Source organism: Aethalodelphis obliquidens, unplaced genomic scaffold, assembly GCF_003676395.1.
Source record: "Aethalodelphis obliquidens isolate GAN/ISIS:26980383/991018 unplaced genomic scaffold, ASM367639v1 scaffold2, whole genome shotgun sequence".
NCBI lineage: Eukaryota > Metazoa > Chordata > Mammalia > Artiodactyla > Delphinidae > Aethalodelphis > Aethalodelphis obliquidens.
In genome coordinates this window covers 26398565-26470653 of record NW_020837946.1, presented here as the reverse complement: position 1 = coordinate 26470653, position 72089 = coordinate 26398565, and the positions used below count along the sequence as shown (strand labels likewise).

At 37.3% G+C, this 72089-nt stretch overlaps 2 protein-coding genes across 10 annotated transcripts in view; both read right to left on the bottom strand.

Annotated features, from left to right (window-relative positions):
• Positions 1-9532, bottom strand: part of KANSL1L (KAT8 regulatory NSL complex subunit 1 like) — a 146065-nt gene extending 136533 nt beyond the window's left edge. For 2 of the 8 annotated variants that reach the window (XM_027122494.1, XM_027122496.1), the window contains exon 1: positions 7948-8926. The gene's annotated coding sequence lies outside the window, so the exon portion shown is untranslated. Of the gene's footprint in view, positions 1-3407; positions 3931-7947; positions 8929-9370 lie in introns of those variants that run through there. The other 6 variants (XM_027122458.1, XM_027122463.1, XM_027122469.1 and 3 more) reach the window with 5 other exon arrangements.
• Positions 9533-23078: 13546 nt separating this feature from the next.
• On the bottom strand, positions 23079-62054 carry ACADL (acyl-CoA dehydrogenase long chain). 2 transcript variants are annotated; one of them, XM_027122437.1, is made up of 11 exons: positions 61808-62051; positions 57588-57743; positions 56864-57001; positions 49439-49603; positions 45162-45228; positions 40572-40736; positions 39802-39903; positions 38735-38848; positions 31366-31493; positions 29225-29311; positions 23079-24367 (listed from the first exon to the last, which is right to left on the bottom strand). In XM_027122437.1, the coding sequence occupies exons 1-11, from the start codon at positions 61882-61884 to the stop codon at positions 24274-24276; spliced, it is 1293 nt and encodes a 430-aa protein (XP_026978238.1). In that variant the 5' UTR covers positions 61885-62051; the 3' UTR covers positions 23079-24273. The 2 variants fall into 2 exon arrangements, with proteins under 2 accessions (XP_026978238.1, XP_026978248.1); XM_027122447.1 differs by lacking the exon at positions 38735-38848 and having other exon boundaries at positions 61808-62054.
• Positions 62055-72089: the final 10035 nt, after the last annotated feature.

Here is a 72089-nt window from a genome sequence, read left to right as displayed (position 1 = left end):
ATAAAATAATTCTGCAAATTCACCTGAAGATATCTCCATTAGTTCCATAACTAATGATCAAAATTATTTTATAGCATCTAAAAGGTATCTCCAGTATTTCAGAAGCCAACTTAAGACAGTGAGAATAACTAACCACAAGTAAGACCATCTGGTTTTCATTTGGGTATAAATCCATCCATACCACAATGAGTTATAGAGAAGTACTTGTGAATGACAGCTGTAAACCTATTTCATCTTTTAAAAACAAAACAAATAAAAATTTTCCAAAAAATATGGAAATTAACCAGTTGACTCTGTAAAAGCAGAAAATGAAGAAATGGCCAACATTAAGTCATAAATGTAGTTTTGTCTATTTTTGGTAGAAGCTGGATTTTAACCTCCACTTAATATATATTTGATCTAAGATCAAACATTCAACAGTTCAGTTAACACATATTTATTGAGAAGTATGTAAGAGACACTAACCTAGGTACCAGAAAGATTGTAGACAGCATGACAAATAAGGTTTCTATTCTCACAGAGCCTACATTCTAGCTAGCAAATGGTAGATAGAGAATATACAAACAAGAAAACAAAAAGATCAGAAGTAAATAGGGTTCTCACAGTGTTTTTATAAAAATAAACAAAGTAAAGTAATAGAGCATAACTACACTGCAGTAGGAGCTAATTTAGATTTGTAGATGAAGGAAGACTTCTGTGTTGGCGACATCTGCTCTGAGACTTGAAATGACAATAACAAGCTAACCAAGGTTTGGGGTAAGAGCTTTCCAAGGAAAAAAGACAATTAATAGAAATCTGTAAAGCAGGAATAAATTAGGGGTGTTTGTGGAACAAAAATTACAAACTTGTCTAGACATAATGAGCCAGAGAGAGAAAGGAGCTCAGGATCAAGCCAGGGGGTTCACTCACATTTATCTGAACAAAGGAAGAGGTGTTACAAAGGAGGAAGAGCCCTAAGAGGAGACTTAGAAAGTCCAGTTAGTGGGACTTCCCTGGCAGTCCAGTGGTTAAGACTCTGAGCTCCCAATGCAGGGGGCACAGGTTTGATCCCTGGTCAGGGAACTAAGATCCTGCATGCTGCACAGTGTGGCCAAAAAGTAAATAATTTTTTTAAATGCACACTCCCATTCATTAAAACGTTAAAAAAAAACCCCAACCCCCCCCCCCAAAAAAAAGGAAAAGAAAGAAAGAAAAAAGAAAGTCCAGTTAGTGAGAGAAAAGGAAATTCCAGAGTGTAGGTAATTGAGATTCCAAAGTGTTTAAAAGTATGTTAAAAAGACATGGGCAGCTCTATCAAATGCCATAGTGAGGTCAAATAAAATGAAGATAAAGAAGTGACAGATGACATATTACTTTCTAAGAAATCTGTTGAAGAGTCTTGCTTTTTCTTAAAAGTAAAGAAATACCCCACTCCTGCTTTTACTAGCCTTCCATGTGGGGGAAGGGAAATACCTAACCCCAGCCCCATGTAGCCATCCTATCCCACCTAAGAGGTGGAAAAATCTGTGAAGCATTTGTGAAGTTGGGGCACAGCCTCCCTAAAAGACAGACTTAATCACCAGACTATAGAATGCTTCCTCTATACCTCACATCTTACTAAAGACCTATTTACTAAAGTTCCTTTTACTAGGTATATCATGTCCCCTCTTTCAAAAGGAAATTACAAGGCATACTAAAAGACAAAAAACAGTTTGAAGAGACAGAGCAAGCATCAGAACCAGATTCAGATATGAGAGGAATGTTGGAATTATCAGACTGTGACTTTAAAAGAACTTAAACAAATTATGATTTTCTAAGGGCTCTAATGGAAAAAGTAGACAACATGCAATAACAGACGCATAATGTAAGCAAAGATATGGAAATAGATGGGAATTCTAAGAAAGAATCAAGAAGAAATGCTGGAGACCAATAACACCATAACTGAAATGAGAATACCTTTGATAGGCTCATTAGTAGACTGGACATGGCTGAGAAAAGAATCTCTGAGCTTGAGGATATGTCAATAGAAACTTCCAAAATGAAAAGGAAAGAGGAAAGAGACTGAAAAAAAAAAAACAAAAAAGGAACAGAATATCCAAGAATTGTGGGTCAACTACAAAAGGTGTTAACATACATGTAATGCAAATACTGAAGGTGAAGAGAGAAGAAATATTTGAAGAAATAATGATTGAGAATTCCTTCAAATTAATGTCAGACATCAAGCCACAGATCCAGGAAATGCAGAGAACACAAAGCAAGATAAATGCCAAATGAAATAGCACATGTCATTCAATAAATTAAGTACTGTATTAAAATTATATTACGTGAAATTATATATAATAGCCAATAGTATGCTTAGAACAAATAATAGTTCATTAAATTTTTTTCTACTAAAAATTATTTATCATACATTTTTCCCATTAGAATGAAAGCTGCATGAAGGCAGGATCTGAATGTTTTCATTCACTGCTGTATCCTAAAATACTGTTGGGCACATAGTAGGCCCTTAATAAATATTTCCTCAATAAATACCATCCAAAATAATAAAATCATTTAAAAATTTCAAGGAAAAGGATTCATATTTTATTGTGAAAGGAGTCTTAAGGCTAGGAAATATTAGTATAGAACATTGCTGTCCAATAGAAATATGAGGTGAGCTAAATATGTAATTTTAAATTTGCTACTAGACATATTTTAAAAAGTAAAAAGAAACATATGAAATTTGAATTTCATTGTACCCATTATATAGAAAATATGACTCCAATAAAAATATTGGATAAAAATATCTTTATGAGATATGTTTATTTTATGTGTGCTAAAGTCTCAAAATACAGTGTTTATGGACTTCCCTGGTGGCACAGTGGTTGAGAGTCCGCCTGCCGATGCAGGGGACACAGGTTCGTGCCCCGGTCCGGGAAGATCCCACATGCCGCGGAGCGGCTGGGCCCGTAAGCCATGGCCACTGAGCCTGCGCGTCCGGAGCCTGTGCTCCGCAATGGGAGAGGCCACAATAGTGAGAGGCCCACGTACCGCAAAAAAAATAATAATAATAAATAAATAAATAAAGTGTTTATTCTACATTTAGCACAGTCAATTTGGACTAGTTGCATTTCAAGTGCTCAATAGTCATATGTGGTTAAGGATTACTGTACTGGACAGTATAAAGTATACTGTACCCCTAAAGTAAACAGGAATCAACCATTAACTAAAATATTTCAGTCCCAAAGTTCTTAGCCAAATACTGTTTAGTATTTTTAGACACCTATGCTTAGGTTATACAAAAAGAATGTGAAAAAAGCAAATCCTCAAACAGTTTTCTAAGCATCCTGTTCTTCTTATGAATATTCAGTTTCCAATTATTCTGGTTTCTAATTATTCGGTTTCTAATTATGCACATATTGGGTTGAAAAAAAGTGTTTGGATCTTACCTAAATCTAAGAAATTTCTTTCTAGCTGCTAAAACACTGTATTCTATTTACTCTCGGCACCACTATCATCTTTCCCAAGATACTCAAGGAAAATAGGTCCTTTCTGTAAAAAGAATTTAGTCAGTCCATGATATAGGACTTTAAAGAAACTGGAAAGAATAAAACTGAGAAAAAAACAACTAAACTTCCTTAACCACAACATACAGAAACTAAAATAGTAAGCTAACAGGATTTAAGAAGCAAAACTGCAAGAAATCATATCACCCTTTCAAAGAAAGCAACCAGACAGATTATTCTGATTATCTGTTAAGAGGCAATAGTTCTAGATAATCCAAAAATCAATTATATTTCCTGGGCACGAACTTCACTTTCATGTTGTACAACAGAGTTTTCAACCTGCATTCCAATTTAAGTAAAAATAAATTAATAATTCCTTAGCACATCCACAGCCCAGAAATTTTAGGGGTGGACAAAAAAAAAGAAAACCGAAAAAAAAACAACCACCAAAACCCAAAACTAATCCATTGTAAAACTATTACAGATAATCCACCAAGTAAACAACCCTATAGCAAAATTCCAGATTTCAATATATATACATTTTCTTAGAAGTATCTTAAAACACTACCAAGCAGAGAGAAAATTTCAGTAACACAAGCCAAAGTTTATTCATTTAAATTACAAACATTTAAAAACTACAAAGAATCAAAAGTTTTTTTCTTTTTGGCTATATTAAATTTCATTATTATAAATAAAAATCAAATTCAGAAAAATGGGGGAATTGTAAAGTCAAGTCTATACTACAAATTCTAATTTGGGGTCTACAATTTAATCCAAAGAACATTCATTGTGAATTAAGGAAGAAATTAGTTGCTCTGATATTACCTTACTAAAAATAAGGAGCCTTGCCCTGTTGTCTCCAAAATGCTTCCATTAGTGACTTAATCTTTAAGGTTTATAAATCATATGTATTTATGAATTTAGCATTAATTAAATGCAATCTGGTCCCTTGGACATCATGAGATATAGTAAATACCATCATGTCATCCCTCAAAAGCTGCATGTACAGTGAGGTAATTATAACAATAATTATTGGATTGATCCCAACACTAGTAACCAGGTCTTTACAATTACTATTCAGGTCACATATACCAAATAATTTTTGGCATACGGTCTAAAGAAAATCAAAAGTTAGCTAATCTAGTCTATCCTCAGAGCTGAAACTAAGAATCTAGACAATTATAAATAAGAACCACTCTTCCTCCTGAGAATGAACATTAAAAATTAAAAACCAAATCTGATTTTCCATCCCCTAAAATACTACTTCAGATTTGACTATGACTTACATTCTAGCACACACACGTATATTCCATATAGTCCATGAGGAATATCAAATCAATATCTACCCTCTGAACATTAAATTTACTCTTTCAATTGAAATCTGGATAATCCCAATTCTCTTCAATGCGGTAACATAAACTAGGAATAAAAGTATCATAAAGAAGGCAGATTCATCCTTAAGTTAAAAGAAAGTGAAAAGACTACCAACAGCATTTTGAGAGAGGGGAGAACCCTGAAGCAGAGATAAATATTAAATTATTTCTGCACTTACAACTTTAATGTGTTTCAGATAGCTGATCCATTATAAAAAAAGAGAAGGAGCAGGAAAAAAATTCTTTTAGCAAAATTTGAGCAGCTCTTCCAAACATTACTGAAATATAAGGGGACTAAAAGTTTCTAATTTGTAACTCATAAAGTTAAATTAAGTCAATTAAGTCAATAAAAGTAATGAGAAAGAGTTTACACTGGTATAATTTTATTCCTCAAAAATATAGGAATTACTGGAAGATACTAAATACACTGTTGTGTTTTCAAGATCTCTTTATGCCACAAATGGGCATTCTCAATTTACAGCAGAAAACACTGTAGTAATTGGCATGACCAAGGTACAGTTAGCTCAGTACTTTCTATTTCAATAATGTTTATAGCTAGAACTCCTTCCACTTTGAAAACTATGCCTAAAAAGGAATTCTCTTTGAAGACTAAAGGAATTTAATTAAAGATAAAGCCACTTGGGTGGCCACATAACACATCAAACAGATCATACTTCAAACTTCAAGCAGAATTATTACTATTCAGTTATAAATGCATGACTCATAGGAATATAAATGAGTCACTTTTTTCTGTGTACATCAACTTAGATCCAGAAATTTACGTTTAGATTTAGCACTATCACATTTGCTCGTTATATACATTTTGGCTCCAACTTAATTTCACGTGGTTAAACACTGATTAATGATCTACTACCAAGAAAAAAAAGTTTTTTAATTACTTTAAACAACATGCTTGAAGATTCTTGATCTTATAGGATTAGAAATAAACAATTAAAAATTCATTAGAGATATTAACAAAGCCTTAATATTACAAAAGATTGCATTTTCTCCCAATTCTGCAAGAGAACCGTCACATCCATATAGAAATAAAATGTTCCTGAAAACGTAAAAATATTACCAAGTATTAAAAACTTTCATTATGAATCGTTTCCAGATTTTCATTACAGACTGTCTACAGGCAAGTACGATATTACCGTTTTTATTAACACTTGCTGGTTTATTTATCCCACACAGAGTAACAAAAGTCTCAGTTCAGTGCAATCTCTTCAGAACATTTAAAAGGGAAAAAAAGGTAAATTTTTTGGAAATGAATACACCTTCCTTGCCTTTCTAAATCAAACATACTGAAAGTAATGTAGGATTGTATTGATGACTGAGTGTCATCATTATGTACAGTATTCCATTATAGTCCTGTGATATAGTAAGGCCTTTAACGATAGAGGTATAATAGACAATATGCCCAAAGTCAGTAAACGGGTTGCTAATTTCCTATTAGCTGACACTGCAGGTGCAAGCAGTCTCATTCTTTGCTGTTTATAACTTGAGGAACCCAATCAGTAAATAATCTTCTAAACCTGACAGAGACAGCTTTCGGCCTCCTTCAACTATTAATACAGCACAGACAAATGTAAAAGGACAGGAAGAGTGATAAATAACTGAACAAGTAAAAATTACATATGACGAGTAAGGTTAAAGGCAGTAAAAGATGTTAAAGGTAATTAATAGTTGTGCTATCAAGAACAATCTGAATAATGAAACAAAGTAACTTTAGACAGTAGGCTTTTTTTCCTTCAAACACAGAAAAGGCTACAAGTGAATATGGAACAATTAAAGTGAAATTTGTAAGTGAATTCCACACAAGGTAGACTATTTCCTTTATTCACTCATCCAAGTTACTATGATAAATGGCATCAAAACTGGATGGAGTTCTTGGATAATGCAGCAGTTGGACAATGGGAAGTCACGAGAAGACAACTGTGCTAAGATCAGTGAGGCCCCACCTGAACGGAGAAGTACTCAAAGTAATGAATCAAACAATAATAGTATACTGCCAACAATGTACTCCTAAATTGAGTAAGACAAAAAAGCAAGATATAATTTCCTGACCTTTCAGAGGTCAAAAAGATAAATATTAATAGTCAAGTTGCAAGTATTTATTGAGCACCCACTATGTGATTTGCAGCACATCAAATATGAAACATATTTATCTTCCTCAAGCAGCTTCTAAGACAATAAAACACATGTATCATACACACGTGAAAAAAAAATTTTATGCTAACGAAAGCAAGGTTTTTTTGTCTTATTGCTAATCCCAGATGATGAATAAAGATGTAATGTGAGGCATGCTCATACATTAGATGAGTGTTAAACAATATAATACTCTGGGAGGTAATTTGGCGTTGTTGCCAGAGCCTTAAAACACAAACACACACACACACCCCACCCCCACTCCTCCAGTAATTCCTCTTTTACAAATCTAGGGGAAAATTTTCCAAAGATTTATGTAAAAGGCTATTTTCTGTAGTGAAATTTACATCAGCAAAACATTAGAAACAACTCAAACATCTACCAACAGGAAAAATTTTAAGTATGAAAGTTACATGATATAACATCGAGTTGTCAAAAATAATTTTTTCAATGACTAAGGACATGGGACTGTTTATGAGGTAAAGTTAAAATGATACCACTTTTAGGAAAAATACACAAATACGCATAGGAAAATAGTTAAAAATACAAATTATTTGTGTTTTTCTTATTTGCACCCATCTTCATTTTCCAAATTATAAGATTTAAAAATAATAATTATTTGAAAAGGCATATATCACACACACACAGTAAATGTAAAAAAAAAAAAAATCAGTGACAAAATCGGCCTAGATTAAGAAAAATTTCATGTAAAAAATTAACCCAGAAGGGCTGGGTAAGAGAAGTAACGATAATCTATCTAGATTAAAACTATGAGGAAATGGTAGCAAACTTGACATTGATCTGATTAAGAAAGTGGAAAATGACAGAGAATCAAACATAATAGTTACAACAGATTTTGAAGATATTCAAATATATCCTATTTCATGATTCATTCATCGTTTATATTCTTCCAGCATGCTGGCTTAAAAAAACAACTGACTTTTGTTATAAAACCGTATTACCTGTCAATTTCTGTATTTGTAGTGCTGGTAAAGATTATAAATCACTTTTACTAACACAAAACATGTGATTCTCATAACAACCTCTTAAGGCAAGGACAGCATTATGAAACTATTTACAAGAGGAAACAGACTGAGATCGGAGAGGTTGTAACCTGCCCAAGAGAACAGCTAGTGAGAATTGGAAACAGCCGAGACCACTCACTGCAAAGCCTTTCTCAAGCAATCCGCATTCCAGAACACCAGGTTTTTCGCTAATGTTTAATTATTTTTTGAGCCACTTTTTCCTAGTCTAAAACACTGTCGGTTTTGCCTGCAGTACTGGTAAATATCTCACTTAGCTTTTATTGCTGATAAACCTGCCCCATCTGGTCGAAATTTAAAATAACATCCTACTGACCCAAACTCAGCACGAAGTTAAGCAAACTGGTTAAGGAAAGAAGAAGAAAGTAATCCTCTTAAATCTCCCCAGCTGACTAAAGTTTAGGTTATCAAAAAGTAACGTGCTCCCCACAGTTCAAAAAGAAAGAAAGAAAAAAAAAATCAATCCCCGCAGACCGCTGATCCGAGGGGAAGGGACAAGTGGGTCCTGCCCGGAGCAGAGCGGGCAGCGAACGAACCAAATACTAATTCTCTCGGAGTAAGAAAACATTACAAGATCCAGCCAGTGCCTTCCCTCTCGGCTGGAAAGCTAGCCTCTTCCTTTCCAGTAGTTTCTTTAATAACCAGAACATAGTCTTGTATTTCTTGCTACCAAACACCACGTATCCTCAAATTTTCCGGCAACATCAATCCCTTCGGCACGCAGAGAAACGGCACAAACGTGGCAACACCATTCCTCAACAATTCTCTAGATTCTCCTCCATCCCACGTAATTCTAAAGGCCAAATCAACGTCTGCCTGAAATAAAGTGAAGATAATTAACTAAAACAAAGGTCCCATCTAACGCAAACAACCCCGCCTCAAAGCCTCCCCAAAACAGCCGACACCACAACCACAGCCAGCAAGGCGCGGCCAGCGAGGCAAGGGGCGGGCCCAAAAGACCACGTGTCCTGCCCTCTGCGCACGCGCCAGCCAAAACAAAAGGGAGGCTTGCCAAGCCCCTCCCCTGCCCCACGTGACCGCGCTTAGATCCGCCCCCGCCCCTCCCTCCACCCCGTCCCTCCCCTCGGCTTCTGCCAAAGCTGTTAGGTTTAGCCGTTTAAATTTGGCTGCGGTCCGACCCCTGCTGTAGAGCGCAATCCGGTGCCGGGACGTAGAATCCAACAGCTCAGAGGATTCGGGGTGAGAGAAAGGGCTGCCGACCGGTCGCCTGGCCCGCAAGTCCACCCAGCGGTCTCCTTCGCTCTCCCCTCCCGCGCTGCCGCAGTCCCCGGCTGAGGAGACCCACCCCGCTCAGCCCGCCGCTAAGACGCCGGCCACTCGCCTGCTGGGGCGCCCTGGCTCCCCTCCGCCGCCGCACCTTCGGTCCGGCTGTGGTGGGGTTTGCTGAGGTGATCTCTAGCTGCCCGCCCGCCTCCCCCAACCCGGGGCGCCGCTGACTCGTATCCAGAGCGCGTCCCGCTCCCGCCCCGGCCGCCGCCGCCGCCGCGGTTTAACAGTCCGCCAGCTGCCCGCAGCTCCGGGCGGCTCGGGGGACGGAACCCTGCCGTGATGGAGGGGCAGTGGGCGGGCCGCGGCGCCGGCCAATGGCAGCGGGGGAGGGGCAGCGCCATGCAAATGAGCTAGGGTGGCGGGGAAACCCCGGCAGGGGGCGGGGCCCGCAGAAGCGGCATTGAGCGTTCTGGAAGCGGCTGGAGGTCGGCGCCTGAACGCTGCTGCATAGGGGCGGGCGGGTTCCGCGCTGCTCCTGCTTCCTCCTTCTGCGGTCCCTGTGCCAGCGGGGAAAAACACACACACCCGGGCGACTTCCCGCCCCTGCTTTGCTATTTCTGTACCACCCTGACAGCAAAAACAAAGCGAGAGGAAAGTCAGGTTGCCTTACGCTCTGCCGCCCGCGCCGGCTCCTTGGCGGCCAGACCATCCCGCCCCGCCGCCGGAGGGGCAAGTTTTAACAAAGCTCTGTCGCTGTTGCCAAGTCTCTACGTGTCTGTGCGTTTGCATTTCTTTGGGCTCTGCGCTCAAATCCAAAGTCGTAATTCTGTACCACCCCCGAGGGGCCCTGAAAGAGGATGGCAAATCTGCCTTGGATCTAGCTGAGTCGTTTTATAGTAAAAAAAAAAAAATCAGTAAGGGTCAGCTCAAACATTTAAAAAATCTGTATAAAGCTGCTTTGAGTGGCGTTGGAGTTAACTCCGTTCTGCAGTAGCGCAGTCAAATAAATTGATGGAGTTTTACGCGGAGATAGTTGGCCAGGGACACAGAAAAACATCGCTGGGAGTTTTGCACCTGGCCCAGCACTCCGCTCACCACGAAACTACACCTAGGCATTTACCCAGCCACGCAATTTGTGTGTGTGTGTTTAAATAACTGAGCACTAAATATAGCTCCTTAGGCTGTAGACGGATTACAGGCTTTACTAAGCAACTAATTTACACATGGAATCATTTAGGGAATGAAGCGCACTAAAATTTTAGATCCACAAAGACAAATGCCCTTATTTCTACCTTATTAATAGGATAAGATCTGGGGGGGGGGGCGTGGAAAACAAGGAACTGGAGTTTTAGCAAAACATAAGACATGACGCAAATTACTGGAATTGGAAAATAACCGGCTTGTTTTTGGTCTTTTTAGTAGACTGTGACATAACTGCAATGATTTTTATGACAAGCTGCATTTATAGGAGATAATACTTTTTAAGAATCGCTCAAAACAATAATCGCACCTTCATATGGGGTAAGGGAAGTGTTTCAGAAATCGATTTACCATCATTGGAATAAAAATTGTAAGTGAATGATGTGTTGTGAAAATAATTAAATCAACAAATATTTATTGGATGTTCAAAGGAAGGGCTGTCGTATCCCTGCAGTCAGAAATACAAAAATGAATAAGGCACTAAAATATTTTTTTTAATGAACAATCTGAGAAGTCAAGCAAGTGTTATGATAGTTCACAGAAAGATTTTGTATTTGGTCTGGGTAATTTAAAGGACTTTAGGCAGTGAAAGAAGGAAGGCATCAATAGCTCAGAAGATAGTATCTTTGAGTTTGAGTAGAGGTGTAAGAGATGACACTGCATACTCTATTTTTTTTACCCCATTTAACCACATATTAAGGACATTGTCCCTTGACAGTGAATATTATTCTAAAGCATGACTTTAATATTTATAGCAGATGCATGCCGGTTTTCCAGAGACTGTAGAATACCAAAGCTCCTTAATAGAAAAATTGACATACTGAACTTTGTCAAATTGTTTTCTATATTATTCATTCAGCAAAAGTCTGAAAAATGCATGTAGTTAATTTTTAAACATCAAGGATATATTGTTATTCAGAAGGTACATTCAAAGCATTCTGATTTCCAAGAAAAAATATAACACTGGCTAGGAGACTTCCAGAACCAGCAAGAACAAGGAGAAGGGAAGGGCACCATTCTTGCTGACAGAATTATTACCTATCTGGAAGCATTTAAAAGTGTCCAGGTAAGCAGTATTATAGTGATTTCATGAGATAATCTCTGTCCTCAACACTGGTTTTTATTCAGTCACTCCTTTCACTCAGGAAACGTGTGCAGCACTTAATATACAGCTGACATTATGATAAATGCTAGTGATACAGAAGAAAGATCATACCTAGTCTTAAGTAGCTCACAGCCAAGAAGAGGTTACAATTACAGCCTTTTCTATCCCCCTTCTCTGCTCTGTTTTTCTCTATGGGATTTATGACCATCTAATGTAACACAGATTTTCATTCTTTTGTTTTTGTTGTCTTGCCTTTCTAAGTAGAATGTAAGCTCCATGAGGTCAGGCACTTTTGCTGTTTTGCTTATTGCTGTATCCCCAGAGCCCAGGACAGAACCAGGCAGATGTAGGTTTTCAACACATATTTGTTAAATGAATATATGCATTTAATTCTCACATTCTGCAAAGTGAGTGTTATATTCATTTTCCAGGTGGGAAAAAAAAAATACTCAATGAGGTTAGATACAGTAATATATATCGATTCTCACACTAAAAAATGGCCAAATTTGGGATTTGAAAAACAGACCTGTCTGGCTCCAAAGCCAGAGTTCTTTCCCCACTACCTCTCATAGAATAGAAACCTAGTTTGGAAGCCTGAACTATTATTCCTCTATATTTCCATACCCAGGGCAACTGTCCTCCCCTGTCATATTCTAGTATATTTAATTCTTTCTTTTTATAATCATGTTTAAAAAGTGGAATAGGTAAAGTAGCAGGGCTAAAGGTGATAATTCCTATTCAGGAAAGATTTAGCTTTAACTAGCCAGGATCAACAGACAAGCAGACAAAAGGTAGGGATACACAGCAAGAGCTATAGGATTCTTAGAACAAGGGCAGGATACAAGAGTAGTCAGAACAGGCCCATGACTTCAGAGGGACCAAAAGATGACTCCCTGTGTATACAAATATGCATAGCACCTTTATTCACAATAGCCCCAAACTGGAAACAACCCAAGATCCATTAAATGGTGAAAAACCAATTGTGGTACATCCATATAATGGAATGCTACTCAGCAATAAAAAGAAACAAACTGTTGGTACATAGGACAACATAGTTGAGTCTCAAACAGTATGCTGAGTGAAAGAAGCCAGACACAAAAGAAATATTTTGTGATTCCATTTACATAAAACTCTACAAAAGACAAATTTAATGCATAATGACAGAAAGGAGATCAGCAGTTGCTTAGGCTTGGAGTACGGGGAATTAAGGGGGAAGGGTATATGGGGTAATGGAAATACTCTCTATCTTGATCATGGTGGAAGTCAAATGGGTACGTGCATTTGCCAAAACTCATCAAAATGTACACTTAAAACAGCTACATGTTATTGTATGAGAATTATACTTCAATGAAGTTGATGTTTAAAACAAGGGCTCCTTGATGAAGGCTGTGACTCAGAAATCTCAAGAAGTTTTAAGTCCAAAATGAAGACAGGCAGAAAAATTAAAAACTAGTCTGCATCAGTTATGATGCACAGTCTGTGTGAAATGCATTTGAAAGCCCTAAATAATGATGGCTTAAAGACACAGGGGTTAATACTCTCCGCTATAACATATTTTATTGATTCTAAGACACATTTTTTCACAGTTTAACATTTCTGAAATCAGAGTGACCTCAGTGTGGATGCAATAAGAAAGCATTGTATCAGTTTGATTGGCAGTGGGTTTTTTTTCTTAATAATATATAGATAATGGTGCATCTTAAGAGTTAATGAAATGTGGTTTAAAAAAAAAAAACTGAGAGACAGGCCAGAGTTGATATATCAGGTCCACAAGGTAACCAGGAATGCAGGCTCCTTCCTATTATTCTCTTCTGCCATTCTCAGCCCTGGCTTCCATTCTCAAAGTGACTTCATGTTGCCACAGGGCTACTGGAACTCCAGCCATCATATCCACTTCCCAAGTAGCAGGCAAGAAAGGGATACTAGGCAAACAGGGCCTTTAAGGTACCTCTCCTGATGTCCCTCTCAACAAGTCTACAACTTGATTATGTGCATACATCTAGTTGCAAGGAAGACTAGGAAATACAGCTAAACTTGAACACCTTGTCACCTCTGCTATATAGGAATTATTATTATTGAGGAGGGGAAAACAGATGTTAGGCAATGGTCTTCAGTTTCCACAGCAAAATGTCTAAAATCAGAGTCAGCTAAATGTAGCACACTGGTTGGGGTGGGGAGCCCAGTATTGGGGTAGGGCATCAAACAAAAAGACCCATAAAAGAGATTCTTGAACTATGGCTGTGCCCATGGGTGTTACGATTGCTGAACATACTGATGAAATTAAAAAGAATAATGGTGCACAGTCTACAAAGGTAGATTAGGACCAAAATATGGAAATTTAAGTAAGGAATGTAAAGTTTATTCTGTAGGTAATAGTGGAAGCATTGAAGAGTTTTGCATTAAGGAAGTAAAACGATAAAAGTGTTGTTTTCAGACACTACTCCTATAGGTCTTTACCCTAAACAAGCATATCCAGAAATACTGGTCAGAACTCACTACAATTGAAAAACTGTCCTAATATTCTGATTCATTTCATATGAAGTATGCATATCAGGGCAATTTCTTGAGGTCGCTGAAGGTGTTACATATGTATTGTAACACCGGTTCTATTTCCTCAATTACTTACCATGTAAAGAACGTATGGAAGTTTTATCAGTCATGATGGGTCAAGTTATGATGCAGTAACAAAAAATCCCCCAAATTACAGTGAATTAACACAAAAAAAACTTTCTTTCTCACACAAAGTCTGTTGCAGGTCCAGGTAACCTTCCAGAGTGCTTGTCTTCCATAAGATGAATCTACATTCTATACTTTGATCATATGTTACCCCCATAACACCTCTAACAATTCCTGCCACAGGGTACAACACTTCCACCCACAATCCATTGGCAAGGACTAGTCACACAATTACAAGGGAACAAGGAAATATAAACTTCTCACGTGCCCAGAAAGGAGATCTGTGCATGGCCTAATATTAAAACTCTACTACAAAAGTCATGTCAAAAGATGTGACAGTCTTCAGGCACCGATCCTAACAACCAGGTCTAGTTTGTAGTTGTTATAGTAGGTATTTGTTAGTTGCCTAATTTAGTTTCTATTCCACAATTTCCCTTTCCTAACATTTTTCCTGTTTTTCATGCTGTTATGCAGCTCTCCACCCAGCTCATGTGCTTTGAGTGAATCTAATCCTATCTCCATGTCCTAAAGTGGACCCCAGTTGCCTTAAGCCAATTAAGGCATTCCATTTCCTTTCGCACAATCATTCGTTCAGAGATGGGCATGGGACTAACTAACGAACCCCATGAGAGTGAATTTCAGCTCTTATGCCCAAAATACTGGGCAGGAGTGCATTCTGTCACTCTAGATATGAATAAGAAAGTCCATCCCATCACCGTCAGAGAACCCAGTTTTAAAATTAGCCCTACACTCTAAATGACAGAACACAAAGATGAAAATAAACTGGTAAAGTGGGTCTTTAGTGAAAAGCTAAGCTGTGCAGTCAACCAGCTTTGAGTCTGCCCTATCTCTGAGTTTCTAGTTTTGTGAGCCCTTTCATCAATTTTTAAAGCCAAATTTGATTTAGTTTTTCTGTTTCTTACACCAGAAAACATTCTATCTATATACTTTTCTACTGTAAAATGGAACATAACTTCTCTTGGGATATAGTAATATAAACTTCTGGTGAGTTTAAATTTAAGAAAAAGACTGAATAAGAAATACAGTTTTTAGTAATCAAAATAATTTCAAGAGGAATTTCATGAAACAGAATGTAAAATAAACAAATAAATTTGGTAATAGCTTGAAATTAGAAAAATCCAACTAAAATAAACTAGGGATCTTTGAGAAAATGGCTGATTTCAACTCTAGGGCAGAAATTGTATACAATGGGTATGGAAATTTTTGTTGTGCCAGAGACCAAGGACACTATCATAAAAAAAAGGCATCATGTTGAAATGATTCAGGGTTACATGACGTCTGGCATTTGTTTTACAATAATCCATGAGAGTAGAGGGTACATAGGGATATAGATGACTAAAGATTAGTCATGAATTGATTATCGTCAAAGCTCGGTGATGTATACGTTGTGGTTCATTATACAATTCTCTGTACTTTTGTGTATGTTTGACATTTTTCATAATAAAAAGGAAAAAAATATAAAAACTTGAAGAGATTCTTATTGGCCTAAGATGAAACTATGTACCCAAAAGAATAATGACTGTAATAATTAAAATGTATCAACATCTCCAAAATCCATGAGTTCTTATTTATACTAAAAAATCACTACCATCAGAAGTTCTTAGGGCACCTATGCATTACTCTAAAAATTGATAAAAGGAAAAAAAATCAAGAATTTAGTCTGCCTTTTATTTATAAATTCTATGTCAGCGTGTGGCAGTCATGTAGGTGCAACACCCAGATCTCCCTTCAGGAAACGACTTGCCTCCAGCTGTTAGTACCTTTAGGATTCACATTAGCTTTTGAGCCAAGGCCATCCCCTCCCCAGGCAGTCCTTGGACAATGACTGAGCAGCGCAGAACCAGGGACTAACCATTTCTGCCAAATGTGGGACTCCTCTAATGGGCAGCCTTTACTCCAGATCTCCTCCTTGGATTGGACAAGATTTTGTCACATCTGCTTCATGGCCTAAGACTCCTTTATTTATCTCTGCCCAATATGACTTCCTTCCCTGTCCATCTTTGATAGATGTTACCTCTCAACAAACCTCTTGCACTTCTGTGTCTTCTTCTGATTCCCAGAGTACCCAGTTATTCAAAAAGTTGATGATTGTTCTTTTTCATGAAAGTTGATAAATGCAAAAAGGAGTTAGAAAATTAGAAAGTCATCCTTTACAACTCCTAATTAAATAATAGATCTTGTAAATAACTATCAATGGATGTTAAAACCATTAGGTAAAATGTTGATAGGGAATTTTACAAAGATATAAGACTAATACTGTCTGAATCTACTGATCAATCTCAGTGTGTCTAAAAGTGAGACAACTAGATATTATGTCTCATGGTGTGATGCAATAGAATATTCACAGCACTGCATATTAAGTTTTCAGGGCAAAAAATATTGAGCCTGAGTGTAATCAAGCCTCTAGCATTAACTATCAGTTTACAGGTAACATAGGGAATAGAGGATTAAATTAGAAATCACCATGAGAAATCAGTCAGATCAATAATGCTGGATATTCTATAAAATAAATGACCAGGTTTTTTCCAACAAATCAATGGCATGGAGGAAAAAGAAAGTAATAATCCCCAACTCATATTATGAGGTCAGCATTACCAGGATAACAAAACCAGGCAGAGACAGTGCAAGAAAAGAAAATTACAGGCAAATATCTCTTATGAAGATAGATGCAAAAATTCCCAATAAACTATATCAAATGGAACCAAGTAATATGTAAAAATTAGGACACATGATGACCAAGTGGGGTTTATCCCAGGAATGCAAGGTTGGATCAATATTCAAAATGCAATCAATGTAATTCACTAAATTAATAATCCAAAGAAAAAACCCACATGATCATATTGATTGATGTAGAAAATATCTGACAGAATTCAATATCAATTAATGATAAAAACTCTCATCAAATTAGGAACAGAATGGAATCTCTTCAATCTAATCTAATCTTCTACTAAAAATCTACTTTAAAGAAATCATTTTTAATGTGAAAGCCTGAATATTTTCCTTCTAAGATCAGAAACAAACAAGCATGTCCATTCTTATCATTCCTATGCAACACTGTAGTGGAAGTCCTAGTAAGTACAATAAGAGAGAAAGAAAGAAAGAAAGAGAGAAAGAGAGGAAGGAAGGAAGGAAGAAAGAAAGAAAGAAAGAAAGAAAGAGAAAGATAGAAAGAAAGAAAGGAAGAAAGGAAGGAAGGAAGGAAGGAAGAGAAAGAAAGAAAGAAAGAAAGAAAGAAAGGAAGGAAGGAAGGAAGGAAGGAAGGAAGGAAGGAAGGGAAAGAAAGAAAGGAAGGAAGAAAGAAAGAAAGAAAGGAAGAAAGAAAGAAAGGAAGGAAGAGAGAGAAGGAGGGAGGGAGGAAGGAAGTAAACAAGGAAGGGAGGAAGGAAGAAAGGAAGAAAGGAAAGAAGGAAAAAAGAAATGAAGGGTATACAGGTTAAAAAGAAATAAAACTGTCCGTATTCATGGATGACATTATTGTCTATGTAGAAAATCCCAGGAATCTACAAAAAAACTCCTAGAATTTATAAGTGAGTTTAGTAGGCAATAGGACTCAAGGAGGTCAACAAAGAACAGTAAATTATATGGACAATAAACAATTGTAAACCAGAATTAAGCATTAATACAATTTGCAGTAGCTGCCCCCCCCCAAATGAAACACTTAATTATAAATATAACAAAACACATATAGGATCTCTATGTTGAAGACTACAAAATACTGAAGAAATAAACCAAAGATCTAAATAAACAGACATTCCCATTCCAGGATTGGAAGACTCGGCATAGCAAAAATAGCAATTCTCTCCAAATTTATAGATTTACTGCAATTCCAATCAAAACCCAGCAGGATTTTTTTTTTCTTTTTGTAGATATAGATAAGTTGATTTTAAAACTTGCATGGAAAGCTAAAGAAATCAGAATGGCCAAAACAATTTTGAAAAAGAATAAAGTTAGAGGAATCCCATTATCTGATTTTAAAACTTTCTATAAAGCTACTGTCACTAAGATAAAGAGGAAGATACACAATGAAACAGAAATGAGTCCAGAAGTAGATCCACACAATATGGTCAATTGATTTTTGACAAAAGTACAAAGGCAATTCAATGCAAAAAGATACTCTTTTCAACAAATACTATAAGAAGAATTAGACATCTATACATCTATATGCAAAATAGAAAAAAATGCACCTTGACATAAATCTCACCCCTAAAAAAATTACTAAATGGAACACAGAGCTAAGTGAACAACACAAAATATAAGATTCCTAAAAGAAAACAGGAGAAAAACTTTATGATTTGAGTTTGAGCCAAGAGTTCCTAGATATACCAAAAATGTACTCCATAAAAGAAAAAATTGATAAATCAAAATTCATCAAAATTAAAAACTTTTGCTCTGTGAAACCCACTGTTACAAGAATGAAGGAACTAGCTACAGATAGGGAGAAAATATTTACAAATCACATATCTGAGAAAGGACTTGTATCTCTAGGGGAACAGCCAGAGCCTGACGACCTTGCATATTTCCACACAGGCCACATAGGCAAGGCTTGGACAGCGGCTGAATCTTGACAGAATGACAGAATGCCTTGTGACCCTCCTGGAACAGAAGAGCATGGGAGACCCACGAGGTGCTGCTACAATGCTATTTCTCACTCGCTTCCCTATCTACCCAGGGGGCTGTCATTAGGCAGTTTCCCATTGTTTTCAGGTTCTGGTGGGGTATGAGGCTTTCTGCCTCACCATCCTTAAGGCAAATCTGCAGCTATAAAACTGATTAGCAGTATCATGGAATGGAATCCTCAGCAGGAGTATCCCATCATTCTCGTTGCAGTCATCTGGCCTCTTTTGTTTGTGTCATCCTGTGCAAAGGCCACAGAGGGCTGGCACCTTTGGCTACTCATCTTTGCACTCCTTATGTAAGCAAAAAACTGAGTTTATAAAGGCCTCATTGTTTCTTTACTGGCTGAATCTGTCAGCCTGAATACGCCTTGTGCTCGACAGTTTGAAATATATAAAGAACTCTCAAAACTCAATATTAAGAAAACAAGCAACCCACCTAAAAATAGGCAAAAGATCTGAACAGATAATTCACCAAAGACGATATGTGGAGGGCAAATAATCACATGAGAAGCTGTTCAATATCATTAGACATTAGGGAAATGCAAATTAAAACTGCAATGAGGTACCACTACATATCCATTAGAATGGCTAAAATAAAAAAACACAAGTGCTAGAGAAGATGCAGAACAGTTGGAACTCATATTGCTGGGGGGAAGGCAAAATGGCACAGGAATTCTGGAAAGACAGCTTGACTGTTTCTTATAAAGTTAAACATACATTTACCTTTATGACTGCAAAATTCCTTGCCTGGGTATTTAATCTCAGCAATCAAAATGTCCTTAAGCAGATGAATGAATAAACTGTGGTACACCCATACACTGGACTCTATTTAGCACTGAAAAAGGAATGAGCTATTAATTCACACAACATGAATGAATCTTAAATGCATTTTGCTAAGAGAAAGCTGTTCTTAAAAGGTTACAAACTATATGATTCCATTTATATGAGTTCCAAAATGATAAAAATATAATGACAGAGAACATATCAGTAGTTGCCGGTGGTTAGAGAAGCAGAAATAATGTGACTATAAAGGGCATGAGGTAGTTTTGGGGGTTAATGAAACGGTTCTGTATCCTGATTGTGGTGGTTGCGCTAATCTATATATGTGCTAAAATTCAGAGTACTAAAAAAGGCAATTTTATCATATGTATATATACCCAAAACAAGCAAATTTGCTGTATGTTCATTAAAAAAATAAAATTTAAAAGAATGGGAGAAGGAAAAAGAGAGAAGGGAAGACTGTTATAAAAGATATAAAAGACAATACCAAAGAATGCAATTTGTGGACCTTGCTTAGATCCTGATTTGAACAAACCAACTACAAAAGGCATTCTTGATGCAACTGAGAAAACTTTACTGTTAATTTGGAACTATATTTTAAATTTAAGTTTTAAAATTATGATAATGGCCTTATGGTTACAAAAAAAACCTTCATCATTTAGATATATCAGTTAGATACATATTCTGAAATATATATATGAAATAGGATCATGTTTGGGATTTGCTTCAAAATTATTGAGAAAAGGGGCTTCCCTGGTGGTGCAGTGGTTGAGAGTCGGCCTGCCCACGCAGGGGACACGGGTTCATGCCCCGGTCCGGGAAGATCCCACAAGCCGCGGAGCAGCTGGGCCCGTGAGCCATGGCCGCTGAACCTGTGCGTCCGGAGCCTGTGCTCCGCAACGGGAGAGGCCACAACAGTGAGAGGCCTGCGTACCACAAAAAAAAAAAAAAAAAAAAAAAATTATTGAGAAAAAAACGTGAGGGAGATCACTGGCAAATGTTGAAGCTAGAGGCTCATTACACTATCTTCATTACTTTTGAGTGTGTTTGAATTTTTCTGTAATTTTTTAAAAAGTTTCTCATGGGGCTTCCCTGGTGGCGCAGTGGTTGAGAATCTGCCTGCTAATGCAAGGGACACGGGTTTGAGCCCGGGTCTGGGAGGATCCCACATGCCGTGGAGCAACTAGGCCTGTGAGCCACAACCACTGAGCCTGCGCGTCTGGAGCCTGTGCTCCACCACAAGAGAGGCCGCGATAGTGAGAGGCCCGCGCACTGCGATGAAGAGTGGCTCCCGCTTGCCACAACTAGAGAAAGCCCTCGCACAGAAATGAAGACCCAGCACAGCAAAAATAAATTAATTAATTAATAAACTCCTAGCCCCAACATCTAAAAAAAAAAAAGTTTCTCATGATAATGAGATTTCAAAAATAGCATAAAACTCCCTTTCAACATTTATTATAAAGCAGTAGACATGATAGGCCTACAGTTGGCTTCTATCTCAATGTCAAATCTTTCCAATGACTCCAAATAAATAAATGCTGTGTGTGCCAAAAATAATACTGACATATGAAAAAAGCCAGTCTCCTAGAAATCTTATACCTTGAGCAATAAACTACTAAAGTTACTAGATTAGTAAAGATTTGCAGTTAGATTTTTAAAACAGCAAATCAAAACAGCTTCTTCTATATATTGTCATTTTCAATGACAACATCAAAGAAATAAAGGGCAAAAATAATTTTAAGGCAATAATTATGATTCTAAAAATCTCAGCCAAAATCCAAAATTACTCAGGTTTTTGATTCTCATTAATTATTTACACAGTGTGGCTTTCTTGCTGTGTTGGTCCAGTCTGTTCCTTTGAGCATTATTATTATTTATCATTTCTTGAGCACTTAGCACTGCATGAGATACAGATGATAAATTCCTTCCCTAGGGGACAACTATCAAAGCCATACAAGCAAAACACGAAGATAAGCTATTTAAGAAATGAAAACTAAATAGAAGGTTAAGGAACACATTCTGAGTTCCCTGTTTTGCTTTTTGCTGTAAGCTCATGCTACAACACTTGCTTCTTTTGGGGGTGCAAAAGAAGACTGAATTTGCAAGATAAACAACTAGCTTAGAAGAGATAGAAAACAGATCTCAGGGATCATTCCAAGAAAATATCCTACCTTAGAAATCCTTTCACTTTCTGATATAGAAAAATTACAAGAACCTATTCCTAGCTCTAGTGGACCGTAATAACTGTGCGTGTGTGTGAGTGTGATTAAGGGCTGCCCAGCAGACTTTGTGTTCTCTTTCTTTTGATAATACCACTCTCTGCTTCAGGAACTGCTTCCCCCAGTCTGTGTGCTCCTGATGAGACTGTCAATTATAGTGCACCTTTCCCCACCTTATAATGATATTGTGCTGAAGGATGTAGGTCTGGAGCAGCCCAAGGTCATTTTTACAGGCCCTATGATGAAATTTCTCTGCAGTGTGCATTAGGCCAATTTGCAAAGAAAAGTAGAAATAAACAGATATAGTGTAAGTGCTGACAGTCCTGAACCTCAATCAGGTCCTTGAGACATGAGTTCCTAGAGTTCTTTAGATTATATGAGCTGCTCTACAATTCATTTTGGCTAGCACACTCAAAGTTTTTGCCTAGGATGGTCTGAATTGGGTTTCTTTGTCACCTGAAAGAATCCTGAGAAGTTAAATAATTTGCCCAAGGTCCAATGGCTGCTAAATGGTAGAGTCATCATTCAAACCTAGGTTTGTCCACCTCTACATAGCAGGCATTTCCTACTATGTTACTTTACTGTTTATCCTACAGATGTTTAATTCCTAAAATCTAGTTTCCTGTAAGCCTGGGAAAGGGGCTGGGGCTGGGGCTGGAGCGGTTGGTCTAATTCTCTATTGTTTCCTGGTAGTAGGAGTGAGGTGAAAGTGGCAAATACAGTAATATCTAATAAGAATTTATTTTAACCAATTTTGCGTGGTATTTACTGAGCAAGGACTCAAGTTGGCAATCATACAAACTTCAACTCAAGAGCAAATTGAAGGTATATAAGACTAGGATAGAATGGTATCAAAGTATTTTCTCTACTCTCTGCTCTACCCAGTTGTAAAGACTGCATTAAAAAACAATGCTTAGGGGCTTCCCTGGTGGCGCAGTGGTTGAGAGTCTGCCTGCTGATGCAGGGGACACGGGTTCATGCCCAGGTCTGGGAAGATTCCACATGCCGCGGAGCGGCTGGGCCCGTGAGCCATGGCCCCTGAGCCTGCGCGTCCAGAGCCTGTGCTCCGCAACGGGAGAGGCCACAACAGTGAGAGGCCCGCATACCGCAAAAAAAAAAAAAAAAAAAAAAACAATGCTTAATACCCACAACACCAAATAAAATGTTTAGGTTCTTTAAGTTAAACAAGAATACACCTATTTATTTCCATTTAAAAACTACTTTATTCACTGTCTCAGCAATATATGCAAAGAAAAACAAGTACTAAAATGATGCTAGCAGTTTACAAATCAATGGCTTATTTTTTGATAATAGTCTCAAACCGAACGTCATTTCCTCACTTTCCTACTTTAAATGCTTACTTTATTTCCTTTACTGCCTTTATCATTATTTGAAATTATTTTATTTACTTGCTTCTTACCTTATTTATTACAACTTATTTATTCACTTATTAGCAGGGATCTTGCCAATTTTTTAAATCATATTTCTCAACATATTTTTAACAGCCTGGCTTATAGGTGACACAAAGTGTAAATCTGTTAAATTAATTAAAAAATTACACTGCTCCAAAATAAAAGTCACTGTTTTGATACCTATAAATACACCAATATCTTGAAACTAGAGGATGATGGATTATTCTGTGTTCTCCTAGAAATTAAACTGGGATGGAAATCTGTTGAAAGCCCAGGGGTCAGTGGTTGAGGCAACCAGTGGCATTCTCTAGTGGGGATTTGCTTCGCTGAGTCTAGTGATTCTAAGGCTATAAGGTAGGAAGGCTTCCTGCTTCAACCAGAGCAGCTCTTCACACAACACGATTTCACAAGGACTCGGCATAAGCTTTGGCTTGAAGAAAGTGTTTCATTACTTAAAAACAGAGGTTTAGGATAGGGTGGTAGAAACCACTGTTTGGGGGAATTTGGACTAAGAGATAGCTAAACATATTTTGCATTGTAAATTATATTTATTTTTCCTTTTTAAAGTCAATGTGCTGTAAATATTATTAATCCCATTTTTATCGTATAATAACAAAATTATTTCTGCCTCAATTTTAAAGATCTAAGTGACTATGCTCTTAGAATTTTAAGGATAAATGAAACATTAAGGCTTCTAGAATCAGAAAATCTTTGCCTTTTAGCTATATAAAAAATTAAAAGTTAAACCTTTTAATTGGAAAGGCTTAGGATTCTACCAACCTTTATAATAGAAAACTTTAGGATATTTGGATTCAAAGATTTCTCCTCCCACTGTGTTAATCTTGTATTTGTATTTGATTTCTTTCTCTGTAGAAAGAACATATAAAAACAGGTTTAGTGTTCCCTCCCTTTCCAGGTTGTATTTTATCTTGAGTAGATTTAAAACCAGATTAGTTGTAATAGGATTCCAGGATGTGGGCAGATGTCTACTTGTCACTGACGATCTCTCTTGCAATTAGCTCCTTCATTATTTCATTGGTACCACCATAGATTGGCTGAACTCGGGCATCCACATAAGCTCTGGATAAATAAGAAGACGATTGAATGAATAAACAAAAGATATTAGAAATTATAAATTTTGTCTTACCAGGTAACTATTAATTGCTTTAAAGTGTTCACTTAATGAAATCCAAACAATAAAAGTTCTTTGTAAATTACTTTTTTGTCTGTATGGCATCCACCCTAGATTGGTATAATTATAAAATGCTATTAAGATATTGATCATTTGTATAGTTTTGTTTTAGCCTGCTTGAAGAGATTACAAATTCAAAATAACATTTCTAAGTATGTTTCTTTTGATTTAATTTTGTAAAATTCAGCACATATAATAACATTCCAAAAAGGGCAATTGTAAATTTAGAAATGGATGGAATGTCTTAATATCTTGTTACCTTTAATGTTTCCCCCCCAAAGCTGAAATCTACTGGTTTTATAAAAAGCAAAAGAGAAAAGAAAGTACACATTTTCTAACATCCTTTAGATTCCCATCACTACTGCTGCTATCGGCAGTATAAACTGATGCTTCAGAAAATATTACTTCACAAAGTTAACAAGTAACTTATTTTTTGGAAATGATTAACAGTCACTCCAGTAATGTATGAGGTTGAAATACTGAGTGGCTGAGTATACTGCCATAAAAAAACAAGAAGGAATTCACTTTTGGTAATGATGACAGCAACCATAACACTATATAGTTGGTTTTACTTTTCTCATGTCATTTTATCCTCTCAGCTCTGGAATTAGGGAGGATAAATATTATTATTGTTTTGCAGGTAAAGGAACTGAGATGCTGAAAAGTTAATACATATACTAATTAATGGTTGCTATTTAATGGTCACATAACAGATCATTGGCAGCCTGGAATGAAAAGGTAGGTATCCTGCCACTTTGGCAAGTATCTTTTTTATTACATCTCAACATTTTCATTGGCCCAGAAATGTAAGATTAGTTACTGAGCTTTGGACTTTTCTAGTAGACAAATTCAAAGGCATTTTTTTCAAGCATTAAATTTTTTTAAATTTAATTTGAGACAAATTAAATGTACAAGCTCTCTAGGAACATGACCAATTCTGAACTTTTCCTTGTCCACGTTCACCACGGAACCTTACAAACAGTGAGCGCTCAGTAAATATTTATTGATTTGACTTCTTGTATTACAAAGGAATTTTAGAGTCTCAATAGCTGCTTTCTTATGAAACTTGAAATCTAGAGACATATGTGTTTTCAAATATATTTTTTCTTTTGAACAGATTCCATTGTTGCCCACAAAATCTAGCACTTTCATTTAGAGGACTTACCTGGCATTTCAGCCTACTTCAGCAATCTCAATGCTTTTAGACATTTTTGGATCAGGTTGGGCATATTTTTTTTCACATTAAAGAAGTTCCAATGGAGTAGGTAATGGACAGAGATCAGTAGCCCTTTTATAGGTTACTAATTAAATTCAGTCATCAACTAAAATTAACAGAGAATGGCAGCAGAAGAAATGTTTAACCCCACAGTGATGACGCTATCTCAGGCTGCTCTTCCTAACACTGCAGACAGGTCTTGAAATGGCAAAACTTAAGCCTCACTTGTCATAGGCCCAAGCCTAATGAGTAAGACTGAAGTAAACTCACATGCTTAAGACTGGTTATTTTTAAACAAACAGAAAACAAATAAATAAAACAAAACCAAAAAGCAAAAAGCACCTCTTTGATCTGTGAAACCAAGACTCAGCAACACACACATAGCTTAATCTTAGGATAAAAAAACACAATTAGAATGATTTTTTTTTTCTATCTCATCAAAGTCTGTACACTTCATCCACATACTGCCTAATGTATCTAATTAGCTTTTTTGATATTATCCTACTACTTTCTCTCGTTATCTTATGAAAAGTTCCTTCCCTATGTTTTTGGGGAGAGAAATAGCAGTCTAGTTTAAAAATTTATACAGTCTTCAAACCAACAAGCTGGCCAAGGGCATTATTATTCCTGAAAGGAAATGTCAAGTCTCTCAAACTGAAACTAGGGATTTCAAATAAGCCATCAAGTTACAATTTTTGCTTGCTATTGACCTGATGGAATTGCCTCCGAGAAAACAGAGACCAAGACTTATGCTACGCTCTAATCTTGGACCATGTAGATGGTTGACTCCTCTTCACCTAACATGCCTTTCTTTAGGAACCGAACCAAACTAGACAAGCACTGAGCCATGACATGTCTACATACCCTGCAGCAGTTATAATAGCACAGTTAAGTAGAAAAATATAAACACCCATTATTATTTTACTTTCTTAGCATTTTGAATATTGTCAATAAGGTAGATTAATATTATGAATAAAACATGAAAACACACAGGAAAAATTCCAGAGATGATTTAATTTGTGCTGGCATAACTCAGTGTTTACTTTGATTTCATGACTATACAAAGATAAAAAAAAATAAATCTGCTTTTGATTAAGGCCTGTTTGAAGTAGTTCTGGAAGGATATACCAAAATCCAAGTCCAAGGACTGATAAAGAAAAGGAAATCATTTAGCTACTTCATGCCTACATTCTGAAGGAAGGAAAAACCCTACTTGTTGCTGAGTTTTTATAGAAGGTTATAAATTATATACACCCTGTGATTAAAGCTTTCTGAGCTTCCCAGTGGCTACAGAAAATTAGTAAATTATACCTAACAGAAGCTCTATGCTGGAGCTTCTGGAGCTTCTGTTTTTAATGTAACTTGAATAAATGTTTATTTTCCTCATTAAGGACTATAAGCAAATCAAATGTTTTCAATTATGCTTGCCAAAATGATAAATTTGAAAGTAAGTTTCAATACGAGTTTGATAATTTTTCTCTTTTAGATACTCTGTATTTAGATTAAAATTATAAGAAGTTTTTGGAAGCTCATAGCATTCTCATTCTCAGATTCAAAACTAAATTGGACTTCTCTCTATATAGCAAAAACTTCCCTGAGAAAATTTTATAAACTGAAAATATTTCCAAGTAAGAGGAAAAATATATCTTCTGCTATGAGGAGGAGAAATGCCATGGAGAGATTACTGAGGCAAAAGACTATAGGAAGAGGGAAAGAAGAAATTATGGAGATGGAGGAAGAAATATGGAAGAGGATGCTGCCTACTGACAAACTGGTACTGCTTCGACAGGATAACAAGAATATTCATATATAATACAATAAAAAGGCTATATTTATTTTAAAGTTGAAGGAAGTACAAATTCTACTTAGAAAAAAATAATACTTTTGATTTATTTTTAGAGCAAAATAGACAATAAAAATTTTAAGACATGACAACTCAGATCCTTTTTATATGCAGGTTAATTTTTCTATAATGTCTATTTTTTTTTTTTAGTTTTCAAAAAGTGATAATTTGAAAGAAGACATACAAACGACCAAAAGGTATATGAAAAAATGCTCAATGTCACTAATCACCAGGGAAATGCAAATCAAAACTACAATGAAATATCATCTCACACCTGTCAGGATGACTATTAACAAACAAGCCTAAAGACAAGTGTTGTCGAGGATATGGAGAAACTGCAATACTGGCGCACTGTTAGAGGGAATGCAAAGTGGTGCATCTCAGCTGCTATGAAAAATAGTATGGAAATTCATCAGAAAATGAAATAAAACTACCATATGATCCAGAAATCCCACTTCTAGGTATTTATTTGAAATAATTGAAATCAAGACCTCCAAGTGATGCTAGCGCTCACATGTTCAATGCAATATTACTCACAACAGCCGAGATGTGGAAACAACCTGTATGTCCATGGACAGATGAATGGATAAAGAAACTGTAGTATAACATGTAATGGAATACTATTCAACCTTAAACAGAAGGAAATTCTGCAACATGTTACCACCTAGATGAACCTTGAGGACATTCTTCTAAGTGAAATAAAGCCAGTCACAGAAAGACAAATACTACATGATCCCACCTATATTAGGTATCGAAAATAGTCAAGTTCATAGACTCAGAGAGGAATGGTGGCTGCCAGGGGTTAAGGGAAGGGGGAAATGGGGAGTTACTAACCAATGGGCACAAAGTTTCAGTTAAGCAAGATGAATAAGTCCTAGAGACCTACTGTACAGCACTGCGCCTACAGTTAACAGTACTGTATGGAACACTGAAAATTTTGTGAAGAGGGTAGATCTCATGTTAAGTGCTCTTACTACAGTAAAATGAAATAAAATAAAACAAAATAAAATGATTAATAGTCAATGTAAATTAAAGGAAGAATAGTAACCTATTTTTTATCCATTAGATTCACTTAAAGTTTAAAGGGCAATAACATTCATAGCTTAGGAGGAGGAGTCATCCTTAGACTTTGTTCATTTGAGTACGAGTTGCTTCAAACTGGAGGAAATGATCTGGAAATGCATTAAAATTTAAAATATGCATACTTTTGAACTAGCAGTACTACTTTTGGGACTTTGTCCTGTTGTAATCAAACACACATGTATCTAAGATAAATGTATGAAGGCGTTTATTGCGGCATTGTCACAGTAAAAAACTAGAAAAAACCTGAATAATTAACCATAATCAATTATAATAAAATATTATTCAACAATAAAAAAGGGATATTAATCCCTCTGTATAATGATTCAAATAAAGCTTTAGTATGTTATATATTTATATTTATTTATATTTAGTATATTGTATAATGCAGTACATCTTCACTTTTTAAAAATATGACAAAATCCTAGTGGTGAGCTGATAACATGAAGCTGTTTCTACCTACTTGAACACACTCCATAGTCAGCTGAAAAATACAAAGATTTTGCACCTCCTTTCCCTTTGTACTCAATGGACAAAGGACAGTTAAAGAAATTTTCCTTTCTCTTCACACCACCCAGAAGAGTGTAACACAACAGGCATACTCACTTTGCAATTGGGTACTCCCACATGTATCCCCAGCCTCCATGCAGCTGCACGCAGTCATAAGCTACACTGTTCTGTAAATCAGATGCCCTAGATGACCAAAATAAAAAGCAGAAAAGGAACATTTGAAATGAGTTTTCATGAGATGTTTTACAATCAGGAAACAAATTATTTATGATTGTTTAAATGCTTACATTTATCAAACAATTAAAATTAGGCATATTAGCCAACCAGAGAAGATTGATATAAATTCCACGTGAAATAAATCTCAAGAGAATTTTCATATAACAAACACTTTCTTCATCAATTATACTTCTGGCTGGGTTTTTGTTAAGTCTAGAAACAAAATGTAGAAAGCTTAGACTATTTATTAGGTGTTGGCTACCTTAAGCCTGAAAAGAATATAGTAAAAACTTGAATTTGGTCTAATTTATGCAGATTCTCTATGTGATCTAAGTTAACTGAATAATTATACAGTCATCTATTTTCTTTTGCCTTGTGTAATATGTGTTTTTTTCTTCAAATGTGTCACTTCCTACCTAAAGGTTGCAATTCTGAATTTTAGTAACTGAAAAAAAATTTTTTTCAGAAATAAACTGAAAGTAAAAGTGAAAACCTAAGAGGGCAGACCTCTATTAAAGTACCTACTATCATATAAGAAACTTATTAAAGATTATTTGGGAATTATTATTCCTGAAGTATATGTGTATTAACATGAGGTGCTTGAGAAATACCCTTTTCTGATCTTATCACAACAATTTTAACTATTGTTAAAATCCATGAGATGGCTGGTAGGAACTTTATTCATCTTAACATAAAATACAAGTTAGTTCAAAATCTCTTCAACTTACTTTCAACAGTGGGAAATATAAGGAAAAGGTAAGCATAGACACATTTTCCTATAAAAACTAATTTTTAACTCAAGCCATAAGACAGGTCAGGATGTTCCTGAGAAATACAGTAACAATATGATGATTAACAGACAAGATTCAGGGGGCAATGATATTTGGAATTCTATACATTTTTGTATTTGGCGAGTATTTTAGTAAAATATTTGCTGGGTTAAAACTACTTGCTCCCTCTGCTCCAATATGAAACACCAGTATGTCTATAAACCTGGTGTTTTCAAAAAACAAAAAGGCCAACAGATATCCAAATATCTCTTTTACCAAAAATATCTAAAATATTTTTACTCTTTTTCCCACTAGTCAAAAAACTTGCTCTAAATGTAAATGCAAAATGTCTCCCACAAAAGTGCAAGTTTCTAGTAATTCCACATGACTTTTCAACCTGGCAACTTTATTATTTTGGAATCATTACATAAACCACTATTCTGCATATTTCCCCATTCTACTTCTGACTGAACACAAGTTAATGAATAATGACAGGAATTTTTTCCAGGTTATTTTTGGGCTAATGAGATGTGAGAATGTTTGTTTTTAAAAGAGGAAACAAAACCCATTTCCAGAATTTGATTTAAACTATGTTCTTAAATCCTAAAATACACAAAAGCCTTATAGGGGTCTTTTTTCATTAACACATCTTTAATACCATTGCTAATCATCTTTAATACAAATGAAAGTCATTCTATACTACATTTTTTTTTTCCTTTTGCTTAACAGAGCATGTACAACTTTTGATTGGACAGTCAAATCTTCAGAAATTTTTCTTAGATATGGAAAACATCTTAAATAGAAAAATCCTGCCCAATCTACTCATTTCACAGATATCAAAATGTTGGCCCAGAAATAATTTAATTTAATTGCAGTTATTTAATGAAAGAATTGGGACTCTATCTCAGGACTCTAAGTATTACTGTAATTTTGTGATCTCACTATACTGCCACTCTTCAGATAATTTGAGATTAAACTACTATTTGAATGAACTAATCAGTCATCCTATTTTAGTCTCTTAATATTTTAGTTTCAATGGCAAGTTAAAAACCAACTTGAGTAAGTTTTAGCACATTATGAATTTATATGTTTAATGGGGCCCTTCAGCATTTTTTAAAAAGGTGGTTCTTATTGCTAGTTTTCATTTACTTAGCCTTCTTCCTTTAAGACCCTCAAGGCTGAGTGTCAAGTTGGAAGAATTCCATAACAATCTGTGCAAACACCACATTTTAATTACCATAGCACGCATACCAATATTTCGCCATGGAAGCAGTGGCAGAGTCCAGACGTTTCGTTTCATGCAGCTGGAGACAGCTGTCCACAAAAGCTCTGGTTACACAAATGTGTGTTTTTAATTCTGCTAGCTTATGCTGCACTGTCTTGAGTTTAAAGGAAATGAAAGGAAAAGATGAGCATAGGAGAAGAGCATATTTTGAGTCACTTAGCATATCAAAAATTATACAGTAAAATATCTTTAGAGCAAAACAAAAGTGGAATTACTGTTTTTTTTCCTCCAAAAAGAGGCATATGTTAACTAAACTGCTCAAATTAAAAACCCACTATATTTCATTGCTGAGAAAACTTGTACTAAAAGATAAGATGCAAAAGTAGATAAATAACATTTCATGTTTTAGGTTAAAAAATTTAGACCATCTAGGGAACTTTTCGAAAAACAGCATGACTTTAATGGGTGAACACCATCTTGAGGTACAGTCCTTTAGGTACAGCTGTTGAAAACACCTATTTTTGTCCAGAATCTAAATCCATGAAGAATTTTTCTCTATTAATGAAATTAAGTATACACATTTTCTGCTTTTTTGTCTGGGAGTAAAGTAATAAAATAACAAGCTGGAGGGACAACATCAAAAATATTTATTAGACATTATTATTTTATATTGCAAAGTATTTAATCTAGATCTGTAGAATTCAATGGGAGAATAACAGAATTAGAACACTCATGACATCAAAGTCCAGTACCCCCCAACCTCTTCCACCTTTCCCTGCCCTCCCTCTTATCTCTTTCAATAGCTTGCACAGTCTCTAACTTGAACTGAATGGTCTGGAATTGTCAGCGATAACATATACATATACCTCCTCCTGCTGGCCACAGACAACCAATAGCATTCTTGGAAATCATTCTATCTAGACCATCCTCAATTGTTCTTGATTGCTCTAACTTCAATCAAATTTTCTTGCATTCCTGACTCTTGGCTCTCACACCTTGAACTCTGAGTTTTCATGTGGTCTCTTTGGCACCAACTCTTGAACCACCTTCGGGAAACTGGCTTGAATTTGAAATACTACTGGCTTTCCACTTTGGGTAACCTCCAAAAATACACCCCGTTCTAGTTGATCTCAAGTTCAAGGCTCAGCTATGGTCAGCTGGCTCTATCTTCCTTGTGGAAATTCAGATAGGAACAGAGTTTTGATCATTCTGCTTGGAATTTATGAGTGAGACCTTCACTGTGGCTAATAAAAGGCATGGAAGTTAATGACAGTGGCACTAACTTGGTGGCACAGTGAAACTCAAACTAGAAATTATGAATGCACCCAACGTACACAATGGCAAGTCCAAAGCCATGATTGCATTCTCAAAAGAAGGCTTCCTGGACCAGATATTCAGAGGATGTTGACCTGCCTTTGCTACTTGTTACAGCAATCTCAAACCACAAAACCAAACCCTTAAAAGCATCATTGTAGTGGAGACTGTCTGGGTTCATACCATTTCTGGAAAAGGGTAGAAAAGGAGTATAATAAGACCCAGGACCAGGCAAGACCAGGGTGTTGTCAGCTGGAGAAGGAGCTCTGAGGGACAGACTCCTCATATGTGTATCAACATAACTACTACGCTGATGGAAAACCCAAACTGACTGCCTTTCCCTTGGGCTTACTCCATCCTGTTCTAGAAATAGACAATGTGACTGGCATCTAATGATTCTAAAGCCAAGCAGTGGGGAGGCTGGCACCACACTTTTCCACCTCTTGTATCCTGGCCTCTAATTTAGAACATGCCACGTTTACCAAAACTTTCTTCCTCTCGCATACTTTCTCTTACTTTTTCTACCTCCCTTTCTATCCATTTCTATTTAATGAGGCCAAATCTCTAACCTTTAATCAGCACAGATTTTCCCACCCCCACCCCACACATCCAAGTGTACTCACAGAAGAATCTGAAGATGTAACAGGAAATGAAAAAGCGGGGGAATACCCTTCCATATATTGAACACAGATGACTATATAGTCCATGAAAATCCCTGAAACTGAGGTCTTAGCTTACTCTTGGTGTAGGTCAATGACACTGCCCATGACACTTCGTTTGGAACATAAGGGGGAATCTGACAAGTCTCAAGATACTATTGCACACCGCCTCCCCACCCTGCGATGGCACACTTGAGAAATTACTATTTACAATATGAGAGATTCAAGATCTCTAAGCCCAATTATCTCATAAGAGAGGTGTTTCTATGGAAATGCTAGGAGCTTCTAGAAGCTGAAGTTAAATTTCAGACCAGAATGGGCTCATTTAGAAAATTCTTGCTTCAGTGCATTCAGGTCAACAGGTTTGACAGAATTAATGCCAGCAAGAGTGCATAAGTTACTCTCGGGGGGATAAGAGATAAAATAGTTACATACTCTTGGCATTGAGTTGGGTGTTACCAAACAGATTTAGTCTTTGCTCTTCACTGCAAACACTGCATCATGCTTTCAGAAACTGTTCTCTAATGAATGGTAGGTAATAATTGTACCACACATTATTAGCAGGTGCTTTTGGCGAACGATCAGCATGCTCACAGCAACATTTTTTAACATTCATTAATAGTCACTCATAGATAATACTGCAGCTAGCATTTTATTTATAAAAGTTTCCCTAAAGTTGCAAAGTGGATCAGATGGCATCTCTTTAAGAGGTCTGAATAACACAGTTCTTAGAATCATAGAATTATGGAATTGGAAGACCCCTTGGAGAAGTTATTGAGCCCAGTATTCCATTTAAACATCACCATTAGGTGTACTCTAATATATTACAACTCAAGTATAAACTACAACAACTTAGGTTTGCTACCTGATTTTATAGTTAATTAACCCCACACTCAAGGTCTAAGAACGAAATATTCCCTTTTTGGAGAAATGTAAAGAAGAAATGTTATTTGTTGCCTCTCCTATTTTTTTCCTAATACTTTGTCCCCTTAGAATCAAGAGCACATACCACACAAGAAATAACTAAAGCTTGTGTTAGAAAAGAACACTGAACTTTCACTTCATTGTCCATGGGTGAAAGAGGTGAGAACAGAAAAAGTCTATCTACCTTAGATTTCTGGGTAGTAAAACTAGTGAATGCATTAAGGGTGTAGGTTCCAGAGTTCAAACACTTTTTTAATCTTGTGCATGTTATTTAACCTCTTCATGCCTCAATATCCTTACTGTAAAATAAGGATAAATATAATATTTATTATATGGAGTTGCGAAGAAAAAAAGACAATCCATGTGGCACAGTGCCTGGCATATAGGGAACCTCAATCAATGACAGACATTATCATTATTTAATATCTGAATTTTACTATTGTATTGCCCATTCCATAGAAAATCGTGAGACTTGACAGCAGCTATGGAGAGTATGGGTGAGACAACATGAAAATCCTGTAACTATCGCAGCTTAAGTATGGTAGGTCTCCGTTCTAAAAAGAAAGTAAATTTTAGGGACTTTGCTGGTGGCACAGTGGTTAAGAATCTGCCTCCCAATACAGGGGACACAGGTTTGATCCCCTGTCCGGGAAGACCCCACATGCCGCGGAGCAACTAAGCCCGTGGCCCACAGCTACTGAGCCTGCGATCTAGAGCCCACGCACCACAACTACTGAGCTTGCGCTCTAGAGCCCACCAGCCGCAACTGCTGAAGCCCGCGTGCCTAGAGTCCGTGCTCCGCAGTAAGAGAAGCCACCACCATGAGAAGCCCGCACACCGCAATGAAGAGTAGCCCCCGCTCGCTACAACTAGAGAAAGCCCACGCACAGCAATTACGACCCAATGCAGCCACAAATAAATAAATAAATAGCATCACAATTAAGTTAAAAACTCAAGCTCTACTAAAAAAAATAAAAAAAAAAAAGAAAATAAATTTCGTGAAACGCATCCAAGTGGTCAGAAAGGCTCAAAATTCAAGAATATCAAAGAGAAAGGAAACTGAATCGTTATATGGTCATAAAAATGAGATTTGGCCAAATATAATATATAACATTTAAAGGTCTCCTATTTCAATTTAATACTGGAACCATTGTATATCCAGCTCTGTAACAGGAAGTATAAGCACTTACTGGTTATTCATCTTCTCTGAATACATATCTAGATTGAATATGAAAATATTATTCAAAGATACTTATTTATATAAACAAGAAGATTAGAAGAAATATCTCAGAAATCTCAGAACCACATATTTACTTGGAAAACAATACGGCTCCCGCCAATGCTATAGATACGTGTGGAAGCAGAATGCTACTGCCACCTAGTGAAATTTTAGTAAACTACCTTTGAAAGAAGGCAGCAATAAAACGGCACTTGCTTTGAAAAGGATTAAGAATATTTCTTTTCTTTTTGCTATCAAAATACATATATACACATATATATTATTAAATAAATAAATATTTTGGAAGAAACTTTTTCTCCTGTGTGTAAATATTATACCGATTTTCTAGTTTTTTTTCATGGTTAAATGTCAAATAACATTTAATGTTCTGAGCTATATAGGCAATCTCGGTAATATTATAGTCATTTTTGTTGTGATTTTATATGAAGTTCATAAACGCAGGAAGTGTAGATTACCAAGGGGATGGAAAAATATGTCTGTTTGGTTCACTTTTTATAGTATCCAGAATAGGGCTAAAGGCATGAGTATTTTAATAAACATTTTGAGAAGCAAATGACATTAATTCCACTTCGGATACAGCTGGGAAAGTCAGAGTGATACCAAGTAGTATCACTCTCTTTGTGTTGCTAGGAGGTTATAATGTGTATTTCCAGAGTCATGCCTATCAAATTACATTTGAACACACAACCTTCAGAAGGCAATCAATACATACTTGCTCAGTGAAACAAATCTTGTATATCAACATTTCTCAAAATGAAAAAATTACATGAAAAAGAAATGTAATTTATTTATTGGTAAGAAGATTCATGCATCGATAACAAAGAAACAGAAATATGATTGCTTTATGGTAGCCTAGTGTAATCAGTTGTACTGCATATGATTTATAAGTGTTTGTGTGCATAAGTTTTGATAAATTTAACTTTTCACAATAAATTTCTGTATATTTTATGGTAGTAAATGATAAAATGGACTAGTATCTACACATATTTTATGCATTCGTGCCATACCTCTATTCTTAATTTTTTCGATATTTCTAGGCTATACAGTTCGTCTGCACATTTTAAGTTGCCACAAATCTCCAAAAGTTTTTCCAATGTATTTATTGAAAAAAATCCACATGTAAATGGACCTGTGCAGTTCCAACCTGTGTTGTTTAAGGGTCAACTGTAATAGCTAACTTTAATGAAAGCTCGCTTTGCCAGGCAATATTCTAAGCACTTTATTAGAAGCATATTATCTCACCTAACCTTCATACCAACTCTATGAGGTAGCTACTCATATTACTCACATCTTAACAATAAGAAAGTACTTCTGAGAGAGATAATACAACTTGCATAGACCACAGAGACGTAAGTAGCTGTACTAGGAGTTAAACCACACCTGAACTTAACTTCTATAATGCTGTCCTAAAAAGTTACCAAAGTATTTCATCTTTCCCTTTCCCTTCACAACACCTTTCAGCCAAGACATTCCACTTAGAAACTTTCAATTAGACTTCCAACTCCAGTTTTTTTGATGACTGCATTACTTAAAAGCTGTTCCTTCATTTGAAGGAGAGACTAGAGGGTCTAAAATTTGATTGATATTTTAGTGATTATGGCTACCATATACTGAGTTCTTCTGCAAATAACTTAAACTTCTCGGCAAAACCCAGGAAGTTTAAACACAATCATCCACCTTCTCTGTGCTTGAACCTGGGGAGCAAAACCCTTTTAGTAAAGCTAATACACAAAAAAGCAGGAGGTTCCGCTATAAGTGCATGATCACTAACCTGATTTGGGTCCTCAATACTGCCAGGAAGCTTACTGTAAGTGTCTCTAGTTAGTTCAGTCTCTCACTCTGAAGAAGGTATTTCAAACCTTCCTTACCTCCATGCCCCATTCACTCACATCTCTTTCTTCCCTACTGATAAGGAAAGATACGGAAGTCTCTGGAAGAGAGCTTTTGCAATTTTCTACCAACGGAGCTGAACCCTTGCGCATCCTTTCCTCCTTCCTTCCTGTTTCATCCTTCCTCTCCTGTCAGGATGGGAAGGCCTGTCTTTCCATGTATTGAAACTTTGGCATCCACACCTTCACACTGTCTCAAAGATCATATGCAGTTAATTATGCTCTCCATACCTACAATCTTTCCCTCTTTATTAAATCCTTTGTCTAGGTATTAAAATATGCTCTAGCATTCTCATCCTAATAATAATAACAAAAATTAATAATCTCCAAATATTTCACTTGATCTCCAAATATCTCCCTCCCTCCCTCCTCACCCTCCTCTTCTTGCCTTCTAGTTACCATCCTTTCTCTCAGCTACTTCACAGCCAAACTCAGGAAAGAGTTGCCACTCATCAGTATCCTGACTTCCTCATTTCCATTCACTGCTCTACTCACTGGGGTCTGGCACCACACCAGTCCATTAATGGCTCTTATGAAATAACCTCCATATCATTATGTCCAATGCGCACTCTTTGACCTTCATCTCATTTTCCCTCTAAGTAGCTTCCATCCACTTGAAATCCTCTCTTCTCTTGATTTCTACGACAATACTTGCCCAATTTGCTTTCTCCTTTCTAGCTGTCTCAGTTTTCTTTGTAGGCTCTTAGTTTCCTATTCTACCTTTAAATCTTGGAATTTTTTTCTCAGGACTCTGTCCTAGGATCTCTTTTGTCTTAATCTCTACTCTCTCCCTAAGTGATCTCATCCACTTCCATGGATTCTAATGTCACCGTGGATGAAAAATGTTGCCTGCCACATAGATAAACAATGGATGTTGCAGCCATCAAGCCAGCAGCCACTGCAGCAGCCCCCAAATGTGCACCCTGAGGGGAGTCAGGATGGAGAAAAGCAGGATACTGGCCCTAGATAGTTAAGGTGCATATCAGAGGAGTAATTTCAATGAGCACAGACTCTTGGATCTTCCCATACATAGAAAAGTGATAAATTCATTACTTTGAGAAGCCTGGTTTTCTTTAATTAACAGTGATCTTTTGATGTTCCGACCACCGGGTTTCTGTTGCAAGACTCCTATATACCCTGGCTCCTCCCTTACCTCTTTGGAACTGTCCCTCAGAGCTATCTGAGAGGCTGTATTTCGTGCTTACATGATTAGTGTTGTGCACCAAATAAAACATAATTCTCAACTTTTAAATTGTGCATATTTTTTCAGTCGATACCACCTGTATGAAAATTACTCCATATTCATGTTTAGCCTAGACCCATTTCAGATGAGTAAATTGATACTATCTAATACTAATGACAAGCTTACCTGTATATGTGCGATTGTTTTCCCAAAAGCTTTTCTTTGTTTAACGTAGTTCCTGGTTTCTTCAAACATGAATTCACTGGCTGAAACTCCCAACTCAGCAATCAGTAGCCTTTCCTAGAACCCCAAAATTAGGTCTTGAACATTATTCTAATTACACAAGTGATTTTCACATGATTTCAATGAAAATAAATTGCATAATCTTTATAAAACTCCTAAAGATTATTTCTTAACTCTTTATAAGAAAAGACTCCCCCTGAGATTTCTAAGACTATTTTGACACATGTATGTCTCTAAAAAAAATTTTATTTTTATGAATGACTGTCTTTATATAGGTATATAAGTAATTTATTTTCCTCTTCTCTTGACTCATCTATGGGAAAAGAAATTCCAAAGTTGTCGATTTTTATTTATTGATCTCTGCATACCACACATCTGATATACCTGAGGAAATCAACATTTTTAAAGGGCATAGGTTGAATTAGTGCAAAGCATCCAGAGTCAGTTTAATTCCCTCTTGCTGGTGATCTTCACATTCTATCCTGTGCCAGTGACCCTAGTCCTTGTCCCATTTCATGTTTAGTGCATGCTGAGATTGTCACCAGACATGCTTATGCTGACACTCCAAAAAACACGGAAGTGAGGGCTGACCCTATGTGGCTAAAACTTTTTAGTCTGAACTTAACAGCTTCCTTTGATTCCCAGGTATTATTAAAAAGGAACAACCCCCCCCCCCCAAAAAAAACCTGGTACATATTTTGGCTGATATTTCGTTACAGGAGCTAAAAATTCTTGATTTGTAGTTAAGACACTAAAATCATTCCAAGAAGGAATCATAGAACTGAAAATCTTATTTTCCTGATTCACTTATAAGCTTTGATTGGATATCCCTGAGTTCAGTTATTCACATGTCCAGCCTAAAAAAGTCATATACATTTTTTTACAACTTCAAGTTATACTCAAATGACTGGCTATATCACAAGTTTTGTATGCATGGATTTATATAGCTCTGTATTATTCTATTCCAGTCCATTATCTAATCAAAAGACGGACTCTTTAATACTTCTGACCTGTGGAAGCTCTTGCATGAGGTAATAGAAGCCTTTATTCTCTTCTCCAAGTAGGGCACGCGCTGGCAAACGTACATCTTCAAAGAATAATTCTGCAGTATCCTAAGAGATCATACAATTGAATACAGAATTATCTCACTGAAATCTCCCAATAACCTGATGAGGTGATTATTATTTCCATTGAAAAAACAAAAACAAAACAAACTGGAAGCCAAGTTGGAGTGGTTAATGATCACAACCGGTAAGTGGTAAACCAGGGATTCAAACCCAGGTCTATCTGATTCCAAAAGTGGCTTTCCCACTGCAATACACTGTCATTCTAGCTCTAATACCGTCCAATTCTGCAGGTACTGAGGACTAAGGATTTCTAATGCATATCAAGTAAAAGATGTTTTTCTTTTTGGTAATGAAAAATTACCAAATAATTACCAAATAGTAGAAAAAATATTTTCTGTTCTTATTTCATAATTTTCTTCAATTTCAAAAATAGAGGGTATTATCATGCAGTTAATTTTCTAAAGCAGATTTTCAAACTACCCTGATTCACTTCAATTGCTGACCACAGTTGCATAAACAGTGGAATAAATTTCCATAATCATTTCTGAAAAGCATATTTTAAGAATCCAGCATAGGAAGGAAGGTATGATTGTGCTATATGTAGTTCCATATATAAAGCATAATTGAGTAAACTCAATTATTTATAAATAATAAATATGAATTATATTTATAAATGATTTATATTATGAAAACAAATTTACATTATGACTTACCTGGGCTTTTAGTCCCATTTTATGTAGCTTTCGTCCCTTGACAAATCCTTTCATTCCATTTTCCACCAGAAAAAGGCTAATGCCATGGGCAGGAGAGCGAGCGTCACGATTTGTGACTGCCACTACGATCACAACGTCACTTAGCCACCCATTAGTGATGAATACCTGAAAAACCCCAAGTATACTGTGATGCTCCACAATAACTCAGGTCCATGTGTAAGTCATGATCAGGGGAAAGTATACTCAATAAGACTAAACCGGACAAAACATGCTTCATACCCCTCTCTGTACTCTCTCTGAATATCTGCAGTGTTGATTATTCATACATGAGGTTAGTAAAGAGTAGGGGGAAATTATCCAATGCTTCAAAGAATGAACTCTATTCATTTTCTTCCCACTATTAGTATTGTAAATAATAATAATAATTAACATTATTATGTTCTTTTCCAATTAAAACAAAATTGCCTATAAAAATGATAAACCATATTTTAGAAAGAAGTTTCAGGTGAGAAAACAGAATCTCCTTTGAATGGCACGATACTATTAAAGTATTTGTACTTTCAGATTTATCCGTTTTTGAAAAGGCATAGTTTCGATTTCATGATGGATGGCCTACCTCTTTCCAAATGGCCTAAATAAGGAAGATGCTGATTAAGAAGGGATAAAATAACAGAGATATTAGTTTATCAGATAATACTTATTCAGAAAACAAATATACACAGAGCAAATATGAATAATTATCTTTTCACTCTGTATCTTTCCTGGGTCCTCTCAGCCACTTTCCATGGCTTTAGTTGCTATCCATATGCTGATGACTCCAAATCTTTATCTAAGCCAAATTTCTTGCTAGGTTCCAGACCTGTATACACACCTGCTCCTGGATAGTTCCACCTGATGACTCAAGGAATACCCTACTCCTCTTTAATCACCCCTACTCCTATTTAATCTTGAGTATCAATCTATTTTCCCTGTGTCAGTGAACAGTAAATCGCATTATTATCCTGCTTCGTATTCAATTTGACATCTAGTTCTCTCTAACCCATTTCAACACTTTTTAAATCCATTCACTTCCTTTCACTTCTATTGCCATTACCTTATTTTGGGCCTCATCATTTCCTGGTTAAGTTCCTACAACTGATCTCTGTGCAACTCTATTATCCATCATGATGTCAGAGGGATCTTTCAAAAATGCAATCTAATCATACTACTTTCACATCTGAAAATTTTTGAATACCTCATCATAGCTTCAGGATAAATTATAAATCTTCGCAGGGCATATAAAACTCATCACAAATTGGCACTAGCTTACATTCCTGCCTTATCTCTTATCCAATTTTCCCCTCACTTGTTTTCTGTAGATTAACTCTACTGCATTACTTGCTGTCCCCCATATTCTAAGTTCTTCCTCATCTATGGGTCTTTGGAAATCTTGTTTCCTCTACTTGGGGGGCTCTTTCCCAACTCTGCTACAATGAATCCTACTCAACCTGGACAAAGTTCAGACATCACCTCTTCCAAAAAGTCTTTCCAGGGAATTCCCTGGCAGTCCAGTGGTTAGGACTCCACGCTTTCACTGCCGAGGGCGCAGGTTAATCCCTGGTCAGGGAACTAAGATCCTGCAAGCCACGCAGCGCGGCTGAAAGAAACAAAAACAAAACGTCTTTCCAAATTCCCCAAGCTGGGTTAAGTGTTCCCATAGCATCCTGAATTTACCATCATCTTAGCATTTTCCAAGCTATATTCAAATGATCTAATTTTGTCTCTGTCCCTTTGAAATAGTACAGGTATAAAATGGTGTTGGTTACTCTCATCACCTACCATCCATGTTCTTTATAATAAGATTTATGCTCCAAAATCCAGAGCACTGATTCTTACAAATAATGGGAAGTGGGCCAGTGATGTTAGTGTTATCTACATGACAGCAAATGAAGGCAATGATGATGGTATGGTTGTAAGTGACACAATAATAAAAGACTCTCAACATCTCTCTGTACTAGGAGCTCCTTGAGGGTGGGGACTATTTCCTATTCATATATCTATCCTCAGTGCTTAGTATAGTATTTGGCATATAGGAGGCCTTCAAGGATGTTTGTTGAATAAATGAGAAAAATATATACCTCAAAAATAATTCTAGGGAATTCCCTGGAGGTCCAGTGGTTAGGACTCTGCTCTTCCACTTCAGGGGCACAGGTGTGATCCCTGATCAGGGAACTAAGATCCCGCAGGCCACACAGCGGGCCAAAAAAAAAAAATGGTAAAAATTTTTTCTACAGTGTTTCTCCATTACACCACTCTCTTCCTCAAAAACCATTCAGGTCTCCCAATTTCCTAACTGTCTAAGATAATAATGACCATTTGTGTAGTTGCCACAGTTGAATTGCTGAAATAGTGCTTTTTTGTTTGTTTTTAATCACAGAGCACCCAGGAATTAGTACCTTTATGTTACTAATATCTAATGTGAGTATTTCTACCATGACTGATCCTCTTTCCTAATAAAATTATAAGAGAATTCTCTTTGTAAGAAAGGACTTTCTTGATTTCTTTCCTAATTATGACAGTCAAAACTTTTTTTTTTTTTTTTTTTTTTTGCGGTACGCGGGCCTCTCACTGCTGCGGCCTCTCCCGTCACGGAGCACAGGCTCCGGACGCGCAGGCCCAGCAGCCATGGCTCAGGGGCCTAGCCGCTCCACAGCATGTGGGATCTTCCCGGACCGGGGCATGAACCCGTGTCCCCTGCATCGGCAGGCGGACTCTCAACCACTGCGCCACCAGGGAAGCCCTCAAAACTTTTAATAGGGCTGAGATTAACCCTACTAAGGTCAATATTTTTTTTATTTTTATTTTATTTTTTGGTATTGAATGCCTATGCCATACACTCTTTGTAGATGTTGTGTAGATAGTACATAAAGAAAAAGTGTTATAAAGAAAAAGGGAAAAAAAATCTTCCATGAGTCCATCATATAAATATCATTGTGAACTTCCTTTCTGGCCTTTTTTTCTTTTAATATAGTTGAAATTATTTTATATGCATACTTCACTTAAATGTTAGTATCATCTTTTCACTTAATATAATTATTTTCCTATACCACTAAAAATTTTGTGTTGATGCTTTAATGGGTGCATATTAGATCATCTTATTGATGTAGTATATTTACTCACTCATTCTTTTACTTTTGCTTCCTCTAAAGTTTTTGTTTTTCCTAACAGAATTTTTGAAAATCAGAGGTACTTTCCTGGGTGGTTCCCACTGAAGAGTCTAATTGAGCAGACTGGGCCTGCTTAGAAAGCTGGAGTCATAGAAGAGTGTAGTTCCCATTTCACTTTTGACCAAATACCCTATTCTTCTGTCAAAACAAGCCTTCTGTGTGCAAAGAGTTAATTGACTATATATCACAGTTAGTGCTTTATTATAATCCTTAGTATGAATAATGTAGATGAATATTTCATAAAGTATATTTGAAAAACAACAGTAACTCAAGATAAGTCTATAAAAAGAGAATTTCCTAGGGCAAATGACATACTATATCCAACTCTTAGAAGTTCATGATGCATATCAGCCTCTCAGAAAGTGAGAAGTAGAGCATGTTTTCCAAATTTATTTGACATCACAGACATTGTTTTTCTGTATAATAACTATGAAACTAGATAATGGAATGGTCTTTAGAACTGGGCTACTCAAAACGTATTCATCAGACTGATGAACAGTTTGTCAGTCCACAAACTGTTATTAGTCCTTAACAATGTAAGTACGGAAAGTGACTGTTTAGAAAATTTCATAGCAATTTAAGTGTCACAACATTCAAGTTTGTGATTTTGCAAATGCAAAGGTATTAGTCTAAAACTAATAAGAAATATTTTTTAAACGTTGAAGAAAAAAAACAAAAATTAGCTCTTCACCAGGCTTTGAAACATTTTTAGCAAGATTTCCTTAGTGTAGACAATGAATATCTTTTCTTCACTTAATATTCAGTCAACAACAAATAGTTACTGAGTGTATACCAGACACAGTTTTAGGTAAACAAAAACCTCTGCCATCAGTGATATTAGATTCTGAAGGATATATTTACTTCTGAGCCTGTCTGTAACCTTAATCAGAGGTGCTCTCCAATCTTATCAGTGGGTTGATGTGAGGCTCAGAAGCGTTGAAGGGCTCTCAAATTCCATCAGAAATATCTTTCCTAAAATCTTTTGAAACTCTTCTTGATATTTATTTATAAGTCTTTTCTTTCACTTCTTATCAACATCAAATTCATTAACTATTAACTGTTTGTCCCCTATTTGGACAATGTGAACCTCACCTTTTCCTTTTCTGGTTTGATAAGGGCTGTTTGGAAGCTAAAACGTTTTTCATGTTAGTGAGGGGGCATGCAAAAGGAACATAGAAGAGGAATAGATCTCACGTAACATAAATGTTGTACAATTCTTACTGTCTCCAAAACAAAGCAGTTCAATTCCTGTGCCAACTCAAGTAAACTCAATTCCTGTGTGAGTCCCTAGATCTGAGAGACTCAATGATGAGTAGTTTTTGAGGCCTTGTTACCCACAGCATGACTCCGGGGAGGAGGGCTATGGAAGCCCATCTTTACACACCTTGCTTCCATTGAGAATCCAGTCACTTCCATCCTTTCTGGCATTTGTTCTCACTCCTTGCAAATCACTATAATTGAGAGGATAAAAAATTCATTAATTGGTAATAAATGAATTATGCAAATGTTGTGTAAGTATGTATCTATTGTGATAATTCAAACTGGTTACACCATTATAAAAATTGACATTTAACTAATATTAGGAACGTTCACACAAATGCACTGAAAAGTCATGTCTGACATATGCTAAACTATTTATACAAATGAATATTTTATTGAGATTACATAGACTAACCAGATTTTATAGAGCATAACAAGGCCCAACTAGCATCCAAGACCCTCAAACTGGACTCAGAAGACATTTCAATGCCTACTATATACCTCAGATTATTTGCCCATGTACCCTTCCTGCCTTTGTTCACTTTGGTTCCTTCCCCTATCTCTACTGTTCAAAAGCTTAGCTATTTAAAAGACTATGTCAGAAATTCCCTGGTGGTCCAGTGGTTAGGACTTCATGCTTTCACTGCTGAGGGCCCAGGTTCAATCTCTAGTCAGGGAACTAAGATCCCAGAAGCCACGCAGCAGCTATGTCTCAAATGCCACGTCCTCTACCAAGCCTGCTCTACAAGTAGAATAGGTTATTTTTCTAGATATAAACTAAACAAATATTCATAATTTAAATATGAAAAATACAGGCAATATTCAAGACAAAGGAGAAAAATGAAAAAATTAAAAAAAAATTTTACCTTCTGTAATAAACATTTAAAAAATACAACCTTCCAGTATTTTTCTATGGAAACAGATACACACATATATGTATTTTTATAAAATTGGAACCATACATATGATCCTGATCTTTTAATAATATCTAATGTTTGTCTATAAGAAAACTTTTATTAGTGGCACAGAATTTCATCATATGAATTATTGTTATGATATATATTTTTAAACACACAAGAATATTCTTTATTTCCACAAATAAGTATTCCATCTCACTTTTTGGAAACATTGACAGCCTTCTTCATTTATCTTTTAAGAGAGATTTAAGAGAGATTTTTTTACAGTAGGAAATCCAGCAGGTAGGATTCAAAAATAGATGGTTTCAGGGAGACAACTGGAAGTGGTGGTGCATCTAAAAGACTGGAGAACTCATATCCCATCTAAAGGGCTATGTCCCAGCCAACAGGAATAAGGAATCAGAAATAAGAAAAACATAGTATTGTCAGATGTTCCAAATTTTCAAGAAAATCCAGGAATATGGATGTTTATGTACATTTTTCTGGCTTTTAAAGTTGATTCAAGGTTTGTTTTTAAATTAAATAGATTAACCAAATTAAACATGTCCCAGGGCTTCCATAGGTCCCATGAACTGCCCCATTTGTGACTACTGCCTCATGCCTTTCTAGACCTCATGCCATGGTGATACAACCAACCACTTAGAACTCAAGGGGGTAGATATCTGATATCCTTCTCTTATACACTATAAAGTAATGAAGTATGATTTCTAAAACTAGAAATTAAGGGGGACATTGACAAACTCAATCATGACCAAAGATCAGGGAAGGGACCTGAAACCAAATGCATTGGATTCATCACGAATCTTTTAAAGCAATCTGCTATTGTTGAAGACTTAGGTAGTTTCCACTTCCAATTTTCAAAGATATCCTACAATGAAGAGCATCATATATTAAATAGTCCACATCACTTATTTTGTGAAAATTTTCTGATTCTCCTTTTTGTACATGGACTTTATATTATATATCCCATGGCACTTTATCACTCTCTGTATCATGCTAAATAATGACCCTTAGAGATAGCAGGTCCTAACCTCTGGAACCTGTTAAATGTTACCTTATATGGAAAAAGGGTCTTGCAGATGTGATTCATTTAGGACTTTGAGATGGGAAGATAATTTTGGATTATCTAGATGGGTCCTAAATGCAATCACAAGTGTCCTTGTGAGAGAGAGGCAGAGGGAGATTACACAGACTAAAGAGGGACATTACAACATGGCCACAGAGGCAGAGATTGGAGTCATGATGCCACAAAGCAAGGAATGTCGGCAGCCCCCAGGAGATGGAAGAATCAAAGAATGGATTCTCCCCTAGAACCTCTGGAGGGACTGTGGCCTTGCTCATACCTTGATTTGGGGTTGCTGATACCTTGATTTGGGACCACTGATACCAAGTTTGGGCTTCCGGCCTTCAGAACCGTGAGAGAATAAAGTTCTGTTGTTTTAAGCCACCCAGTTTGTGTAATTTGTTACAGAAGCACAGAGAATTTTCAAGAAAACACAAATCAAGCAAGCCTTTGTGGGTATGTGTTTAAGTTGGGGGTAAATCAAGATCTCTCACTGATACTTTTGCCTCTAGGTGAGAGCTGACATACAGTGGGTTGGAACTAAAACATACTGATCGTGAGCTAATAAGATGCAATCAGAATATTGGTCATTAGGCCAGTTATCTTAGAGAGTTATCTTAAAAGCAAAGGAAGACAATTAAACTCCTACTTCTTTCAGGTCACATTTTTAGGCAAAAAAGTAAACACAACTTTTTTTTTTTGGCCTCACCGTGCAACTTGTGAGATCTTAGTTCCCTGACCAGGGATTGAACCCAGGCCGCTGGCAGTGAGAGCACGGAGTCCTAACCACTGGGAATTCCCAACAAAACCTTTTATCTTGGCAAAATTAAATTTCTATATTGGCCTTCAGTTATAGATTTATATCTGGGAAAGATAAGTACAATTTAAGCAAATTGCCAAGTAACACTATGGCATACTAAGACATTTAAAAATAAGCAGCACTGGGACTTCCCTGGCCGTCCAGTGGTTAAGACTCTGCACTTCCACTGCAGGGGGTGCAGGTTCGATTCCTGGTCGGGGAACTAAGATCCTGCATGCCTCATCGCAGCCATATAAATAAATAAATAAACAGCACTGACAAAAATTTTTAAATATCGGGGCCTGATCTTGCAGAAACAAGTCTTGAATTTTCAATTACTGCTTCTGCCACATCTGTAAGTTCTTCCTCTGCACTGCCTGTTTCCCATTGGCCTGTTAGTCACTGCTCTCTTCAACATAAGCCATTTCCCTGACCATGCTGGCTTGTCAAATTACCGTCCCCTCTCTCCACTTTCTTTCGCCATATAACACACAACTCTGAAAAAAAAAATCAGTCTGTCTTTTCTGCCTCTGTTTTCTCAATACCCATCTCACTCCCTTCGAAAGTAACTTCTGCCTCTCCTGTCTCCTGAAATCACAATCAAAAGATCACCACTGGCTGCCATGACTCTTTCTCAATTCTCAACGTCTCTGTGGCCTTGACATTACTAACTTCTCACTCCTCTCCTACTGCCTTTTCAAACTCACTTCCCCTCAAGCTCATGAAATAGCAGTTGTCTAGATTTCCTTCAAACTCAATCCTTCTGTCTCTGTCACTACATCTTCTGTACAGTTCCAAATGGAATGCAATGCCCAAGGTTTCCTTCTTGGTCTCCTTTTCATCCTTTCACTTTACCCCTTGAGGATCAGGTCCCACCACCTGGCTGCTCTTGCAAATTTCTCAATGGTCAGATCTCAGTTTAAATATAACCACTTTTTATAGGTCTTCCCTAGCATTCATATCTAAATATGAGTTTTTCCCTTCCCCACCAAACACACATGCACCATGAGTCTCTAACACAGCACCTTGTTTCCTTCATAGTACTTATCATAATTTAAATTTATTTGTTTACGTGTTTCTTGTCTTTCTCCTCAACAAGCACACAGACCACATCTGGTTTGATTACCACTGTATACCTGGCACACGGAAGGCACTTATTAAGTAACCATCAAATGACTAAATGATTTATTCATTTCCATTGCTTCAATTCTTTCTTATCTATGAATGGTTTTAAATCCTACTGCCACCCCCAGCCTGTATCCAGACTTCCAAATCCATATTTTTAATAGCCTGCTGGACATTTCCATGTGAAATGTCACACCACATCTAAAATTCAACATGCCCCCAATTCAACACATATTCTAACATTTTATTTACATCACACTATGTTAATATCTCACATACAACATAAAATACAATCTGCTGTGTTGTTATTTGTATATGATAAGGCCTTATTTTCCTACTGGAATTTGAAGTTACCTAAGGTTGGAAATGACAATGTGTTCATCTTTGTATCTGTCTTAGCATATCACTCAGAGTGTTGTATAAAGCAGGTACTGAGAAAACATTTGCTGTTAAGGCATTGCTTCCAGCATTTCAAAATCAACCAAATGTTGATTTACCTTCCAGCCCCAGGCTCTGTCATTGCTATGGCACCAATACATTTCCCTGTAGTCATCTGGGGGATGAAGTGCTTAATCTGTTCTTCTGAGCCATAGTTTGCAATATAGGGCATGACAATATCCGAATGAAGACTAAAACCTGGGCCTGTGCAATTCGAATATGCTCTTAGAAAGAAAAAAGAGAAGACAGTTTAAGGCACAACATAGTTATTTTGTTCTCTTTCCAGTTCTTTGATTTCTCAATTAGAAAACAACAACAAAGTACTAAAGGTCCTATCACATTATGTGGTAATAGATTGTCTCCTTGCAAACCTATGAAGTTTCTGAAGGTTTTCTCTCTCTTTTTTTTTTTTTACTAACCTTTTAATTTCTGGCTCTAACATAGTAACAGTGCTCTAGCAGAGCTCAATGATCACGTATGTAATGAAATAAAAGACAAAACATTTTAAAAAATTTATCACCTATAACTGTATTACCCTAACATAGTAACTATTTTCATTTTAGCAAATGACCTTTGCCATAAGGATATACGTATTCTAATATAACTGCAGTCATGGTATAAATTTTGTACTTACAAAATTTATCACAATAAATAGCTGCAAAATATTACAAACTGCTTATGTACTACAATATACTTTTTCATTGTCCTACTGCTGGACATTTAGATTGCTTCCAAACCTGGGGGATTATGATCTAACATGGCAATGACGTTTGTACATAGATATTATTTTTTATATTGGGTTGGCAAAAGGTTCCTTTGGTTTTTAAGTAAAAATAAAAGATAAATTTTTCATTTTCACCATAAACTCTATTGAACAACGTATTCACCCTTTTGTTCCATTACCTTCTGCCATTTTTCAGGCAACTTCATAATTCCATCTTCCCAAAACTTTTTATCTTTTTGAGCAAAGAACTGTTCCAGGTGCCTTTTACAGTCTTCCAAGGAATTGAAATTTTTTTCCATTAAGAGAATTTTGTAAAGACCTAAATAAATGGAAATCGAAGGTGCAATGTCTGGTGAATACGGTGGAGGAATCAGAACTTCGCAGCCAAGCTGTAAAAGTTTCTGCCTGGTCATCAAAGAAACACACGGTCTTGTGTTATCCTGATGGAAGATTATGCGTTTTCTCTTAACTAATTCCAGACACTTTTTGTCAAGTGCTGCTTTCAGTTGGTCTAATTGGGAGCAGTACTTGTTGGAATTAATCGTTCGGTTTTCCAGGAGGAGCTCATAATAGATGACTCCCTTCCAATCCAACCATATACACAACATCACCTTCCTTGGATGAAGACTGGCCTTTGGTGTGGTTTGTGGTGGTTCATTTCGCTTGCCCCATGATCAGTTCCATTCCACATTATTGTACAGTGTCCACTTATCATCGCCTGTCACAATTTGTTTTGAAAACGGAATGTTTTCATTACGTCTAGGTAGAGAATCACATGAAGAAATATGGTCAAGAAGGTTTTTTTTGCTTAACTTACGTGGAACCCAGACATCAAAGTGATTAACATAAGCAAGCTGGTGCAAATGATTTTTCTTTTTTCTAGGAATTTTCTTTACATTTCCACTCGGCTTTAATGTATTTTTTTTTCTTATTAGTTGTCCATTTTATACACATCAGTGTATACATGTCAATCCCAATCGCCCAATTCATCCCACCACCCCAGTAGTGGGATTGCTGGGTCATATGGTAATTCTATTTTTACTTCTTTAAGGAACCTCCATACTGTTCTCCATAGTGGCTGTATCAATTGACATTCCCACCAATAGTGCAAGACGGTTCCCTTTTCTCCACACCCTCTCCAGAATTTGTTGTTTGTAGATTTTCTGATGATGCCCATTCTAACTGGTGTGAGGTGATACCTCACTGTAGTTTTGATTTGCATTTCTCTAATAATTAGTGACATTGAGCAGCTTTTCATGTACTTCTTGGCAATCTGTATATCTTCTTTGGACAAGTGTCTATTTAGGTCTTCTGCCCATTTTTTGGATTGGGTTGTTTGTTTTTTTAATACTGAGCTGCATGAGCTGTTTATATATTTTGGAGATTAATCCTTTGTCCGATGATTCATTTGAAAATATTTTCTCCCATTCTGAGGGTTGTCTTTTCGCCTTGTTTATGGTTTCCTTTGCTATGCAAAAGCTTTGAAGTTTCATTAGGTCCCATTTGTTTGTTTTTGTTTTTTATTTCCATTACTCTAGGAGGTGGATCAAAAAAGATCTTGCTGTGATTTATGTCAAAGAGTGTTCTTCCTATGTTTTCCTCTAAGAGTTTTATAGTGCCCAGTCTTACATTCAGGTCTCTAATCCATTTTGAGTTTATTTTTGTGTGTGGTGTTCTAATTTCACTCTTTTACATGTAACTTCCCAGTTTTCCCAACACCACTTATTGAAGAGACTGTCTTTTCTCCATTTCATATCCTTGCCTCCTTTGTCATAGATAGTTGACCACAGGTGCGGGGGTTTATCTCTGGGCTTTCTATCTTGTTCCATTGATCTGTGTTTCTGTTTTTGTGCCACTACCATATTGTCTTGATTACTGTAGCTTTGTAGTATAGTCTGAAGTCAGGGAGTCTGATTCCTCCAGCTCCGTTTTGTTCCCTAAAGACCGCTTTGGCTATTCGGGGTCTTTTGTGTCTCCATACAAATTTTAAGATATTTTGTTCTAGTTCTGTAAAAAATGCCATTGGTAATTTGATAGGGATTGCATTGAATCTGTAGATTGCTTTGGGTAGTATAGTCATTTTTACAATATTGATTCTTCCAATCTACGAACATGGTATATCTCTCCATTGGTTGGTGTCATCTTTAATTTCTTTCATCAGTGTTTTATAGTTTTCTGCATACAGGTCTTTTGTCTGCCTAGTTAGGTTTATTCCTAGGTATTTTATTCTTCTTGTTGCAAAGGTATATGGGAGTGTTTCCTTAATTTCTCTTTCAGATGTTTCATCATTAGTGTATAGGAATGCAAGAGATTTCTGTGCATTAATTTTGTATCCTGCTACTTTACCAAATTCAGTGATTAGCTCTAGTAGTTTTCTGGCGGCCTCTTTTGGATTCTCCATGAATAGAATCATGACATCTGCAAACAGTGACAGTTTTACTTCTTCTTTTCCAATTTGGATTCTTTTAATTTCTTTTTCTTCTCTGATTGCCATGGCTAGGACTTCCAAAACTATGTTGAATAATAGTGGCGAGAGTGGACATCCTTGTCTTGTTCCTGATCTTAGAGCAAATGCCTTCAGTTTTTCACCATTGAGAATGATGTTTGCTGTGGGTTTGTCCTATATGGCCTTTATTATGTCGAGGTAGGTTCCCTCTATGCCCACTTTCTGGAGAGTTTTTATCATAAATGGGTGTTGAACTTTGTCAAAATCTTTTTCTGCATCTATTGAGATGATCATATGGTTTTTATTCTTCAATTTGTTAATATGGTGTATCACAGGGATTGATTTGCGTATATTGAAGAATGCTTGCATCCCTGGGATAAATCCCACTTGATCATGGTGTATGATCCTTTTAATGTATTGTTGGATTCTGTTTGCTAGTATTTTGTTGAGGATTTTTGCATCTATATTCATCAGTGATATTGGTCTGTAATTTTCTTTTTTTGTAGTATCTTTGTCTGGTTTTGGTATCAGGGTGATGGTGGCCTCATAGAATGAGTTTGGGAGTTTTCCTTCCTCTACAATTTTTTGGAAGAGTTTGAGAAGGATGGGTCTTAGCTCTTCTCTAAATGTTTGATAGAATTCACCTGTGAAGCCATCTGGTCCTGGACTTTTGTTTGTTGGAAGATTTTTAATCACAGTTTCAATTTCATTACTTGTGATTGGTCTGTTCATATTTTCTATTTCTTCCTGGTTCAGTCTTGGAAGGTTATACCTTTCTAAGAATTTTCCATGTCTTCCAGGTTGTCGATTTTATTGGCACAGAGTTGCCAAAGCATCTCTTAGGATGCTTTGTATTTCTGTGGTGTCTGTTGTAACTTCTCCTTTTTCATTTCTAATTTTATTGATTTGAGTCCTCTCCCTCTTTTTCTTGATGAGTCTGGCTAATGGTTTATCAATTTTGTTTATCTTCTCAAAGAACCAGCTTTTAGTTTTATTGATCTTTGCTATTGTTTTCTTTGTTTCTATTTCATTTATTTCTGCTCTGATCTTTATGATTTCTTTCCTTCTGCTAACTTTGGGTTTTGTTTGTTCTTCTTTCTCTAGTTCCTTTAGCTGTAAGGTTAGATAGTTTATTTGAGATATTTCTTGTTTCTTGAGGTAGGCTTGTATAGCTACAAGCTTTCCTCTTAGAACTGCTTTTGCTGCATCCCATAGGTTTTGGATCGTCATGTTTTCATTGTCATTTGTCTCCAGGTATTTTTTGATTTCCTATTTGATTTCTTCAGTGATCTCCTGGTTATTTAGTAATATATTGTTTAGCCTCCATGTGTTTGTGTTTTTTAAGTTTTTTTCCCTGTAATTGATTTCTAATTTCATAGCATTTTGGCCAAAAAAGATGCTTGATATGATTTCAATTTTCTTAAATTTACTGAGGCTTGATTTGTGACCCACTATGTGATCTATCCTGGAGAATGTTCCATGCGCACTTGAGAAGAAAGTGTAATCCTGCTGTTTTTGGATGGAATATCCTATAAATATCAATTAAATCTATCTGGTCTATTGTGTCATTTACAGCTTGTGTTTCCTTATTAATTTTCTGTTTGGATGATCTGTTCATTGGTGTAAGTGAGGTGTTAAAGTCCCCCACTATTATTGTGTTACTATCGATTTCCTCTTTTAGAGCTCTTAGCAGTTGCCTTATGTATTGAGGTGCTCCTATGTTGGGTGCATAAATATTTACAACTGTTATATCTTCTTCTTGGATTGATCCCTTGATCATTATGTAGTGTCCTTCTTTGTCCCTTGTAATAGCCTTTATTTTAAAGTCTATTTTATCTGATATGAGTATAGCTACTCCAGCTTTCTTTTGATTTCCATTGGCATGGAATATCTTTTTCCATCCCCTCACTTTTAGTCTGTATGTGTCCCTAGGTCTGAAGTGGGTCTTGTTTTTGTATCCATTCAGTAAGCCTGTGTCTTTTGGTTGGAGCATTTAACCCATTCACATTTAAGGTAATTATCAATATGTATGTTCCTATTACCATTTTCTTAATTGTTTGGGGTTTGTTTTTGTAGGTCCTTTTCCTCTCTTGTGTTTCCCACTCAGAGAAGTTCTTTTAGCATTTGTTGTAGAGCTGGTTTGGTGGTGCTGAATTCTTTTAGCTTTTGCTGGTCTGTAAAGCTTTTGATTTCTCCATCGAATCTGAATGAGATTACTCCTTGGGTAGAGTAATCTTGGTTGTAGCTTCTTCCCTTTCATCACTTTAAGTACATCATGCCACTCCCTTCTGGCTTGTTAACAGCTGAGAAATCAGCTGTTAACCTTATGGGAGTTCCCTTGTATGTTATTTGTCATTTTTCGTTTGCTGCTTTCAATAATTTTTCTTTGTCTTTAATTTTTGCCAATTTGATTACTATGTGTCTCGGCATGTTTCTCCTTGGGTTTATCCTGTGTGGGACTCTCTGCGCTTCCTAGACTTGGGTGGCTATTTCTTTTCCCATGTTAGGGAAGTTTTCAACTACAATCTCTTGAAATATTTTCTCGGGTCCTTTCTCTCTCTCTTGTCCTTCTGGGACCCCTATAAAGCGAATGTTGTTGCATTTAATGTTGTCCCAGAGGTCTCTTAAGCTCTCTTCATTTCTTTTCATTCTTTTTTCTTTATTCTGTTCCACAGCAGTGAATTCCACTATTTTTTCTTCCAGGTCACTTTTCCATTATTCTGCCTCAGTTATTCTGCTATTGATTCCTTCTAGTGTATTTTTCATTTCAGTTATTGTATTGTTCATCTCTGTTTGTTTGTTCTTTAATTCTTCTAGGTGTTTGTTAAACATTTCTTGCATCTCCTCGATCTTTGCCTCCATTGGTTTTCCAAGGTCCTGGGTCATCTTCACTATCATTATTCTGAATTCTTTTTCTGGAAGGTTGCCTATCTCCACTTCATTTAGTTGTTTTTCTGGGGTTTTATCTTGTTCCTTCATCTGGTACATAGCCCTCTGCCTTTTTATCTTGTCTATCTTTCTGTGAATGTGGTTTTTGATTCACAGGCTGCAGGATTGTAGTTCTTCTTGCTTCTGCTGTCTGCCCTCTGGTGGATGAGGCTATCTGGTGCAAATGATTTTCAACCCTTGATTTGGATGTTTTGAGTATGTCGGCTATCTCCCAGGTGGTATAACATTGATTGTTCTCAACTAATGTCTCAATTTGATCACTATCAACTTCAACTGGTGTATCCAACCGGGGAGCATCGTCCAGCGAGAAATCTCCAGTACAAAACTTTGCAAACCACTTTTGACACATTCAATCAGTCACAACACCTTCTCCATACACTGCACAAATCTTTTTTTGTGTGCTTCAGTTGCATTTCTACCTTTCATAAAATAATAAAGCATAATATGCCAAAAATGTTGCTTCTTTTCTTCCACCTTCAATATTAAAATGGCTACACAAAAATTCACCAATTTTAATGTCTTTTTTTTTTTTTTTTTTTTTTTTGCGGTACGTGGGCCTCTCACTGTTGTGGCCTCTCCCGTTGCGGAGCATAGGCTCCGGACGCGCAGGCTCAGCGGCCATGGCTCATGGGCCCAGCCGCTCCACAGCATGTGGGATCTTCCCGGACCGGGGCACGAACCCGTGTCCCCTGCATCGGCAGGAGGACTCTCAACCACAGCGCCACCAGGGAAGCCCTAATGTCTTTTTTTAAATGCACGTTAATATGACAGCTGTCACAATATAATCTAACAAAATTGTTTTGAATGAAGTTGAAGACAACTAAGTGCTACTAGCGCCATCTTATGGAAAAAAACCAAACAAACTTTTTGGCCAACCCAATATTTAAGAGCAGAAATACTTTCACTTTTTATGTATCCATGCTTTTAATCTCCAAGGCATTTATTGTTCCAATATATAACATCACCAAGAGTATATGAATGCGTCACTTTCACTGCCACCTTGTCAGCACTGGTTATTATGATTTTTCATTTTCACTAACTTTTGTACTCAAAATGATACCTCCAGATTAATTTAATTTGCATCTGATTGGTAGTAAGGATAAACTTTTTTCATCTAAAAAACCTATTTTCATTTCTTTTTTGATGAATTGCTGGTTCAAATCTTTTGCCCATTTATCAACTGAAATCTTCATTTGTTCTCATGTATGAAACAGACACATGGGTCAATTAGAAATGAAGCACCTATTTTAACAACTTAAAAGAGGATTTTCAATCTTATAAGAAGATTAGAAAACAGTTTAAAATCATCACTCAGAAAAGTGAACTGACGAAACAAGACTCAACTTCAAATGCTTCCATACTTACTGCTCCTCCCAAACAACAGCTGACGAGTACAAGTCCCCCCCAATGCCACCATGACGCTCTGCAATATTGACACCAAGCAGTCCTTGTTTTCCAGCTTTTTCCCAAAGCTCCCTACTCACTTCTCCAGCTTTCTCCCATCTGCAAGTAACAAACATTTTAAAATCAGAAAAATGTTTTTCATATTATTTAAATGGCCACATTTTGAATTTATGAATGATTTTGTTCAGGAATGGTCCCTTAATTTAAGGTAATTAAAAAGGGGGTGCTCTCACACCCTGTGACAATAGCAGGGCCCAACAAGTAAAAGAAAGATTCCTCTTTCCCAGGAAAGACTCAGTCATTGAAAAGCCCTGGACTCTTTGTTTACTCTAGCCCTCCCAACTTCCTTTTCCTCTCTATGAAAGTGCTCTCCTTCCCTTGCTGAGCAGCGACTTGAACATAGATCACCATGGTTGTGGACCATAAACCCATTTTTTGCAGGAGAAAAAACTGGCAGTCGATTAGGTCAACATATTTTTTAATTGTATATTTTAAAACTCATTTAAGAAGCTTTGAACTAGTTTAAGAATCCTGTAATCTTACAGTATTATACTGAAGAGTGGTAAAAATGTTAATAAAGCCCTGAACACAGTACTTTTTCTAGACAACAACGAAGAGCATTCTAGGAAATGGTCCTTCTTGGACTTCTAACGTGCATTACTTTCAAAGAAAATGTGCGACTTACTCTGCGTGATGAGGAATCACTTCTTCTTGAAAAAATTTCCTTACACTTTCCCGGAAAATGTCATGTTCTGAAGAGAAGATTCTTCTAATTCCTATATCTGTTAATTTTTTAGCAGAAGGAGTTTCTAGACGTTCCTCCCCTCCAGAATGAGAACATCTTAAAAATATACATACATTAAGAAAATTAAGTGAATTGTTACTCTTCGCATCCAAATTAAAAGTCACTGAACAACATGAAGGAAAGAGTCTGCAATTTGACAAACTGGTTCAAATTTGAGCAGCAGCACTTTAGGATCTCTCTCGATTGGATGAGACTAAGAAGCAGTTTACCCTTATTCAACTCAGTCTTTACTTCCAAATCCCTAAAGAGGATGTCATGCCTAGAACTAATCACATGTTTGAGCTGAAGTAGAATATAGCATAGTACTGTATGGTGATGCCGATTAAATAATGTAAAATTCAAATAGTACAATAGAATAATACTGATAAGTTTTCATGTAATGTACAATTTTTAAAATAATGTAACCCCCCCATTAATAGTTTATCCAGAATCATACAATTTCAAATGGCAGGTGTATAGGATGCAAACTCTGTTGACTTTTATTGCCACATTACAATCTGGGTGTAAAGCAAAATCAAAGTACCCACCAGTCTCTGTAGGGATTAGTCCAGAATTATTCAAAATCTTTGGAAACTGACCTTCCCTCTCCCCGCACCCCCCCCACCCCCCATATTAAGCTTAAAAAGAGACTGCTCTGTAGTTCCTTTTGTTCAATGGTCTTCAGATCGCTCCCTGCCCCGGCCGGGGGTACGCCTGAAAAGATTTTGAAACTCTGTGTACCACTTTGTACATTTTTAAGCTCACATATAAAGAAACTTTTTATCATATATATAAATATCGCCAAAAGATGTTTTTCTGTTTTGCATCATATTGTTTTGGGTTTCTCTCTTCCTTAGTTGGACCCTGACCTGATCTGATCCTATCCTGTCCTTTCCTTCCCTTTTCTTTCTCTTCCTCTTCTTCTTCTTAGTCCAGAAAAGACCCAGTCTTGTTTATTGGCAATTAGGCTATTTCAATCTTTTTTCCCCTGAAATGTACTATTTTTTTCCAGTTTATATATCTTTCCTTAATGCAATGGACTGAATTGTGCCTGCCTCCTCCTCCAACCCAATTCATGTTGAAGCTCAAACTCCCAATGTAATGGTATTTGGAGATATGGCTTTGAGGAGGTAATTACAGTTAAATGAGGTCATAAGTGTGGAGTCCTAAACCAAGAGGCTTGGCTTACATTATAAGAAGGGGAAGAGAGAGATATAGCTCTGTGTGCACACAACAAGGAAAGGCCTAGTGAGGACATAGGGAGAAGGGGGCCATCTATAAGCCAGGAAGAGAGCTCTCACCAGCAAATGAAGTGGCCAGCACCTTGATCTTGGACTATCCAGCCGCTAGAATTATGAGGAATAGATTTCTGTTGTTAAACCATCCAGTCTATAGTATTTGGGTATGGAAGCCTGAGCTGATTAATACACTTAATATGTATTTTGTGTCATTTTGCTTTAGACTTATCTTTTAGATACAACTTTTAGTTGAGTTTTATTTGTTAATACAATCTGAAATGTCTTTTAAGTGGTAACCTTTAGCTGAGAACTTTCAATATTACATTTTTTATACCTGGTCTGCCTTTTATCTTCACGTTTTTCTGGTTTGCTACTCTGTCAGCCAAATCATCATTTAATAGCTTATTTATTCATTTAGCCAACAAATACTTTCTGAGTGCCTAATATGTACTAGGAACCATTCGGGTAACTTGGGATACAACAGTGAGCAAGGGCCTTGCTCACCACTGTAATGTTACAGTAAAAGAGACTAAAATCTACTTCATCCTATATTGAAATGACTCGTTCCAATTTCTTTATAATGCACACATTGGTCCATACTTGGGATTTTTCCTCAAGGAAAAAAATGTGCTGAGACTAGGGAACTGGAGCTCTAAGACACTGAATCATTTGTCAACATAATTAGTAAATAATAGAGTGGAACTTATATCCAAGTCTGCCTGGATCTTAAAATTTTATATCCCATGTAACATTAAAGAAATCTTTGGAACATTTCTAAGTAAAACACACCAAGAGAAAGGAAAGTGAAAGAAGTGCCAGAAAGAACAGAGATTTTCAGATCAGTCAAAAGTGTTCAAGAGAGAACATGTAGAGAGAAGAAAATCAAAACACTTGGCAGTAAGTTTGTTGGAATATCCATTTTTTGCCAAGACTAAGGAACCCATACAAAATAAATCAGCCCTTTTTCTCCCCATAAAAACCAGGAAATCTGTACTGAATAAATTGTCCATTGTTTTCCGAAAGCATTAAACTGCTACTCATCTAACAGGCTAGGCTCTAATTATTATTATTATCATTATTTTTAAAACCTCATTTACATTATAAAAGGGAGACAGTCTCTGCCAGCACCTTCAGGTAGGGAGCTGGTCATAAAGAAACAATTTTGGGCCTCATCCCAGGCCAAATAAATCAGTCTGTACATTTGACACTTGAAACACACAGCGGTTAGGGACGCCCAACCTCCATGCAGTTGAAAATCCATGTATACCCCGCCGTCAGCCCTCCACATTTGTGCTTCCTCCAAAGCACGGTTCTGCATCCTCAGATTCAACCAACCATGGATTGTGTAGTACTGGAGTATTTACGATGGAAAAAAATTCCCATGTAAGTGGACCCTCGCGATTCAAATACATGCTGTTCAAGGGTCGACTGTACTTTAATAACATTCCTAAGTGATTCATATGCACATTAAAGTTTAAGAAGTCTGTTATAATAAAACTAGAGTCTCTGACCTATTCAGAGGGTCCCTCAGGTCCTCCTTTTTCCAATATTCTTCCTATACTTCAACGAAAAAAGCATCACAATTGACAATGCAGAAGCAGGTATGAAAATCAGACTGTCTAATATTAAGCCAGACATTAAGGGATCTACAAAAATGTAAAACAATGTCACTCATCTCACTTTTTTTTTGGAAAAGTTATTTTTCTTAAAGATGTTATTTATGTTAACATGTAATGAGTTACTTTTATGTAAACTAAATATTTGTAAAATTTCCCAGTTTTGTAGATATCTATTGACATCAATGTCCATAAATAAAACTCACATAAACAAAAGATCTTGGAGGTCCTCTAATTTTAACAGCACAAAGGAGTCCTGATACCAAAAAATTTGAGCATCACTGTCTTATGAAGTTCGGGGAAGAGCTTAGAAAAGTATGTGTATCCGAATGTAAAGTCACTCCTCGGTGAAGCCTTCGCAGCCCTCCTCACGAGCAGCAGTTTTGTTTCCTGCTCCCATAGCATCTTAGAGTTACCATAAGGCCGCCATGAGCTAATTTATCCATCCTGTCACTCTCATTAAATAGGGAATTCTCGGTGCTTCCAGCTTGTTTATCCAATGACTGTATTTGAGGTGTCAGACGGTACAGGAAGCTTTTGATCTTATAAACACTACCTTAATAGTCACTGAGCCACTTAGAAACTCTCTCCATTAATTCCTCTGCATTTACTTAATTAAAGGATTTGTTAAATCTCAAGTTAATTTCATCGTCTAACGGGCCGTCGCCAGGTCTTTCCTGTTCCAGGATGTCTTCTCCATGGCACTTCTCTAGGTCAGCGTCGCTGCAAGTGCTTTTCTCAAGATCTGGGAGGCGGTGGAATACCAGCTCCCAAGTTCACTATAGGGCGGTGCCTTTTTGCCACAGATCTAACTGGGCCAAAGGTCGTAGCTCCAACTCGTGCAACTGTGGCCAAGGGGTGACTCCCCGCCCTCGCCTCGCAGGAACTCTTCGAAATGCAGACTCACGGTGCCGACCACAGGCCTCAGAACCAGACGGGTTGGATTGGGGCCAGAGAGGGAGAATTTAGGGACGCCCGCCCCCCCCCCCCCCCCCGACTTCGGCTGTCACCAAGTTGAAGCTGCTAGGCCGGCGACCACGCGCTCGCGCCAGTGGGTCCGACCCAGGTTCTGGGAGCCAAGGGGCGAGGCCCAGCGCCTTCTCCCACCCTCTCTCGCCCCAACAGCTCAGCCCAAGTCCCGGGGGCCGATGCAGCCGGCCGCTTGAGCGCGCGCCGTCTGGTTCCCAGCCCCCAAGAGCGGTGTGCGTGTCGCAGCCCTGCCCTGCAGCCTCCCGGCCTGCGCAGCTGAAGCGGGGCGGGCACTCACCTCGATGCCGGCGGCACGCTCGGCGCACAGCGGCCGCCCCACAAGCGTAGGGCCCTGCAGAGGAGGCGTGTGGCCATGGCTGGGACAGCGAGGGGCGGCAGGGGCGACGGACTCGTCTTCTCGGTGACTCCGAGCGCGCAAGGCCAGGCGCCGGGCCAGCGGACTGTCCCCTGAACCTTCCTCCGTGCAGTCCCGCCGGAAAAACGTCGCGCAGCCGCTCTAGTAAATGCACCCTGGGCGCCCTTCCGGAGCCCGGAGCCGCGATCCCCTGTGGTCCGGCGGGTGGCGTGTCGCCGAGCGTTGGGACACGCCCCTCTCTAGAATCTTACCAATGGAAAGATTCTGAACGCAAAACGATTCAACTTTTCCCTGCGGCGTTTTTGTATATATAAGCTGTTCTTTTTTTTTTTTTTTTTCTGTTTTTCTTTTTTTTTTGTGAGGAAGATAGAGTTTATTAAAGAGAAGGGTCGCTGCAAGAACAGCTGGCCGACTTCCTGGTTAGCCAGGGAAAGCTGACCCTGAGCGTGGGTTGCTTGTCTGGTTTGTTTTAACATCTTTATTGGAGTATAACTACTTTACAGTGGTGTGTTAGTTTCTGCTTTATAACAAAGTGAATCAGCCATACATATACATATATCCCCATATCCCCTCCCTCTTGCGTCTCCGTCCCTCCCACCCTCCCTATCCCACCCCTCTAGGTGGTCACAAAGCAGCGAGCTGATCCGAGCCAGCAACCCCACTACTGGGCATATACCCTGCTTGTCTGTTTTTATAGCCAGAGAGCAAACGGACTTCTGTCACCCGCTGATTGGGTAGGATCTGCATGTTTCCAGTGGGATGAATACCTTTCTGTATATGGTATGGAAAAGGAGCAAGGCATGCTGCTTGGGAACGCTCAGAGATGTTGCAATGGTTGTTGCATGACAGAGTGATAAGGGTCTGGTAACTCTGCTCTTTTCAGAATTCTGAACCGCTTTGAGGAACGAGTTTAAGCTATGGAGCCTCAAAAATGGACCCAAACACAAACGCACAAACTTACATGAAGTTTCTTTTCTTTTCCTTTTTTTGTGGGGGGAGTTCTTTATTTTTTTAAATTGAAGTATAGTTGGTTTACAATATTAGTTTCAGGTGAAAAACATACCAATTCAAAAGTTGTATAGATTGTACTCCATTTAAAAAAAATTGTATTGGAGTATAGTTGACTTACAATGTTGTGTTAGTTTCTGCTGTATAGCAAAGTGAATCAGTTATATATGTCCATTCTTTTTTTAGATTCATTTCCCGTATAGGTAATTACAGAGTATTGAGTAGAGTTCCCTGTGCTATACAGCAGGTTCTCTTTAGTTATCTATTTTATATATAGTAGTGTGTATATATCAATCCCAATCTCCCAATTTATCCTTCCTCTCCCCTTTCCCCCCAGTAAGTTTGTTTTCTACATCTGTGACTCTATTTTTCTTTCGTAAATAAGTTCATTTGTACCGTTTTTTTAGATTCCACATATATGTGATATCATATGATGTTTGTCTTTGACTTCACTTAGTATGATAATCTCTAGGTCCATCCATATTGCTGCAAATGGCATTATTTCATTCTTTTTTATGGCTGAGTAATATTCTATTGTATATATGTACTGTATCATCTTTATCCATTCTTCTGTCGATGGACATTTAGGTTGCTTCCATGTCTTGGCTATTGTAAACAGTGCTGCAATGAATGTTGGGGTGCACGAATCTCTTCTGATTATGATTTTCTCTGGGTATGTGCCTAGGAGTGGGATTGCTGGATCATATGGCAGTTCTGCTTTTAGTTTTTAAAGGAACCTCCATACTGTTCCATGAAGTTTATTTTCTAACACTGGAGATTGATTTACTTCATATATATGACTATGCAAATACTACTTTTAAAGAAGTGTGGCGTTATCATTTTTTTCTTGCAAAAATTAGTAGCCACTTCCTGGAAAAAATTAAAATATATTCAGTATGCAAATAAAAACCTTTAGTTCAGTTCTCCAATAGTATTTTATCTGAATTCATGTCTTGCCATTTCCTTTTACCTCAAGTCATCAAATACTGTTTAATAATCTACATTTCAATTTAATGAAGTCTGAGCTTTTGAAATTTATGGATTTGGTTTTTTGGTAATAGGAAATCTGTGAAAGTTTTTGAACTCTAAAGAGTTTGCTGAGTGGATTTCTAAGGAGGTAAAGCAAAACATTAAGGCCATTGTAAGAGTCGAGGCCAGTTATCAAGGGACTGAAATGGTACAAGTGAAAGAGACACTTGTGTTAGAAATCAAGAACTAACTGAACGCAGCATAAAGAAGTTTAAAAAAAAGAAAGTTTTATTTCCATACAGAAGCATGTGAATATTATTAGTTGGCCGGGGAAGCACAGGACTCCATGTAGACTTGCTAGAATTCTGGACTTGCCAGCCTTCTTAAGCCACCTCAACCATTAGTAGTCTGTGCCAGGGTATTTACTTGCTTCATGGGACCAAACTTGTTTTTCAAAATGATAATTAGCTGATCAAGTAACCTGCTAGTATGGAGCCATGAGACCCTTTCCTGCATGGTCTTGCTGAGCCTCTGAAAAGTGAGGATAATAATACAACACTGCTTCAGTCTGCCTCAGTGTGGTCTGAGTATCACTACAGCAGCACCACTTGTTGCATCAGAATATCTGATGATGAGGTCCAGGGTTCTGTATTCTTAACATGTCTCACCAGTGATTTTTTTTTTAAATTAGGCTTAATTCACTTTACTTTTCTCATATAAAAATACTCTGTGGTGGCCACAGCTGGAGCCTGGGTCCTCTGGGTCCTCTGCACTTTGCTAGAACATCAGTGAATTCCTGATAGGGAGACTTGGAGAACAGGATCTCTTTCTAGAGGTGGTGAGGTGAGATAACTGTAGATCTTGGAGATGACATCAAAGCTGGCCTTGGTGAAGTTGCCTAGGATTTCAGTGCAGCCTCTGACCTATGTGGCAGTAGTATAGCAGTCATCCTCAGCAGCTTCTGGGGCCCAGGGGTCGAGGTGATGGCAGTGCCTCTGCGGGCAGGAATGGTGAAACCGAGCAGGACAATAAACCTTTCTCTGCACACAAACTTACATTCCGTAACAACCATATGAGATGCCTTATAACAACACACCCCATTTTGGTTGGAATGCTCCTGGTTCGAGAACTGTCTTTTTGGTATGTGCACAATAAACTTTTACTAACTACTGCTTTGGTGATTAACTGGTTTTACTTTGGCTGTTTCTGAACTTTTGACAAATCCAGTCTAGGATTTTTGTTCCCATGTCTCTCTAGTATACTTTAACCTGGCACAGTTCCTTCTGACTTTATCATTCGTAGCATTGACATTGTTTGGAGTAAAAGCCAGGTATTTTGTAGGAATAACTTAGTTTGGGTTTTTTGAGGTTTGCTCACAAGAGAATTGGTACTTCAGTAACATGATGTCCCTCTCAGTACATCGCATCAGACTGCCCTTCATGCTAGATTCTCCCGTTCTTGGTGAGGTAAATTTGAACCACCTTAGTTTTAATTTCTTAATTTCATTAAGATGGTGTCCACCAGATTTGTCTGTTGTAAAGTTACTATGTTTCCTTTTGTGAAATAAGAACAATATGCTTCTGAATGTAGAATGATCTGGGCTAAAATGAAATGAAAGGTTAAACAAACTACTGAGATAATTCAGGCAAATTACCCAGAATTTCACAAATTCTTTGAGCCATTTATATCTCCCTGGCAGGAATAAGTCACATCTTTTACCTGAGAGTTCTACAAGGCATGCTATTATTAACTGAAAGGTCAATTAGGGCCAGAATAGTCAGGGCCCTATCTAGTTGATGCATATGTATCTTGAACTTGGATCTAGAAGAACGTAAAACAAAATTAGGAACTATCCAGTTATTATTGGCCAATATTTTTATTATTATTAAATATCACACCAGGGAGGGAATTCTGTGGCGGTCCAGTGGTTAGGACTCCATGCTTTCACTGCCAAGGCCCAGGGTTCAGTCCCTGGTCAGGGAACTAAGATCCCACAAGTCACACAGAGTGGCAAAAAAAAATTACACCAGGGAATTTAGATTTGATATGGTAAGAGATAAAAGTACTCTTTTGTTCTTAAAGCCTAGGAGAGTGAAATTCATTCATTCATTCATTCATTCATTCTCTTATCTCTTAAATACCTATTGAGTTCCTCCTAAAATTGAGGATACAATGTCATACAAGATAAAATCCCTACCTTCAAAGGGATTGAAATATAGTTATGAAAATGAGACTTGTATGAGTTGATTTAAAATACAAGACAGAGTATGATAAACGTAGGAGCAGCTCCAGGGAGGGAAGTGACACTTCGGGTGACCAACTTGATTTACTTCTTTTTCCCACTTTATTTTTAGGGAATAGTGGGAAAAACATGGGCTATAGAATTCCACAGACCAAGACCAAGGTTGGAAACCTCTCTCTGAGTTACTAAATCTCTCCATGTCTCTGTTCCCTTATTTGTAAAATGGAGATATTAACAGGATCTACCTCACAGTGTTATTGTGGGGCTAAAACAAGGCAAAATATGTAAAGCATCCAGTCTGGCAGCAGCAGGAGCCCAGTATATAGAAACATCATTACTACTATTCAATATTTTTCCTTACCTTAATTCTTAGGAGAGGCCATATGCTTCCCGAATTGCCAGGGAAACAAATAAAACCGATAGAACCTGACCCATCCTACAGATTTAGTTAGCTGTCATTTATTCAAAAACGGATTTGCAGCAGTTGCTCATTCTAGGTCCCAATATTTATGCCAATATCTTTACTGGACACGTCAGATCATCCTTGTGTTGTGGTTTTCCCCCAGGGTTAGGAAGGGTTACCAGTGTTAGGTTTTTTTTTTTTTTTTTTTGCTGTACGCGGGCCTCTCACAGTTGTGGCCTCCCCCGTTGCGGAGCACAGGCTCCGGACGCGCAGGCTCAGCGGCCGTGGCTCACGGGCCCAGCCGCGCCATGGCATGTGGGATCCTCCCGGATCAGGGCACGAACCCGTGTCCGCTGCATCGGCAGGCGGACTCTCAACCACTGCGCCACCAGGGAAGCCCCAGTGTTAGCTTTAACTCTTCTCTGTTCATTTCTTTCAGTAGTGTGTTCTTCCCATTTTAGAGAAAGCAAAGACACTTGATTAATATCTTTTAAGAAAATGTTGCCCTTGCTTGTCCTTCATTCCAAGGAGTTTGTAATCAACACTAGGGATTTTTTAAACTAATACCAATATAAGCTAAGGTGCAAAAGAGTTTATTTGTCCAGATTCTAAAATTAAGTATTAATTCTGGCTAAATGTTCTGGTCTAGTATAAGCAATCTCTGTGAATGTTTGACTTTAAGCTTTCTTTACCTTTGTGAGGGCAGAGCACTCATTCTTCAAAGGAGAACACATGATTCCAGACCGTGAAGGGACAGAGTTGTCCAACTCTGGAAGCTTTAACATTCATCTAGCTATGATGATGAATAGGGCAGTGTCACAGGGTCATATGTCAGACAGCAGGAAAGTTAAGGAAAATAGAGCCAAGAAGCGAGCTAAAGTTAAGAGCTTATCTCATAATTAAAAGACAAAGGAAAGGGAAGGTGAGGCAAGGGCGGGGCTCAGCTGGAATCTGCCAAATGTTGGGAAACTACTCTGGCTCGTCTGAATATTCTGAAGGTCCCTTTGTACACAACAGACTGATTGGAACAGGCCAGCTACTAGGAGGTACAGACTTCATAGCTACAACATAAGCTCTCTGAACCTCCATTTATTCACCTGTAAATGAAGAAGTTTCATATCATGGCGTTGTTGTGAGCATTTTTTCAGATAATGGGGGTCAAATGGTTAGAGCAATGACAAGATTATAATAAGCACTCAATAAATAGTAATTATTATTGCTATCATTGAGAAATATCCCCCCCACACACACCATTTTTTTTTTTTTGGCCACGCCGTGGCCAAAAGATCCTGCTTGTAGGATCTTAGTTCCCCGACCATCGATTGAACCTGCGCCCTTGGCAGTGAAAGTACAGAGTCCTAACCACTGGACCACCAGGGAATTCCCAGAAATATCCCTATAATACAAAAAAAGAAGAGCAACTTTTAAAAAACACATTTTAAAAAAACCTTCAAGTTCAAAGAAGAAAATAAATTACTCCTAGTTCCCCAACTGAAATATAAATATCCTTGGAGTAACACATTGGAGTATGTGAAGGAATAAACAGCTTCTAACCATATTTCGCACTCCCTCTCTGACTCTTATAGTACTTATTTTATATTATACAAAGATATACTACCTTGTGTGTTTAACAACTGTTGTCTGTGTATGCCATGCCTCTTAATTAGAGGGTAAATGTTTGAAGATAGGGACTGCTATGCTTCTCCTCTGATACATATTAATAAATGTTATTTACTGATGAAAATGCCAGCTTCTCTAACTGTAGTCACTAGGTATTTGTTTATAAATGTGCAAAAACTGAGTGATTGGGAACTATTATTTTATTATTTGCTATTTGATTTGAAGAATATCTTGACACATTAAGAAAACTTAATCTGGAATTTGTTTTTCTAAATTTGTCTGATTTTTTTTTCCTTACAGAGGACAATAGTTTCAAAACTAGTTGATGTTTTATGTTTCATAACATTTTTCTTAAAAAAAAAAGCAATTTAAGTATTTTAACGAACATAATTTTTATAGAAAATCTAATTGTCAGGATTAAAAATGGATTTGTTTAAACCTTGCTTTGAACCCTGACCTACTTCTACCTTGCTTTCCTCTAGGCCATACTCATAATAAAAATATTAGTTGTACACATTTTTAAAAATAAATCATCACTTAAATGTAAAGAGGATTATAAAACTTATATTCTAGGGTTGCTGTGTCTTTTATATCTATTTTGTATACAGCTCATTAGAAGTGTATGTGTCCTCTTGTAACCGAAAGTGGGGTCTAGCTGTTTACTGCTCAAAAGCCAATAGAGAGGCAAGGTCGGTGGTAAGGAAAATTTGCTTTATTTTGGATGCCGGCAACTGGCAGACACACATCAGAACTGATCTCGGAGAGACAGCCATTGAGTGGTCCTGAAGAGAGATCTTAGTTCCCTACCCAGGAATTGAACTTGGGTAGCCTGATGAAAGCCAGGAATCCTAGCCACTAGACCACCAGGGGCTAGAGGCTAGAAGCAAAGTGGCCCTGGCTCTTTCCACCATTTGAAAGCAAGAATGTTTCAAGGAGACAAACACTGTAAAAAAAAAACAGGCACAACACATGGGAGAGCACACAGAGAAACAGTTTATTTAAGACAGAAGCAAGGCAGAAATACACACCCAGAGAGAAGGGGTATGGGCATCCCCCCTAATAAGGAGGAGCGCAGTAAAGAAGTGATTTGAATCCCTTATATAGGATAGTCCCTCCGGCTTTTTGTTTACCTTTGGCCATTATCTTGTTTCTGTTTTCACACCTGACTCGTCCTAGGACCCTCCCCAACATGCGTGCGTAATTTTTGCTAAGATGGATCCCACCGCCCAGGCCTGTGGGTGTATGTCCGCACTTATTATGGGGTGGCACCCCCTCCCTCTTTGACCCCCAAGGAGCCTTCCTACGCATGTGCAGACAGGGAAGTTTTCCTTGACCTCAGGAGAGCGTATTTTATCTCTTTACTTCAGTAGAGCTAAGCTTCTGTCACTATCTTTGCCCTTGGAGTGGGAACAAAGCTTCAATTTCACTCCACTTGACAAACACCAGCTGTCTGGCCCAGGGGCCCATCTATCTCCTACCTCAGAACCAATTGGCAAAATGCCCAAATAGCACTTCATGCTCAAAAGGGAGGTTTGCCCAGTGCACACTGTTGGACTTACTCGGTCTTGGAGCTCGTCAGCCTGTCCAGATGCTTGTTTCCGTTCATTTTTTTATATATAAATCTTTGATCTCTCTTTGATCTTTTATGTATAAATCTTTGATCTCTCTGAAACTTATTTTGGTGTAGTGATACATCTTTTTTTCCAGATGACTAACCATTTTTCCCAGCAACATTTTACTGAATAATCCATTTGTTCTACTGATCTAAAATGCCACTTCTATCATTTGCATTCCCCTATGCATTACTGGATTGGCCAAAACGTGCCTTCTGTTTTTAAGTAAAAATAAATGACACATTTTTCGTTTTCTCCAGGAACCTTACGGAAAAATGTATTCCCCCTTTTGTTCCACTACTTTCTGCCATTTTCCAGGCAACTTCATAATTCCACCTTCCCAAAACTTTTTATCTTTTTGAACAAAGAACTGTTCCAGGTGCCTTTTACAGTCTTCCAGGGAATTGAAATTTTTTCCATTAAGAGAATTTTGTAAAGACCTAAATAAATGGAAATACAAAGTTGCAATGTCTGGTGAATACAGCGGATGAATCAGAACTTCCCAGCCAAGCTGTGACAGTTTTTGCCCGGTCATCAGAGAAACACGTGGTCTTGTGTTATCCTGATGGAAGATTATGTATTTTTTGTTGACTAATTCCAGACGCTTTTTGTCGAACGCTGCTTTCAGTTGGTCTAATTAGGAGCAGTACTTGTTGGAATTAATCGTTTGTTTTTCTGGGAGGAGCTCATTATAGATGACTCCTTTCCAATCCCACCGTACACACATCACCTTCTTTGGATGAAGACCAGCCTTGGTGTGGTTGGTGGTGGTTCGTTTCACTGGCCCCATGATCTCATGTTCTATATTATTGTGCAGTATAATACAATATATAAATGGCATAATACATTTTCATTGCCCGTCATAATTTGTTTTAAAAATGGAATGTTTTCATTATGTTTCAGTGGAGAATCACAAGCAGAAATATGATCAAGAAGGTTTTTTTCATTTAACTTATGTGGAACCCAAACATCAGAGCAATTACCATAACCAAGCTGGTGCAAATGATTTTCAACGCTTGATTTGGATGTTTTGAGTATGTTGGCTATCTCCCACGTGGCATAACGTTGATTATTCTCAATTAATGTCTCCATTTGATCGCTATCAACTTCAACTGGTCTACCCAACCATGGAGCATAGTCCAGTGAGAAATCTCCAGCACGAAACTTCGCAAACCACTTTTGACATGTTCGATCAGTCACAGCACCTTCTCCATACACTGCACAAATATTTTCTTTTTGCGTTTCAGTTGTGTTTTTACCTTTCATGAAGTAATAAAGCATAATATGCCGAAAATGTTGCTTTTCTTCCATCTTCAATATTAAAATGGCTGCAAAAAATTCACCAATTTTGATGTCTTTTTTTAAATGCACACTGATATGAAATCTGTCACAGTCTATTGTTTCGAATAAAGTTAAAGACAACTAAATGCTACTAGAGCCATCTTATGGAAAAAACTGAACGAACCTTTTGGCCAACCCAATATATCTGGACCTATTTCTAGACTTTCTGTTCCATTCATCTGTTTATCCATTCATTCATTTATTCAGCAGATATTTTGGAGAAGTCTTATACTTGCCTACATGCCAGACACTTTTCCAGGTGGGGAGACAAAAATGAACAAAATGTGTTTTTTGACCCTGTGGAGCTTGTCTGTGGAAGCAGACAATGGATAAATAAACATAAGTCAGGTGCTGATAGTACAGTGAGGATAAGTCATGTGTCTGTTCATGAGCTAATTATCCACTGTTCCAATTATTTTGAATTTTGATCTTGAAAAGAAGATAAGCAGGGGTAGGGAGGGTAAGACAGAGGCAGGAACTTGGGGAGAAAGAGACAGAAAGTATGTTAAGTAAAGAGCTGCTATAGAAGAGTGAACGGGCTCTATCTACTCTACCAAATACTATTTGTACTACCCTGGGCAAGTTGCTTATCTCAGATCTCATATTTCTCTACTGGGAAATAGGGATGCTGCAGAGGATTGTTGTGAAGCTAAGTGTAATGTTTGTAAACCCCTTGGCTCATGTTATCCTTAAAAAATTTTTGTTCTAGTATATGATCTCAAGAAAAGTAATTATTGGTAGGAAGTAGAGATGAATAGATGGAGCACAGAGGATATTTAGGACAGTGAAAATATTCTGTATGATATTATAATGATGAACATGTCATTATACATTTGTCCAAACCCATGGAATGTTTAATATCAAGGGCAAACCCTAGGGACTTCCCTGGTGGTCCAGAGGTTAAGAGTCCATGCTCCCAATGCAGGGGGCCCAGGTTTGATCCCTGGTCAGGGAACTAGATCCCACTTGCCACAACTATGATTCCACTTGCTTCAACTAAAGATCCCG

Excerpts from the sequence above, each read along its gene's own strand:
- ACADL (XM_027122437.1), bottom strand. The coding sequence starts at position 61,884 with ATGGCCACACGCCTCCTCTGCAGGGCCCTACGCTTGTGGGGCGGCCGC. Across the intron at positions 49,604-56,863 it reads GCTGTTGTTTGGGAGGAGCA|AGCATATTCGAATTGCACAG; the intron begins GTAAGTATGGAA and ends TTTCTTTCTAAG. Across the intron at positions 39,904-40,571 it reads AAATGGGACTAAAAGCCCAG|GATACTGCAGAATTATTCTT; the intron begins GTAAGTCATAAT and ends ATGATCTCTTAG.